Source organism: Cynocephalus volans, chromosome 10 (assembly GCF_027409185.1).
Source record: "Cynocephalus volans isolate mCynVol1 chromosome 10, mCynVol1.pri, whole genome shotgun sequence".
Lineage (NCBI taxonomy): Eukaryota > Metazoa > Chordata > Mammalia > Dermoptera > Cynocephalidae > Cynocephalus > Cynocephalus volans.
In genome coordinates, this window is record NC_084469.1 from 25,357,684 (window position 1) to 25,429,772 (window position 72,089).

General features: G+C 43.3%; 1 protein-coding gene and 1 pseudogene across 3 annotated transcripts; one reads left to right on the forward strand and one right to left on the reverse strand.

The window, feature by feature from the left end:
* Positions 1-3,026: 3,026 nt before the first annotated feature.
* Positions 3,027-3,322, forward strand: LOC134389537 (U6 snRNA-associated Sm-like protein LSm3; annotated as a pseudogene).
* A 35,273-nt stretch (positions 3,323-38,595) lies between these two features.
* LYRM9 (LYR motif containing 9) lies at positions 38,596-55,043 on the reverse strand. 3 transcript variants are annotated; one of them, XM_063112252.1, is made up of 5 exons: positions 54,830-54,992; positions 44,767-44,816; positions 43,083-43,226; positions 41,179-41,271; positions 38,596-39,709 (listed from the first exon to the last, which is right to left on the reverse strand). In XM_063112252.1, the coding sequence occupies exons 3-5, from the start codon at positions 43,206-43,208 to the stop codon at positions 39,692-39,694; spliced, it is 237 nt and encodes a 78-aa protein (XP_062968322.1). In that variant the 5' UTR covers positions 43,209-43,226; positions 44,767-44,816; positions 54,830-54,992; the 3' UTR covers positions 38,596-39,691. The 3 variants fall into 3 exon arrangements, with proteins under 3 accessions (XP_062968322.1, XP_062968323.1, XP_062968321.1); XM_063112253.1 differs by lacking the exons at positions 44,767-44,816; positions 54,830-54,992 and adding an exon at positions 55,002-55,043; XM_063112251.1 differs by lacking the exon at positions 44,767-44,816.
* Positions 55,044-72,089: the final 17,046 nt, after the last annotated feature.

Consider the following 72,089-nt stretch of genomic DNA (forward strand, 5'->3'; position numbering starts at 1 on the left):
CTAATGTGGCCAACGTTGAAGCATAAGGCTGAAATGCAGAAAGGGCAGAAGCTTGAGAAATATGCTAAGGGCTGTCAAAGGGACTCCTGGTCACTGTCAGAGCACAAAGAACTGAAAGGCAGGATGGGGTGGTGGTTAAGGCTATAGGCCCAGGCTATTTGGGATTAAAATCTGGCTTTTCCACTTATAGACTGTGAGACCCTTAGGAGCGTTATTTCCCCGAGTACAATGACAGAATCCACCACATAGGGTTGTAGTGAAAATTAAATACATTAATATGTATAGTTTTTGAGCAATGCCCGGCACAGAACAAGCATACAGCAGACGCCAGCTATCAAGGATCTGGCATCTTATTTGAATTCTAATAACACCTTGTAAGGCAGGTTACTTTGATGCACCAAAGCTTAGATAAAGACTTCAAAAGGGCTACACAATGCAGTCTCTGATACTAAGCCTAGGGTTTAGTCCATTACATCAGCATTTCTCAAACTCTGTTCCAACGAACACTTACCTTGTCACCAAAATTGTAATAAATGTTCCTCTAAGACAAAGTTTTGTGACCAATAAGTGTGGATAACACTTGGTTAGGTGAAATTAAGCAGCTTATTTAGTGCAGGATTTATAAGAGCCTTTAAAGTTAGCCTTTAAAGTACGAATGCGTCTGTGACTATAAGATGGGGTAGTATTTCCCAAATCATTTGGCCATTAAACAATTTTCTTTTCATGGCATACTATAAACACCTAGAGGAACGTTAAAGTGGCCTGGAAGATAGCTCTGGAAATGCTATGCTACTATAGGACAGGCATGATTAGAAGAAATCATCTGTTTCATGCCAGTCTCCATCAAAGAGAATGCCCTAAAATTGAAAGTGTAGAACACAGTTGGGCATGGTGGTGAAGAGAGAGACAACAAACCATGGAAAGAATGTGAACACTCAGTTAAGACTGGGATGTGAATTCAAATTCTGACTCCCCCAGCTAGGGCAGGGCATTTGCTCTCTCAAAACCTCAATTTTCTCATCTATTAGATGGCAGAGTAGAGTCTACTTCATTTGGTTGATTTCAGATTTAAATGTCAGTGGCTCTGAAATGCTTGCCACATGATAATTGCTCAGGGTTAGTTTCCTTTCCGTATCAGTTAGGATGTTTTCAGTTACACATAGCAGGTAGCCAAATTTAAACTGGTTCATGCTAAAAAGGCAACTGACCAATGTACGTTAGAGTCCAGATGGGGTTTTACTAGAGTTTATGATGTCATTAGAGCAGGTGGGAATTCTCACCAACAGGGAGCTTAATGCCCAACCCTGGAAAAATTCTAGACTGATCATTGAGTAGATGATCTATAAGTGCCTTGACCTCTAGGGACCAATGCAAATTCACCAAGAACAAGTCATTTGCAAATCATCTTTTTTTTTTTTTTTAAAGGATTATTACCTCAGGAGACACGGTGGACCAGTCATTCTCAAGCTATGTGGGCAGGCACCCCTGAAAGTTATCAGGATTTCCAGGGGAGTTTTCAAAAGCATAGTCCAAATGCTTGCAATTTTAGTAACAGAAACTACTGAAAATAAATCCCACCAAATCTCCTTGGCTGGTAGAAGGTATTTTAAAAATTCAAAGAAATAATAATTTTCAAGGCGTGGACAATAAGGCAAAAAAAAAAAAAGTTGGAGAAGAACTACCATGAATGTAGTGCAGCTGAATCTTAGAAAGGACGTTTGACAAAACCTCTCACAAGAGCCTCAGAAATAAGCCAAAGGAGTATGGGTCAGCTGACAAATAACAGCTGCTGCCGATGGAAACACTTGTCCTATGTAAAACACATAGAATTCTGAGTTTTCCATTCAAGCACAACTTTAAATTTGTTATTAAAGTGCATTCTTTGTATGGATACTGCTCAGTGAATTTTTTTTTTTTTTTGTCTTTTTTTGCGACCCGTAAGGGGATCGCGACCCCTGGCTTGGTGTCGTCTGCGCACGGCACTCAGCCAGTGAGCACACCGGCCAACCCTACATAGGGTCCGAACCCGCGGCGGGAGCACTGCTGCGCTCCCAAGCGCCGCACTCTCCCGAGCGAGCCACGGGGCCTGCCCTGCTCAGTGAATTTTTACACATGTATATGTCTGTATCCACCATTCAGATCAAGATATACGTTTCCACCTCCCCAGAAGGCTCCTTCATGTCCCTTCCTTGTCAATCTCCTGCTTCAGAAACCACTATTCTGATTGGTTTTGCTGCCTTTGAACTTTTAATAAATGGAATCATATAGAATGTACTCTTTTGTTTCTAGATTTCTTAGCTCATTGTTATAACTATGAGATGGACCATATTGCTGAATGTAGCAGTTATTTATCATAATATCAGCAAAATACTTATTGCTAACACCCAATTTAGTGGTAGAATAGTGAACACTTTTCTTCTGAGTTTGAGAACAAGACAGAAATGTCTACCATTACCACTTCTATTCAACACTTCACTGGAGGTCCTAGCCAGGGCAACAAGTCAAGAAAAAGAAATAAAAGAAGATTAGAAAGGAAGCCAGAAAGCTGTCATTTTTTGCAGATGACATGTAGAAAAGCTAAAGAATTCAATACTAGAATTAACAAGTAAACTTAGCAAAGCCTCTAACTACAAGGCCAATATAAAATATCAATTTTATTTTTATATTTTAGCAACATTTGAAAAATAAGATTTTAAAAATACTACTTACCAATAATATGTGTTGTGTTTGTGTGTGTGTGAGAGAGAGAGAGAGAATGGTAAAAACAAATGTGACAAAATGTTAACATTTAGGGAAACTGGGTGAAGAATACAGAATTCTTTGTAGCAGGGGTTGGGGAGAGGGGTTAGGGAGAAATCGGGTAAGGGACACAAGGAATGATTATGATTTATAATAATGAACATGCTAATAATATTGATTTGATCATCACATGTTATACACAAATACTGATAGTCAAATCAGTACCCCATAAATATGTATGGTCAATTATGTTTCAATTAAAAAATAAATTTAGGCAGATTTGAAACATGGCAGGTGACATGGACCAGCAGCAAGGAGCCCCTGGATCTCATCAGGCTCAGCCTGGATGAGGGAATTTATGTGAAAATGAGAAATGACCAAGAGCTTTGAGGCAGATTACATACTTATGATCAACACTTAAATATGATAATAGGAGATGTGGAAGAAACTGTGACTGCTATAGAAATTGATGAAAAAACAAACATATGAAGAGATATATAAATCGATGAAACAGAATATTACGATGCTCCTTTTCCATGGAGATGGTATTGTACTAGTTGTCCCTCCATTGAGAGTTGGCTGAAACATAGCCTGTATAGGAAATAGGAGACTTTGTACAATTGCCTCTTTAAATTTACAAAACATTCAAAAGAGAAACCTGCATACATTTTGATATTAAGAAATAAACCAAGGATTCTTCTACTCCTGAAATGAGTTGATTTGCAGATAGCTTATAACTTCTTGAGCTAAATGGCATTTTTATTTTTCTCCAACCCTTGCAATGAATGTGATCAGCAAGATGCAAAACACTTTTTCAGGAGTTAGTTTGCTCCATTGTTCTTGCAGACAATTTCTGATTTTTTTCTTTAAATTAAATTTGATGTGTCCTTTTTGATTTAATAATAATGGTAAGATTTAATAAAAATAAATTTTAAAAAGAATTATTTGTACTAATTTTGTAATATTTCTTTGTCTGAAATTATTTCAAAATAAAAGTTTAAAAATATCATTTATTATATCAAAAAACATCAGATACCTCAATAAATCGATTAAAAGATGCACAAGGGCTACACTAAAACCATAAAAAATTGGGCCGAGCCCGTGGCGCACTTGGTAGAGTGCTGCGCTGGCAGCGCGGCGACGCTCCCGCCGCGGGTTCGGATCCTATATAGGACTGACCGGTGCACTCACTGGCTGAGTGCCGGTCACGAAAAAAACGACAAAAAAAAAAAACAAAACCATAAAACATTGCTGAGACAAATTTTAAAAGGCATAAATAATCGAGAGAGACATCATATTTGTGTATTGAAAGATGCAATATTGTAACCAGGCATTGATCTAATGATTGAATGATATCTCAATTAAAATCACAGCAGGATTTTAAAAACATACATATACAAAGGACCTAGAATAACCAAGACCTAGGGGTTGGGAAACTTTTTCTATAAAGGGCCAAATAGTAAATACTTAAGAGTTACAGGCCCTACAGTCTTTGTCCTAACCACTGAGTTCTGCTTTCATAACACAAACACAACCATAGGCAGTACATTAAAAAAAAGGTATGGCTGTGCTGTAATAAAATTTTATTATTTTATTACAATTTGGCCCAGGCAGTGGGCCAAATTTGCCCTGTGGACCAGAGTTTGCTGACTTCTGGCCAAGATAATGACAAAGAAGAAAAAGAAAAAGACATCAAGAAGAAAAAGATATCAAGACTTATTAAGACTAACTATAAAACTAAATATAACATATGATTAAAGTGGGCTTTGGTTACAGCCAGACTTGAATTTATGTGATATAACCTCTATTAATGTCAATTTCTAAAGTGCAAAGACTGTAATAATAAAAAAATGTAAGTTTCCTTTCCCTTAAGTGGTTAATATCAACCGAGAGAAAGTTCTATGGGGAGTTCTGCCCATGGTCCTGTCTTGTTCAGTATTTTTAGTAAAGACTCAAGTGAAATTATAACACCTGCTTATATTGACTCAAACCTGAGATGAATGTCTAATATATTAAGTGAAGAAAATGGGGTTTATGGAAATTTTGATAAGAATGAGGGAATTAAGTAAAACCAACCAAAAATAAGTTGAATGTTGGGAGATTGTATAATAATGGTGGATAAATTGTGAAATACAATTTAGGTTCAGAGAGATTTAAAAAGGTGGTATATACCAAACAGCTGAAAAGTCCAACAATAGCAAAATAGTTAAATAAATTACACAACAGAATATTAAGGTAAAATACACACTAAATGGGTAAATTTTATATTCCCTTTTGATTTTATAGAACCTCATTATGAAACGAGGTTTTAAAGAACATGTTATGACATGAAATATATTATCTGAATTTTTTTTAAAGTTATACACATGCAAATAGACCAGAAGGCAGGACTGAACACTAGATATGTCAATGGTTGGGTTTTTTTATTTTTACATTTCTATATCTTTCCAAAATCCTTTTCTTTTATAATCAAGTGGGGAAAATGGTAATAAACATTTAAAAATATCATTGGGTGTTTTTGCTGATCACAAGCCCAGTATGAGTCAACAGTGGAAAGGACACATCTGCCAAGAAAAGGCGTACAACTCGTAGATGCCTGAACAGAAGCAGAGTGTCCTGCAAACAGACGGTGACAACTCTTGGTCTCCAGATGGCTCAGATTCATGTGGAGTCTTGTGCCCAATTCAGGAAACCACACTTTTAAGGATATTGGGACACTGGGGCCTGTCCAAAGAAGGATGACCAAGGTCAGAAGGAAAATGGATGCTATGTCATAATTCATTCATTTATTAATTCATCAACTCAACCCACTAAGCACCTACTAGGCATTATGGAGGAAGTGAAAAAAATTGTGTAAGAGGATGGCTGATGTATATGAGGATACTTAGGGGAGCTGTGATGGTGGTCCACAATATTTAAAGGTCTGCTGTACAGAAGACTGATAAACCTACCTTGTGTCATTCCACAGGCGGAACACTTAAGGATATGAAGGTCCAAGACAGCTCAGAGAAGCAGCTGTTATCCCAAGAGAGGAAAGAAGTTTTGGTGTTTTTTTGTTTGTTTTATGCATCATAATCATCATCTTAGCTTTCACTTAATGAGTACCCAGTGGGGGACCAGATCACAACAACCCTGTGAGGAAGATATTATCATCAACATTTTTATTGGTGAAGAAATGGAGATTAAGTGCTTTGCTCAAGGGCACAAATGGCAGAACCAGGACTGGAACCTGAGGCTTTGGGATCTTAAGTAGGGAGGAGAGAGCAGAAGCTTCCAAGAAACTAGAGAAGATGGACACCACCAGCCTCTCCTCTTCCCCACCTAAAAATTAGGGGAAATACAGGTACTACAGTTAACTTATCACTAAAGACTAATAATTTTGACCCTGTTCAATATCTTATTTGCTTTTGCCCATTTACAGACCCATGGGAGGCTTAGAGAACACCCCAAAGATTAGAAGACCTGAACTCTATCCCTTACCCTACCTCTAACTAGCCTGTGCCCTTGAACAACTCAATTAACCACTCTGCTCAGTTTCACCATCTTTAAAAATAACTAGATAGTGTTTAATTCCTTCTACATATTTGTTTCAAGTAAATGCACTTTTTTAAAAAAAGTGTTACTACCGCATGATGAGCCTTGAAAACATTATGCTAAATTAAATAATCTAGACACAAAAGGATGAGTATTGTGTGATTCCACTTATATGAGGTCCTAGAATAGTCAAATTCACAGAGACAAGCTAGATCAACTAAGGAAAAAAAGAAGAGAGAGAGAGAGAGAGAGAAGACTTAAATAACTAAAATCAGGAATGAAAGAGAATGTAAAATAATCACTACTGATTTTACAGAAATAAAAAGGATTATAACAGAGTGCTATGAGCAATTGTACACCAACAAATTGGATAATCTAGATGAAATGGACAAATTCCTGGAAACATACAACCTACCAATACCGAATCTCAAAGAAATAAATCTGCATAGACCTATAATTATAGTGAGGAGATTGAATCAGTAGTCAAAAAATTCCAAACAAAGAAAAGCCTAGGACCAGATGGCTTCACTGATGAATTATATCAAACAATTAAAAAATAATTAACACTAATTCTTATCAATTTCTTCCAAAAAAATTGAAAAGAAGGGAGCACTTCGTAACTTATTCTATGAGGCGGGCATTACCCTGATAGCAAAGCTAGACAAACGCACTACAAGAAAAGAAAACTACAGACTAATATCCCTGAGACTATTGATGCAAAAGTCTTCAACAAAATACTAATAAGCTGAATTCAACAACTTATTAATAGGATTATACTGGAATATGGATTATGAGTAATAGCCATTATTATTAATATTTTTACTAATGTTACTCCATGGACCTCTGGTGGAGCCTAGAGAATTTCCGCATGGATATTTGGCTTCCTTGTAAATGGCTCAGCTAAGTGATGCCCATTTCTAAGAAGTGTTTTTTTTTTTTTCTACAGCAAAGTTAAGACTTAGAGTCAAGAGCCGAGAAAGGAAATTAGCTAGAGAGCTGACTCACTTGTCTCACTCAGACAAGGAAAACCCCATGGTTGCCACGCTCAGAACCGTGTGAGGTGCCTCAGAATTCCAGTTTAACACACTGTGGAAGTTGTGAAACTCACCTCCTGTCCTTTGACTTGACATTGGCAACAAGGAAACAGCCCCAGCCCCCTGCCTCCCAAAACCAACTCATGTCCTTCTGTTGATCAAAACAGCACGCCGTCCTAGAGAGAAGACAATCACTCATCATCCCTGCCATCCATTTGGCACCCTAGGAAGGAACCTGTGCCCTCCAAAGAGCACACAGCTGAAAAGGATCCATTGCTGAATTGTCCCACAAGTAGAAACTTTCTCATTAAGAAGGCTGGAAGCAGGATATGGAATGTCTGCATTTAATTCTGTGTCCCCTCCCTTGTGAGACACACTGATTATCAGTCCAGACAAGCAGGAAGCTCCCCTGAAAATGGCCTACAGGAGTGATAGGGGTCACTATGGTGCTTAAACATTCTCAATAGGCAATTGCAATGCAGATGTTTGCAGCTGGTTGTCAAAGTACCAGATGAGAGAAGGCAGGAAAGCAAGCTACGTGAACCTCCTGCAAATGGGTATCAGAAAAGTTGCCTTTGTATACGATGTTAAACACAGGAACTGGGCCAGTTTGTCTGCTGATTCAGGAGCAAATGCCCAGGGTCAGGACATTCACCTTTGGGCAGGGATCATTCTTACCATAAATGCCATGCCTGGCTGTTTTCTACCATCCCAGCAAGACCACACTCTAGGTGGAAATGCCAAAATGTGCACACCGGGAATTTCCTCCCGACAGCTGAAGCTCCTGCTCCGTCCATGAGGTCAGTACTAGTCTTCGTGTCAGCTTTGGCCAAGACGCTCCTGGTTATTTTACTTTCTCTCTTGACAGCATCACACAGGGGGGTAAATACAGTATTGAGCAACCAGTGGGAAAAGAAGGCACAGGGGTTTTCTGGTGGCTTGCTCAAGCTGGCTTGTTTGTTTTACCTGTGTCTTTAAAACCCATCTTTCTGGAAGTCAAGTCATTATGAGCAACCACCTCCAGCCCTGAACCTAAGTTAAATATAAATGTGACATGGGACCAGGCATCGATGCTGGAGCTTAGCTATCAACTGACTGCTCTCCTCAGAAGAAGTATCATTGATTCATGCTTCCGTGATTTCATGGTGAGACCTAGACCACCTAGACCGTTTTTGCTTCTGCACAACGACAATTGAAGACATCTCTGAGCAAGTTACCCCAAGTTCTTTTTTTTTTTTTTTTTTTTTTTTTGTCTTTTTGTGACCGGTAAGGGGATTGCAACCCTTGGTGTGGTGTCGCCCGCACTGCGCTCAGCCAGGGAGCGCACCGGCCAGTCCTATATAGGATCCGAACCCGCGGCGGGAGCGCTGCTGTGCTCCCAAGCGCTGCACTCTCCCGAGTGCGCCACGGGGCCGGCCCAACCCCAAGTTCTTTACATGAAGATTTATAAAATCTAACTTTCTACTAATGTAATGCCAAGTGAATGTTTGCTCCTCCAAACAAAAATGCTTCATCTAAAAAAAAAAAAAAATGTTGCTGCTGTTATTTCTTGTTCTTTTCCTTTTTAATTAGATAATGAAATTCATATGGCCTATCATTTCTATTTTTGCCATGAGTGCTAGGAAGCCCAGGATTAAATTTCATGCTCAAACTATTCACATTCCTGATAGAATATTTCCCACTTTGTCATAACTAGGTTCTAGTCTCTCTGTTTAAATTCTTCATTTTCACTGTATTTAAAATTATAAAGCCCCTCATTAAAAAGTCCTTTTTTTAATGAGGCAGAATAAAATTAATTAATTACTTAATTAAGCCTGACTTGGGGTTGAGCTCCAACAATTATACTTAGAATTGAGCACCTAATGTTCCTGAAGTGTTGGTAACAGCTATTGTTCAGAAAGAATTGGCTCTGCGTGGGATTTGGGTTACTGACTTAAGTCTGTTTTCCTGGTACTGACATATTGATTGGTGAGGCTGAGGAACAGTCACTTCCTACACTGCTTTCTTTGAACAGATTGTGTTTTGCATCACAACCAGGAAAGAAGGCAGATGGAACGGCTTAAAACAATTTTCCCTGCTCTCAGCAAAGCATGCCACACAGCTACATACATCCATGTTGTTATCTTTCAGGCAAACCTTGTTACAACAAGTAGCAGCCATGCAAATATATCAATAGCAAAAAAGATTCCCAAGGGAATTAAACGAGGTCAATTTATTAGAAAAATTGTTAACTAAAAAGGTAATAGAACAGCTATAACATTTGAACTAACCTCAGGATTGGTTACAACAGGTATAACTTTCTGATTTGCGGAATGAGTAAACATGGGTCACATTCATAAAGTTGTCTTAAGGCCCCACTATTTGCAAAATAAATCAACTGCAATCCATTCAATTAGAATCCTCAGTTAACTGGAATTGTGAAAATTGTCAGTACCAAAATGGAGTCACTTATGTCAAATCTCTAACAAAATGGAGTCAGAAGGGCATGAATAAAGGAACTCTCACATGCATGCCAATAACCTGCCTATCACAAAAAAATTCCTACATGTCTCACATACCACACGTGTCCTACATGCCCTGCATGTACCCTGTAATAGAACTTATCACAAGACCTTCCTCAAGATTTCAGCATTCCAGGTAAGTCATGTACACAAGGGTACTTACCTAGCAGTGGCTGTCTCTGCAAATGAACAAACACCAACTCCTGCAATGAGCTTCTGTGACCTATGGACTTTGTTTCAAAGCAGTTTATGTGGACTTCTTCTTTTTGTCTTCCCCTTTGCTCCAACCCCACTGGATATGCCTATGATCTGTTATAGCATGCATAGCCCAGGCTTATAACCCCTCTGCTATTCTCAAACTTATTTGTACTGGAGAACCTGTCTCTCTGCATTTCTTTTTAGGTTGACAGAATCTGGTGTCAAAAATGGAATGCAAGTGAGCTCACTTCCAACAGATTGGTAGTCCCCAGAGCCATGTGCAGTACCCACCAAGTCCCTTGCACTCCCCACTTCCATGAGTTGCCCTTTCACCCTGGTGAGTCTCCTCTCAGATTTCAGGCTCCCTTCTTTTGGTTGAGCTCTGACTTTATTTGGGATCTGGTTTTGTGTGGAGGGTTAGAAATCTTGATCCTCATTTGATCTTTAGAATAGGGTCTTTAGGTAAATACATGTATGGGGCAAAAGCCCTCGGGTAGGAGGCAATGGCCTACAGCCAGAGGGCAAAAGCCCATCTAATCAACTCTAATCACTGCTTAGCTATGGGATTGTATACTTTAATGATTTTAGAGCTAACAGGTGGTTGTCATACTGATCCTGTTAAGAGATTTTAAGAATTGCTGAAAGAAAAGATGTGAAAAAGTGTTTGCTCGGGGCAAGCTATCTGTTGGTGGAAACTTTAAAGATAATTATACTTAGATTTTATTATAAGAATGCAGCTCTTGCTTAAATCATTTAAAGAGTGATTATACTCTAGATAATGATCACAGTTTAACCAACTTAGCTTTTCACTAATTGTACTTTGGAATGTCACATTGTTAATTTTAATGATGTTACTAGTTTCCATTGTTTAAGCTGTATTTAACCATAGATAACTTTTCTAACACTGCCCATGCCTTTGTGTCCTTTTGTAATGATTGGATCAACTGATTTTTCTTGTGAAACTTGTCTTTACAATAAAAAACAGAAGCTAACTTTGAATCAGGGCTGTACCCAGTTTTCTCCTTCTAACAGAGGAGTTGCTTAGGTGCAGTCCCTTCGGGCTTCTCGTGGCATTCATGGTGCTTTGAGTAATTCTTTTTTGCATCTCCGTTACACAGAGAGAAGTGTAACAGTTTTGTAAAGGCCTAAAAGACATTGTCCTTCTGGTGTGTGCTCTTGAGGTTTGATCTGCCTGCCTGGTTTAAAATTTGGGGGAGTTAGGTTTTTCTTGTTTCTGAACATCTTCTAAGAGCAAAATAACATTCTAATAATGGGCATGGGTTGACTTTCCCTCTATTGTGGCACAAAGGAAAATGAGCCTGTGTGTGCAGGAACATAATCAAAAGGTTGGGAGCCCCCAGGAAAATGACTGATCAGACATATGGGTTGCACCCAATTTGTGGCTAGTATATCTATAGAGTTTTTCCTTTTGCTCTCAGGAAATTAAGAAGAGTAAGGTCCCAAAATTCTAAAGCATGCAATGACAGGGACTCCTGCCTGCTACATGTTCAAACATTATGGCCCATTCTCATCCATATTTTTAAACTGATGGACAAATTATACCAAAGATAATTTAAAATTATAATAGCCATATATGGAATGTTCTATATGAACATAATGCATTTAAAAATAAGGGCTCCCAAATTAGGCCACCCAGCGATGACAATTGATATGCAAAATCTTCTAAAAAATATTCCAAAATTTTTCATTGCCTCTTTCAAAAGACTCTTTACAGAAAGCAAATAAAAAGTGACTAATTGCAAAAACAAACAAACAAAAAGACACAAAAGAGTATAATGGCTAGCCTTAGGGATCCCTTAGCAAGATTTAAAAAAGCAGAAATCAAAATAAAGTTAAGTTCCTCTAAAGTACCCAACATCTCAGGAAGACTTAAATTCAACTACCAGGACCTTCCAGTCAAGAGGCAGAATAGGCGGTCCCCAGCATCACTCTCCCCCACAAATGAACCAATTTACAACTATGAAAAAGCAACAACTGCCAAGCTGGGGCTGCTAGAGCTCAAGAGAAGAGGAAGAGAGACCTATGGAGTACATAAAGGCAGGAGAAGCCACTATGAGAGAAAGAAAGGACCACTCCTACCATTTCAAATCCCACCCACTTCAAGGCTGGAGCTGGTGAGTACACGGAGCAAGAGCTGGCAAAAGCCACAGCTGTGCCCTTCATATGAAGTTGCTTGGAGGTGGCAAGGGAGAAGAGAGCCGTGGTGGCCCTCAGGTCAGCAAAACCACTAACATGGTTCCCATGGACCCACATAGGAGCAAGGAGCCACAACAACTGAAAAAATGAGCCAATCAGAGGCTGGTGAATCATCACAAGGGACCAGCACATGGCCCGTCCCATGGGAAGTGTTTGGAATGTGTGCAGTGGGGGAGACGGACACGCCAGGGGAACACTGGGACACAGCATGAACAGCTGATCTGCCCCCCAGTCAGCACAGGACCACTCTGTATAGACTGGTCAGGAATATAGAACTGCAGGGAGAGCAGTTTGCTGAAATGACTCAGGGCCAGACCAGAGTTTCCACACAACCCAGGTGTACTAGTCTAATGAGACCCAGAAGTACCTACAAAGTCAATCATTAAAACCTGAGCTGCACAAAAAGCTTTCCCCAGGGTATCGGCAGCAAAGCAGCAATTTAGCTCAATTACAGGGCTCAAGTGCTGGTCCCCCTAGGAAGTTCCTTCATTTTAGATGTAAGCAAAGGACAACAAATTAGTTCCAGTGCAGAGTTTAGTGGTGGGAACAGCAAATAATCCAACACAGAACTGAAAAAAAAACCAACAAAATAACCACAGGCCAGAGACAAAGTTTGATATTAACTAGTAAAGGCCTCACTTCACCAAAGAAAACCTATAAAACCTAGAAGGACTGGAAGCCCCCTGGGCCCCCAAGCCAGGGAAGGGGGAAGGCAAGGATTCTCAGCCATGCCCCCGCCAGCACCCATAACCAGCCCAGCAATGACCACCAAGCCACTGCAGGAAGTGCTCTGGGCTCCCAAACCTGGACGGTGGGGGACCGAGGGCTTTGGCCACACCCTCCTGACATCTGCATTTAGCCCAGCAATGACCAAGCCACCACTGGAAGCCCCCTGGTCTCTCCTGCAGGAATGAGGGGGGTGCCACAGTCCTCAACCATGCCCCCACACCTTCCTCCTTCTCCCACCCTATTTCCGTCCCCCTTCCCCTCTCCCCCTCAAACCCAACTGCTCTGCAACATCTTAGAATGTAAAAACAGATCGAACCAGGGACTGACCCCTCCTCCTGCAACCAGGCAAGGAGCAAGCCAGAAACACCACTCCCATGTGGGTAGCCCACCACAGCCGGACAAGAGCCATGGCTGCTGAGAAAGTGGCTAGACTCCACAACCACCAGGCAGATGGCCCACCAGCCACTGGAGTGCATTGACACAAGAAGAGTCACCAGCAGAGACCAAAGAAAAGAAGAGGATGTCTCTCTCCCCAAAGCCCATTCCAGAGTGACAGAAGCAGCATCTGCTCTATGATAATAGTGGGGGACCTGAACACACCTCTCTCAGCACTGGACAGATGATCTAGACAACAAATCAACAGAGTAACCATCACTCTTTCAGAAGGAGAGAAGAAATCTAGGGTTATCAGAGGTGGGAGCAGGGAGTGAGTGAGGAGTAATGGGGAGAGATTGGACAAGGGACATAAAAAGTACGATTTATAATAATGTATATGCTAATAATACTGATGGGATCAACATACATCAACGTTGAACCCCCAAAGATGTATAATCAATTATGATTAAATTAAAAATAAATAAATAAATAAATAAAGTTAGAATCTATTCTTCCCCCCCCCAGGTATTTATTTATTTTATTTATTTTTTTTTTAAATTTTATTTTGTCGATATACAATGTGGTTGATTATTGTGGCCCATTACCGAAACCGAATCCATTCTTTAAACTCACTGTAAATTCCTTTTCTCATTAAATTCCTTTAGCTTAGGAGACAAATATTTGCAAGAATTAATTTCAATTATTTGCATATTTGGAGCATAACAACTTTTCTTTGTTTGCTTGTCTAGCCTTCTCTCCTAAGCTAAAATGGAACCATATACTCAGAAAGACAGAAAGAATTCAGTACTGCCAGGAATATTTGCTGTTTATCCCAGCTGAAATCTTTGTGTGTGTGTGTGTGTGTGTGTGTGTGTGTGTGTGTGTGTGTGTGTGTGTGTGTGTGTGTGTGTGTGTGTGTGTGTGTGAGACCAGTAAGGGGATCGCAACCCTTGGCTTGGCGTCGCCCGCACCGCGCTCAGCCAGTGAGCGCACCAGCCATCCCTATATAGGATCCGAACCCGCGGTGCAGCGCCGCACTCTCCCAAGTGAGCCACAGGGCCGGCCCTGAAATCTGATATTTATAATACTTAAAAAGGATTTTTGTAAGAACTCTAATTAGAAGCTGATACTCAGACTATAATTTTTATGGCCTCTCTGTTCTCTCTGTTGGATCCTGCTTCTCTCATGGGAACTTCTGTCAACTAAACCCCTCTTCTCAAAAACTTGCCAACTATATGCTTTACTCACTCTATCTGCTTCCTTTTTTGTAGGCGCGATTTTTGACTATTTAAAAATTGAGCAAATCTTCGAGGCCTTTTTTACTTTTCTAGTAAAAGACTTTATTATTCAAATCATCTTATTCAAATTGTCTTAGAGATAAATGAACATACCAAAAACTGCTAGAAATACAGAAATTAATTCAAAATGCTTTTCAGGTTCACATGACTTGGTTAAATCTTTGGTAAATAAGACAAACTTAATATTATTGGTTTAATGAAAACAGTTGTGTCTTCTGAGTTACCAGCAAAATAACCATGTATTTAACTTTAGGGTTCTTGCTTTGGTGATGACTGCCTGACATGCACGTGCTGTAAAAATGGTGAATAGGGATATGACTTAAGATGATGGCTAGCCTTGTTTTAATGAGAAATTAAAATAGAATTGTTAAGAAAGATTGAATGAGGTAAATGTGTAAAGGATAAACATTTATAAATGAACTCTTCACAGTTTCAAAAATCTTTTCGGTAACTCAAAACTTGAAGGTAAAATTAAGTAATAGATACTCACTAAATGTCTGGGTTATTTCTAAGTAAGTTAAAATACCAAAACATTAATTGCCGATCCTAAGTTAAAAGTATATGTACTTTGACATTTTGCTTTTATACCGTATAAAAAAAACCTAAGTATATTTGGGTCTGTTAGTAAACATAAATTTGTTTTATAAGAAAGTATACGTTTCTAGAAATTATAAAATGATAAATGATAATATAAGACAGTTTGCAATGCTTGCTAGTTTTCACTGGAAATTAAGGTTACTAAAAGTTAAAAATTCTAATTAATGTGTGATACTTAAAGCTTAAAATAATGACAACTCTTTATGCAATAAAAATGAGACATGGTTTCGGTAAATGAAGCTTACATGAGGATATGTTTTTTGTTGAGGAAAAGAGTAATTTTGTCTAGTTTAAAGGCTGTTTCAAAATGAACGAAGGAAGGAATGATATCCATAAAACTGAATAGATGAGAGCATCACAAAAGGTTTGTGGAAGATGAGTTTTGTGAAAGTAATTGTGCATGTGATCAGGCTGACTAACACTAGAAAGAAATTAATTACAAACTTTTCCTAAAAATTAAGCATTAGTATCGGAAGTACACTGATACAAAATCAGAATTTGGTCCTCTCTGTTAAAACAACGTTTTCTTAGAATAGTCGTCTGCTCTTGATAGGAAATTGTAAGATTTTTTTCTTTATTCTTGAGGTAATTGGCCTAGAAAACAAAGATTCCGTGTTTTACCCAGATAATTTCCTGCACTTCATGTTGTCTTTATCAGGTTTTTGATCATTTAAGAAACCTGAGTCCTCTTTATTAACAAGTTGGGATTTTCTACGACTATACTACCTTTCTGAATTTGCTTTTGAAATCTTTTAATTATCACTCTGGTTAAGTAAAGAACTATTATTTCACAGCTTCCTGTGATCCTGTTTTGATTAAGTGTTTGAAACCTTTTGACATTTTTGGCAAACTTCCCAAAATCAAGTTCTAAATTAATTCTTTATTAACCTTTAATTAACTTTTGAATTTTCCAGTTGGGCCCCAGAAACTTCAATAGATGTGCCTCTCAGCTTGTGAAAGAGAGATGTTAAACTAAACAGGCTTATTTGATATGTTAAATTATATGGGAAGCATTGTCACAGAGTAAGTGACGCCAAACCTTCATTAAGTTATGCTTGTGGATATGTTATTGATTGAGTGTTCCAAGGATTGTACGAGACCCTAAATCTTCGATATGCCAGCAATACTTTCAGTTATTATGTTAAAGAGTTGTATGCCACGGAAATAACCAAATTTACATGTCAATTGTGTCATTATAATGAACTCTCATCAGATCTTTAACCATGGCTACATCAAGTCTTAAAGTCAATTGCTTTATTTTGATGCTCTTTCTAAAGGTTTTTTATAAGCAACTGTAACCCTAAAGTGTTGTGTCTTAGATGAGGTTTTGGCATCAAAAGACAATCAAACCTGATTTTTTGGAGAAAAATCTTAATCCTAAGGGAGAAATGTGAAGGTTGCTGGTACCAAAATGGAATCATTTATGTCAAAACTGTAACAAAGTGGAGTCAGGAGGACATGCAAAAAGGAGCTGTCCTGCACATGCCTGTCACCTGCCTTACCACAAGAAATTCTTACACGTCCCACATGTTTTACGTGCCTCTCGTGTACTCTGTAACAGGACTTATCACAAAAACTTCCTCAAGATGACATTACATTCATGTGCCACACAACATTTTGGTCAGTGATGAACCACATATACGATGATGGTCCCATAAGATTATAATGGCTGTACCATGTAGCATAGGTGTGTAGTATGTTATATCACCTAGGTTTATGTATGCACACTCTAGGGTCTTCACACAACAACGAAATCACCTACCAACACATTTCTTAGAACATATCCCCATCATTAAGCGACACATGACTATATTCCAGGTAAGCTGTCTATACAAAGACACTTACCTAGGGTGGTGGATTGAATGTCCCTCCCAAATTCATTGAAGCTTGAATTGTGCCCCCCAAGTTTTATGTATTAGAAAAGTGACCCCCACTGTGACTGATGGAAGGGTGGGAAATCCTATTGTGGTAATTGAAAGGTGGGGATCTGTGAAGGATCACTCCATGGTTTTTGGCCTTGGGGAGGTGATTAGATTGTAGGACATGCCATAGTGAATGGATTAATAATGGTGGTCAGGGGCGTGGTTCTGAGGGCTTCAAGAGGAGAACGAATGAAGAGGTCAGTTGCTCTCTCTGCTTCCACCGTCTTGCAATGTGAGACCTCTGTGTCACGGTTGCTACCACCGGATGTGTTCCCTGCACTTTGGACTTCCAGCCTCTGAAACTGTAAGCATAAATTTTGTTTTCTTACTAATTACCCAGTTCCAGGTATTTTGTTATAAGCAACAGAAATGGACTAATATCCCTAGCAATGACTATCTCCACCAATGAACAAACACCGACTCCTGCAATGAGCTTCTGTGACCTGTGGACTTTGTTTCAAGGCAGCTAATGTGGACTTCTTCTTTTTGTCTTTAAAAGCTTCTCTTTTGCCCCCACCCTACTGGACATGCACACATATCTACACAGCACACATGTCCTGGGCTTGCAATCTCCCTGCTATTCTAGAATAAACTCATTTGTTCAGGAGACCCTGTTTCTCTGAGTTTTTTTTTTTTTTTTTAGATTGACAGAATATTAGCTATCCATCTCATCCCTAAATGTAGGTGCTCTGACTTTACATACAAAGCTGAATTATAAGAAGTAACATTTGTGTCTGAGAGGTAACAAAGTCAGCAAGTCCTTCCTTGACTTAGTTCAAGTTCTTACGTAGCTGTCTGTACCCACGTTGTACTCAGCATTGCTATACTGAACCCAGAGGTGTTACAGCATTGTCAGTCAGAGCAGGCAAAAGCATCTTCTTTCAATATATAAGGGGACTTCAAAAAGTTCATGGAAAGATTTTCGTTATCTTTTAGTTCTGTTTGTCCACAAACTTTTTAAAGTAACCTTGCAATTTTTAACAAGGGCACAAAAGTGTGTCAATCAAATTATAGTGGGTTTCTGTACAGTTAAACCAGAAAGAGTGATATTTCATAGCAGTCTCTTCCGTGATCATGCTGGCAAAATGCTTCCCTTCCAAATGCCTCTCCTTGATGCATTAAAAAATCCCTTCCCTGTGTGGCCTGAAGGGTCCACGTCAATTCCTTAAGGAAGTAATTGTGTCCTTCCAGTCAACAAAAAGTTACGGAGGTTCTACTCTGTGCTTGGATGAAGGTAACATCCGAGCATGTGACTCACACCCCATCCCTGTACCAGACAGACCAGGCTGGTTGATCACGGGGCTCTTACACAGCCCTCCAGCAGCCATTATCAATCTGTGGTGCCTGGAAGACACAAGCAGCTCCAACCTCCTACACCAGTATTTCCTGGGCACCTGCTATGTGCCAGGCTGGGAAAATAAACACGGGTAAGGCACCATCCCAACAGAACTCACAGTCTAAAGGAGAGGCACACACACAAACCAGCTGTTGTAACAGCAGGAGAGTGCTGTGACTGAGACTGTGTGAGCACCACGGTGTGGGGTGGTCACTGGTCCAGCCTGCGCTGGAATCAAGAAGACCTTCTGGAGGCAGAGACTTCTGATTGAGGCTAAATGCACTGCAGCAAAAAGGTGAGGCACACAGGCTCTGGAGGCAGGTGAGGAGGGTTCAGATGCCACCTGTATGACTGTCTAGCTCTGTGACCTTGAACAAGTACCTCAGCCTAAGTCTCCAGTTCCTGATCTGTAAAATAATAATAGTGCTCACTTCACAGTGTTGCTGCAGGATGGGATTACAGAATCCACTAAGGCACTTGCACAGTGCTTGGCACACAGTGAGAACTTTAAAATGTCAGGCGGTTATCATTTGACACATATTTTTAAGTGCTCAGTGTGTACCAGGCACTGTGCTGGGTGCTTGAGATAGAATGGTGCACAAAACAGATAAAAACCCCTGCCTTCCCAGAGCGTGTATTTGAGTGAAGGAGTCAGGGGGATATGGAACAAATACTCACACAATCAGATTGGTGATGAGCTCACAGAGGAATGCAAAGCGGGAAGGACAGGGAGTGTCAGGGGCCGCAGTTATAAATACGGTGGGCAGGCGATGACTGAACAAGAAATTGGTGAAGGAGCAAATCAGGCAGCCATCTGGGGCACCATGCCAGGCAGAGGGAACGGTGAGTGCCAAGGCCCTGGGTGGGACGGGCTTGGCAATGTCAAGAAATAGCAAGGAGGCCGGTGTGATTGGAGCAGAGGGAGCGAAGGGGACAGTACTCTTTAGACGGTATCAGGGTCACATGGGCCAACTCACATAGAACTTCTGGGCCATTTTAGGAGCACTGGCTTTTGTCTGAGAGAGACAAGGAGCCACTGGAGGACTTTGAGCAAAGGAGTGACATGATCTGACTCTCACTTTAAAAGAATTACCCTGGCCACCATGGGTAAGAATAAACTATTAGGGGGACAGGGGTCAAAGTCGTGAGACCAGTTAGGAGGCTATTAAAACAGTCCAGGCAAGAGACCACAGCGGCTTGGACCAGGTGCTGGCAGCACAGGTGGTAAGAAGTGGTCAGATTCTACATATATTTTGAAGGTAGAGCCAATGAGATTTGCCAATGGATTAGATGTGGAGTGTGAGAGAAAGAGTATAGTGAAGGATCACTCCATGATTTTTGGCCTGAGCAACCTAAAGGGTGAAGTTGCTTCTAATGGAATGAAGATGGCGATCAGGTCGGGAGTGAGAAGACAAGGTCAGTTGAGGACACTGCCCCAGAGATGAAGAGGAAACTACAAACCAGGAGAGAGTGGTGTCCTTGACGCTGAGTGAAAAAAGGGTTTGAGAGATGGGAGGGACTAAGTCTGCCAAATGGTGCTAATGGGTAGGCTCAGATGGGGACTGATAATCAAGCATTGGATTTAGCAACATGAAGGTCATTGTGACAAGTGCATTACTAATTACTGAGTTCTCAGGTGCTGTGCCAAACATGGCAATTCAGTTTCTGGGATGTGGAACACCAGCTTGTGTTGCTGTCTTGGGAGTCATAGCAGTGGGCCACACCCCGACCTCCAACACTGTAGGTGTTGAGACCAGAAGGTGTCTCACTACTGATACCAGCAAATCCATTTGCGGGAAGACACACAGAGAGGATTTCCCAGCCAAGTCACTGGCTCCCGGATTACATAATGAAAACAAACCAAGATAGCACAGAAACAAAGCAAAGCACTATTGAAAAAGCAGCACCAGTGGTTTTGTGATATTGTCAGAGATATAATTCCTGCCACCTCCGAAAAGAAGCAATAAGAATAATTCTGTAAGATCCTTTAGATCAGGGATTCTCTGTCTCACAGCTCTACCTCCATGCCTGGCTCATAGTAGATGCTCAATAAATATTTGCTTGTTGACCAGCTGATTCTAAGCATCTTACATGTCATCTCGTTTAATTTTCATAAGTCTTCAATATAATAGCTGTCAATAGGAGACATGCCAGTAAGACAATTCAAACACATGGTCAGAATAAGTTCTGGTTAATGTGGCTAACACAAGAGGAGGAGGAAAACGCGTCATCTGATTCATTTTGAAATGAATGGAGGAGCAGGAGCAAGAGGCTATTGAATAGTGACAGCAGCTGTCGTGTGTTGAACGCACAGCGCTTGCCAGGCCTGTTGCCAGGTGGCTTACGTGTACTGTCTGTGATTCTTACCCAAACACCCCACGGTGGATAATATGATTCCCCATTTTACACATGAAGAAAATGAGGCTCAAAGAGCCAAAATAACTTGTTCTAGACCAGTGAAGTGAACTCCATCTGCACAACAGAACACCTGGAAAAAAATACAGTAAGACAGTTAAAGTAGAAGACAAACCATTATCTAGGAAGTAGAATAAGCTGAGCCCCCTAAGCTTATGCAGTTACTATGATCAAACACTGTTGGTAGGCAATGAGGTGTAACAAACAGAATATAAATTTGGAGTTGGACAAACTTTTATTTGCATCCCCGACTCTCCATTTGTAAAATGCCAGGCAAGTCACTTAACTTTTGAGCTTCAATTTCCTCATCCATAAAATGAGGTAATAATAACTACTTGGAGGGTATTGTAAATATTAAATAAAAGTAGACAACTTGCATAATTGCATGTATTCAGTAATACTATTTTCTTTTTCTTAATCTGTCAGTCAAAAGCAATAGGAGAGACCAATCGTGCAATTATTATTTCTATGCTTTATTTTAATGATGCTCATGGTATCCCCAGGCCCGCAGCACCACCTGGGAACTTGTTAGGTATGCACATTCTCAGGTCCCAACCACACCTATTGCATCAGGAAGTCTGGAGGGAGACCCAGCAGTCTGTGTTTCCAGGAGCCCTGCAGGTGATGGCATGTGGGCTCAAGCTTGAGAACCACTGCTCTCTTTCACTGTCCTCCTGGTCTCTGCAGTATAGCAGAGAAGGAAACTTGAATAGCCAGGTAAGTTGACAAGATCAAAGTTATTTTCTCTGGAGACACCATTTGAATGCAGATCTCAGGCAGAGTCATGTTCTTACTGGGGATAATAAATACCTATAGAACACAGACTTTTCATTTTACAGAAATGACAAATATGGGTCTCTCAGCATCGCTGAGTCTTACCGATGGAATTTAGAGACTTTCTTATGAGGTAGTTTCTCTATTCATGTGTCTTTCCCCTACCTGAATCTATGCGTGATGATAAGTACTTATTACAACTTCTGTTCACTCACTGCAAGGAAAAATGTATTAACATGTATAAATGCATGTTAAACAACCCTGAAAAAATAACTATGGTCAAAGTAAATGGGCATATATGCTGTCAAGGAAACTCTCCTGATGGGCCCACAGGGTGTTCTTCAAGGACTGTGGGAAGTTGGCAGTTGCAAGTAACACAACTGTGGAAGGAGAGGAATGCTTGGGACTCTGTCATATGGACCAACAGTAGGCTCAGTGTCGTGGCCATAAAATCACAGCTCTGTGTGTACCCAGGTAAAGCGTAGGGCAGATTAGGGGTTGGGAGGAACTGCATTTCCAAATACGGTAGTTATAGGCAAAATCACAAATACCATTGTAGACAGTTGGTGTGCTGGCAAACTGGCTTTGGGGAGACAGGGGTGCCTTGATTTATAGCATCTGCTGACTTCCATGTGGAATATTCTCACTATGGGAGATTTCAAGCTACATGGTATAACAACCTGCTTGCAAAGTTCCTGAATATTTAACAGGTTGCTGTAGGGTAGCCAGTGTGAGCTGGCCCTGGTATACCACTGTGACATCTACTATTCGTGGGCCCAATTTTGACAGGCAAGTGGCACGGTATTTTATTTAAAGTGCTTATAATTTCCTTCATAATGCTTTAAAATAAATCTCGTGAGGAGATAATCAAGCCAAAGGCAATTTTATAAACCCTGCCCAATTCTCAGGAAACCAAATTTATATGTTGAATTCTTTCAATAGAAACAATTCTCAAAATGCCCTGATCCTGGTTCCATTTGCTCTTCCTTCTGGAAGTTCCCTGGAAGCGTTTCACATGTGCCAGGCTGGAGTCCTCTCCTGCCGAGCCCTGGCTTCTCCACAGAGCCGTCACAGGGCACCACCATAGTCATCAGACATCACCATAGCCATCAAACACCACCATCTCCTCTCATAGTCAAGACACCGGAGCCCTTGAAATACTAAAGCTTCAGGGCTTTCTGGTGCAAAGTGGAAGAAAGCCCTCTTTGCATTACACTCTTTTGAGAGGGGATCTGTAAACAGTCCATGGGGGCAGGTGTACAAATGGGCGTGAGAGATCATCAGAGTCACTGCCCTCTTTCCCTCCCTCAGCCATTCTTCAGGGCTCCTTCACAGCCATTTATCACCCGTGCCATCTTCTTTGCTTAGAACAAGTTCTCTGGGGAAGGTTCTATTGTAAATGCAAACAGTGTTCTGGAAAGCTTATTTGGTTTTTCAAACATGTCTGAGCCCCAGGTGGGGGTCAAGCTGAAGTCACCACTCAAGTCACAGTCAGTATTCTACAGTGGCAGCAGTTGGTACCTAGAGGGCTAGCAAGGTGCCCCCAGAATGTAAAGATAAGGGTGCCCTGGAGAGTACTAGAGAGAGAAGGGAAAGGAGACAAAACTAAACATTTCCTGAGCACTGACAGTTTTCTATGTGTCTTACATTTTTTGGCATTGAGTGCTCACAACACTCGTAGGAAGTGGGTATAATTATCCCCATTTTACTGATGAAGAAACAGAAGCTAGAAAACTGTCTAGAGAGATCTTGCAGCTCAGATTTTGATCTCAGATATGTTTGGCAACCACTGATCTGTTTTCTGTCCCTATAGTTTTGGCTTTTCCAGAATGTCAAATAAATGAATCATACAGTATGTATGTAGCCTTTTGAGTCTGGCTTCTTTCACTTAGCAGAAGGCACTTGAAATCCATCCATGTTGCTGTGTGTATCAGTAGTCCATTTCGTTTCATTGCTGGGTAGTATTTCAGTGCATGGGTGTGACACATTTTTTTTATACAACTCTCCAACTAAGGAGCAATTGGGCTGTTTCCAAGTTTTGGCAATTACAAATACGACAGCTATAATCATTCATGTACAGGTGTTGTGTAAACATAGCTTTTATTTTTCTAGGAGTGAGATTACTGGGTAATATGGTAGATGTATATTAACTTTACAAGAAACTGCCAAAGTGTTTTCTAAAGTGGCTGGAGCACTTTTGTATTCCAACCGTAATGTATGAGAGTTCCAGTTACTCTGCACCCTAGTCAGCGCTTGTGGTTGTCAGTGCTTTTTAGTTTAGGCATTCGGAAAGATGCATAGGAGTATATCACTGTGGTTTTAACTTGCATTTCACCAATTACTAGTGATATTGAGCATCTTTTCATATGTTTATTCGCCATCCATACATCTTCTTTGGTGAAACAGGTGTTTAAATAGTTTGCCCTTTTTAAATTGAGTTGTTTGCTTTCTTATTGTTGAATTTTGGGAATGTTTTATATATTCTGGATACAGGTCATTTATCAGTATATAATTTGCCATTATTTTCTCCAAGTCTATGACTTGTCTTTCCATTCTTTTAATAGTATCTTTTGAAGAAGTTTATAATTTTTTTCTTTTACAGATCACACTTTTGGTTGTAAGAAGTTTTTGCCTAATTCAAAAGATCACAAAGATTTTTGCATGTTTTTTTCTAGAAGTTTTATAGTTCTAAAATTTTTTGCATTTTGGTTTATGATCCACTTTGATTTCATTTTTGTAGATGATGAAAGGTATAGATCAAGGTTCAATTATTTGCATATAGATATCCATTTGTCCCATTGCTATTTGTTGAATACCCTTGTCATTTTTGACCCAAGATTACGGTTTTTTTCCCTCTGTAAATTTTACCTTTTCCACTACATGCCAATTTCTTAGTAACAGGTCATTCAGTCATTTGTCTGTCATCATGCACTTCCTCTCACTTCATTCCAGCCATGCCGGCCTTCTTACTGTTCCTCTAACATGCCTATTATGAACCTGCAGGACCTTTGCACTTGCCAGTGTTAGACTCTGAAGATACAAGGAGAGAGGGACACAATGTGGCTGAGGATGTGGGCAGGGAGCTCATAGCTGGGTCATGCAAGGTGGTAAGGACCAAGCAGCAGGCTGCTCTTTACTTTGAGAGTGAAGAGAAGTCACTAAAGGTTGGGTCCACCTTCTCAACCACTTAATGTACATGGAACATAATAAACATTCAATAAGATACTCTTGCATGTTGAAAATGCTCTTACATGTTGTTGGTAGAAATACAAATTGATCCAACTCCTATGCAGGAAAATTTCACCCCATCTTTCAAAATTACAAATGTGTATACATTTTCACCCAGCAATTCCCCTTTTAGGAACTTATTCTACAGATACTTGCCCATGTATGAAATGACATTTATACAGGGTTATTCACTGCACTGTTGTTTATAGTAGCAGGAGAATGGCAATAAACCAGATGTCCTTCAATAGGAGATTACTGAAAAAGTTGAGATATCTCCATGCAGTGGACTAATATGAACCATTAAAAAAAAAGCCTTTTATGCATTGTTTTGAAAAGAACTTCAAGATAAATTATGTTTTAAAAAGACCAAAGTTCAGACCAGAATTTATAATTAGCTACCACATGTGTGGGTAAAAAATAAAAAGGCACAAGGAAAATAGTATGTATGATTTTTCTGTGCATAGCCTGTCTCTGAAAGGAGACCGAAGAAACAGGTATGTTGCTTCCCTCTGGAGAGGGAAATCAGGCAGCAGGGGACTGGGTTGGAAGACTTTTATTTTTTTTTTTAAAGATGACCGGTAAGGGGATCTCAACCCTTGGCTTGGTGTTGTCAGCACCACGCTCAGCCAGTGAGCGAACCGGCCATCCCTATATAGGATCTGAACCCGTGGCCTTGGTGTTATCAGCACCGCACTCTCCCGAGTGAGCCACAGGCCGGCCCGGAAGAAGACTTTTTAATGAATTTTAAACCATGCAAATGTCTTAACTATTCTAGCACTAAATAAATTTCCATAATAAGTATTCATTGATTAAATACACTAATAAATTTGAAAATTAATTTTTAAACAAATGGCTTCCAGCCAGGATTACCTTCTGCTATTTAGAGGAAAAGGATTTAGGGAGTCCTGGCCCCTTCCCTACTTTCCGATTCCTGACACAGCCCCCAAAGGGAATGTACCAACCGAGGAGCCTTTGGAAAGGGAGGTTGGAGGAAAATATTTGTTTTGATCAATTGACACTATTTCCAGGAAAAAGCCTCCCTCTTTCCCTCTGAAACCAGGCTTCCCTCTGGATCCCACAGCAACTTAGTTTGGGGATTTTCCCAAGCTTGTTTTATTAGGCTCCTTACTGAAAAGAGGTAACTGGCCCCCAGAGATGCAATCACCTCTCCACAGGGAACGCCAGTTAAAAAGTCTGATACTCAGTGCCTTCTGGCATAAAAATAAGCATCTGAAAATATCTGCAATATCAGAAAAAGCACCACAAAGCAGGTAAGGCCAGAATGTCTTCAGGTCCTGAACTGCAGTGACCCAAGGAGTTGTTCTGTGAGTTCTGATTAAATTCCGTGGAAAGGGCAGTTGACAGCGCAGGCCTCTTGGTGTCACCACCCTGGCCTGATAAGGAGGATGAAAGCGAGACCAGTGGGCTCACCTCCAGGAGGAGTTCCCTGTTTCTCAGGGCAGGGGAGATGGGCTCCAGGTGCCAAGGAAGGGAAGCAGCTGTGAGCTCTGCCCTGGAGTCCCCTCTGACAGATCTAAGGTGTGGACCAGGCAAGGGGGTCCAGGAGGGATCAAATAAATAAAGAAGCAACAGAAGAGAATGACAGCAATGTCAGGAATGGGGATCTTCAGCCTGCGGTCTTGGTGCTGTGATGTGATCATTTCTATCACAACTCTATGGCGAAAGTATTACTACCTCCTGACCCCGACCCACCCCACTCTACATGAGAAGTCTGGCTCAAGGATGTGCAGTAAATTGTCTAAGCTCCAACAACTCGCAAGTGCCCAGGTTGGGATATGAGCCTGCGGCTCTCTGATGCCTGGGCCCATTCTCTTGCTTTTGAGCAACTTGAATGTAATCAGAAGTACCCGCTTCTTAAGTCAGCAATAGTATTCAGCCTTTAAGAAACTGCTTCTTGGGGCGACCCCGTGGCACACTCGGAAGACGTGCAGGGCTGGGAGCGCAGCGGTGCTCCCGCCACGGGTTCGGATCCTATATAGGGATGGCCGGTGCGCTCACTGGCTGAGCGTGGTGCAGACGACACCAAGCCAAGGGTTGTGATCCCCTTACCGGTCACACACACACACACACACACACACACACACACACACACACACAAACTGCTTCTTTTTTCTTTTAAATATTGCATCTTGAGATGCAATTTATCATCAGCAAATTATTTCTATTCCAAAGCAGCACTGGCTTTTAATTTCATCCCAGCCCCAACATTCACCAGCTGTGTGGCCCTCAGCAAATTGCTTTACCTCTCTGGGCCTTAATTCCCTCATCTGCAAAGTGGGGCTAATAATAACAGAGGAAATTGAAGTAAAGCACTTAAAGCCCAATGCCCGGCATGCAATAAGTATTGAAAATAAAGTAACTCATAAAAATCATTCAAGAGCACCTTTCCCGCCTTCTCCTTTTCCCTCTTTTTTCCCCTTGATCATTTCCCCCTCTACCTGCTAACTTGTTTTCCTTTCAAAACTAGAAAGGTGGCATTTTCAAAAATCCACATCTGCAGCAATGTCTCACTCTTCTTTGTTTTGTTGCTGGAGACAGAGAGTAAGTTGGGAGATTGCCCTCCCTTGGCCATACAAGAAGCTAAGCCATAAAGGAGCCAAAATCCTCTTGATGATGGTTGGGCCACTTAAAAAAAATCATACAGTAAAACTGACTTCTGGGATGCAGCACACAGTTTTACGAATTTTAACACATGGCCACAATCAGGATACAGGCATCCCCATCACGCCAAATAGTCCCTTATGCTATCCCTTAAGAGTGACACCCTCCCTCCAGCCCTAACTTCTGGCAACCATGATTTTATCTCCATCACTGCAGTTTTGTCTTCTTGAGACTGACATAAAATGAAATTATTACATATGTAACCTTTTAAGACTGGCTCTTTCACTCAGCATAATGCCTTTGAGATTCAGCCAGATTGGTGCCTATATCAATAGTAAGATCCTTTTGATTGCTGCGTAGTGCTTCTGGCTGTTTGAAGAGAATATTCAAATATTCTTGCTGCTATTTCTTTGTAAAGGTTGCCTTAGCGAAATTCAAAGCAATGGCTCAAAGTAACAAAAAGTGTATTTTATTTTTATTATTTTATTTGATCTTTAAATTTATTTTTTATTGAAGCATAATTGATTATACATATTTGTGGGGTACAAAGTTGACTATCAATAGTTGTGTATAATATGTGATGGTCATATCTGTCTTTGGCCATGTGCTCAGGTCTAATATATTTACTCTGTGAGAGGGTGATAATATATGTGCTTCCCCACTTGGGAGATAATCAAGGGACAGGGATGCAGGTAGCCGTCGCTGGCATCCAACCCCACACATTCCTCCTGCCCCCAGCAGGGTTCCGGGCTGCTTCACTTGGTCTTGCAGGCAGCCATACCATGAATCTTCTGCAACAGCCACCAAAGCCATCTCCATGCCGCCATCTGGTGGCCTTGGCCTCAGCCGCTACGCCCTGCTTCTGCTCCCCTTGAAGAGAGCCAGTCATATCTCTGGGGTTCTCCACTGCCCTGTGCACATCATTCCCCCTGATTTCACTGATGTCAGCGCATCCACTCCCATGGCACATGGCTCCTCTCCACATGACCCATTGGCTCTCACTGAGAGAAGAAGGCTGTCTCCTGCCCAGAGTTATAATTCTTTTATTAAAATCCTGAACAAGGTGGCCTTTGCTCTTGCAATGTCACATTGTATCCTTATTATTAAAAGTCTTTTCTTTGATTTTTACTTTTTTTCAGTCCCTGACCCTAAGACTGCTGAGAATAGATTCTCTTGGAGTTGAGTCAGGGGAACACTTTTAGTGTTGCACCTCAGTGTTGTTTCCAAAACTGTCCCTCCTTCAACCAGTGCCTGAGGACTGGCTGATTAAAGCATCTCATTTCTCTCTTCCCAGAATAGGAGTTCTTAGCTCACTGTGTGTGATGGATGGCCGCAACCACTGCCCCCTTCATTGGAAGTGCGTGCCACTCCTTCTGTCAAGAAGTAGTCTATTTCCTCAGTCCTTGAATCTGGGCTAATGCTGAGACTTGTTTTGACCAGTGGAATGAAGCAGAAGTTTCATTCACCTAGCCCTTAAGAAGACATGAAAAAGCCTAGACTTTCACGCTCTCTGAGAAAGCCAGTAACCGTATTGTAAAGAAATTTGGGCTATACATCTGAATGAGAGAACACGTGGGAAGACACACATAGAGGAAGGCCTAGGTGCCAGACGTGTGAGTGCAGCCTTCCTGAACCTTCCAGCCCAGCCCGTTTGAATGCAGCAGAATGACTGGCCCAGCTGTCACCACACGGAATGGACTAACCACCCCAGCCAAGCCCTGCCTGAATTCCTGACCCACAGAATCATGAGAAATAATAAATCATTGCTGTTTGGAGGTAACTTGTTATCCAGAAATCAATAATGCGAACCCTGGGAAACAAGTCCCAAAGTTTTCAAGAGGTAGATTTTGCCCTATTCCTTCTTCAGCATCTCAGTCCAGAGCCAGCCATGGGTTTCCATTTGTCTCCCTGCCTCCCAGAAAATCTTGAGAATCTTCATGCAAATAGAAGCTTTCCCTCATGTGCCTCCCCACCCCCCCCATGCAACATAAGGATGTGACTCCTTTTCTCCCTCAGATTTCTTTTCTCAGTTATGATGGAAGTTTTCAGGGAGATGTTAAGATGATTTTGTTCTCCCTTTTCAGTGAAATAATGCACAGGGAGCAGTCAGTCAGCAAGCCCAAACTGGCCCCAGATAACTGCCAGTGCAGGGAGACCATGTGCAATTATTAAGCATAGCAGCTACATTTATTGAGCGCTAGCTATGTGCCAGGCACCAGCTAAGCAGGTTACATGCAGCATCTCACTGGATCCTCACAACTGCCCTGGGAGATGGCTATTGTTATTATCTCTTTTATACAGATGAGAAAACTGAGGCTTAGAGAGGTTAAGTACATTTCCCAAAGTCACATCTCCTAATACTATCAAACATCTTTTTCTGGCTTGTGGTGACCATACACCAGTCAAAGAGAGACACCTTGGTTCAGTGCCTTCAGCCACAGAAGACACCGAGGAGAATTCTTTTAACCCAGTATTTCCCAACCTGTTTCACGCCCTGGCACACATAAAAAGTGACAATAAAGGTACATTGGGATAATGGGTTGAGATTGTTTCAGGTAGAAGTTGCTTCAGGTAGAAGTGACAAGCCTAGGGAATCTCAGTCGGGAAGTTCCATTAGACTATTTATTATCCAAAGTCACTTCATTTTTCCAAATCCTTTTGGATCTGAGACTTCTCAATCTTCTCAGAGGGGATGAGAATAAAAAAAATTTAAAACATAACTTAATGGAGATAGATTATTGACTCTTAGCACCTTTGGGAGAGCAGCCTTCTACCTCCAGAAAGGGCCCAGCCTGGGACATGTGCGTTCTAGAGATGTGACCTTGAACAAATGACTTAGCCTCTCTTGGCTTGTTTCTCTCTGCAGAAAGGCAAGAACCACCCCCAAAGGATTATAAACTGAGTGCAGGAGGTGAAAAAAAGCATCAGGATCCGCCCTCAGGCCAAGTAGAAAAATTCAACCTCAAACACCACCTGAGGGCAAAGACAATTGTTCCTGTCAATGAAACTAATCAAGGAGGAGGGGCTTCCTAGAAATTAGTAATAGTTTGGAGGTGCCTTCTAGATGCATTGGGATCTATTTGGTTTTCTCCTGGCATTTGCTTTCTTTTTCTTTTTAGCAGTTTTATTGAGAGATGATTCACAAACCATACAATTCACAGAATTATACAACCATGGATTTGCAAATATAGCCACAGAGGGTGCAACCATCACCACAATCTAATTTTAAAACATTTTCATCCCTCCAAAAAAATCCTGTACCAGTTAGCAGTCACTCCATTCTTCCCAACACACCCCTTGCCCCTGCCTGAACCCCCAGCCCTTGGCTAATCTACTTTATGTCTCTATAGATTTGCCTATTACGGACATTTTACATAAATGCAATCATGCAATGTATCTTTTGTCTTTAGTGACTGGCTTCTCTTACTTAGCATAACATTTTCAAGGTTCACCACATTGCAGCATGTGTCATCAGCACTTTAATCCTCTCTATCGCCAATTACAGCGTGGTGTGCGGATCATATTCCTCTGTATGTATATACCACATTTTGTTTATCTGTCAGTTGATGAACATTTGGGTTGTTTCCAATTTTTGACCATCACAAATAAAGCTATGAACATTTGTGTACAAGTGTTTTGTGTGGACATATACGTATGAGTGTAATTGCTAGGTTACATACAGTAACTCTATGTTTAACAGTTAGAGGAACTGCCAACTGTTTTCCAAAGTGGCTGTACCATTTTGCATTCCCACCAGTAATGTATGAAGGTTCCAATTTCTCCACATCCTCACCCACCCTTGTGAATATCTGTCTTTTTTGGTTATAGCTATTTCTACTGGTGTGAAGTTTTGATTTGCATTTGCCTCATGGCTTGTAATGAGCATCTCATGAGCTTATTGGCCATATACACCACCGTTTGTACATCCTTTCTGGAGAAATATTTTTCCCATTTTGGCATTTGGTTTCTGTGGTGGGTTTGCCCTCTTGGTGGGAGCGTTTAGCTAGGAAGGGAGGCAGATAATGCTTGACGAATGTTTGAGAAAGCATGAGAGGATGAAATGGATCCTTAAGTTTGGGGAAACTTTTGTTTGGTTGTGGAGGCCTAGGTTTTTCTGTTTTCCCTGTACTATGCCTCTGTTCTCATGTAAGCCATGGTTCCGACCTAGGTTGGTTTCTGACATAGTCAAGTATGCAAGGGAAAGAAATAGATAGGGCCTGGCACAGAAAGATGAATACTGCATGATTTCACGCATATGTGGAATTAAAAAAAAAAAAGTGGTTCTCACAGAAGTAGAGAGTAGAATAATAGTGACCGAAGCTGGGAGGGGCGGGAAGTCAGGGGAAGCAGAAGTGGTGAACTAGCGGGTACGAGACTATGCTGTCTACCCTAAGTGAATCATTGTGCGATCAACACACTGTACCCTGCAAATATGTACAAGTAAATAAATAAAATAAAGAAACAGGGCCTGGGCCAGAGAGCATGAAGAAAAGGATGAGAATGTTCATCGACCTCTAGGCCTCGGGGCTGGATTGGAGCGGTGGCCTCTTGGACAATTCTTCTTACCTTCTCCAACTCAAGAATGTTGAAGATCCTGGGCCGGCCCGTGGCTCACTCGGGAGAGTGTGGTGCTGATAACACCAAGGCCACGGGTTCGGATCCCATATAGGGATGGCCGGTTAGCTCACTTGGGAGAACGTGGTGCTGACAACACCAAGTCAAGGGTTAAGATCCCTTACCGGTAATCTTTAAAAAAAAAAAGAATGCTAAAGATCCATGTTAATAGGCGACAATATTAGAAAAACATGTTTTCAAAGTGATTCACTATTTCTCAGCCAGACTAGCTGGCAACATATGTTACAGGTGTGTGTATGTGTGTGTGTGTGTGTAAATGTGGCCTAATATCTATAATTAGGGAACAACTTTTAGGAGAAAAACAATTTTTTTTAATTTGAGGTAGAAAGAGACTGCTGGATCATTGTGGGTAATGATAGCTGCCTGCAATTGAATCTCTCCACACATTTCCAGAAACCACATAGATCAACAAGAAGAACAAATTAAACCACCCATAATCCAGTCCAGATGGAGATGTAGCTGAAATTCTCGATACATAAGAGGTGCTCAATGTTTGTTGAATTAATGAATTATTTAATGAATAAATAAATGAATGGTACAACCACAAAGGAAACGAGCCTGTGAAGGATAATTAACATGCTAGATGGCAGCTCCACATTCCAGACAATTCTGACAGGCTGGCTTTATGGGCCAACACCCACAGAACAGAATATATTGGGATCCAGATTAAGGCCCTACATGTAGGGTCGAATAATTCTGCATGCAACAGAAGGGAAAAGCCCTAACTAAACCATGCTATAGAGCAACAGTTTTCAAACTTCTTAGCCTCCGGCTCTTTTACATTCTTAATAATTATTGAGGATCCTAGAGAAGCTTTTGTTTACGTGGGTTATATATCGACATTTATTGCTTTAGAGATTAAAACTGAGAACTTAAAAAATATTTACTAATTTTTAAATAAAAATAATAAACCTATAACATATTAACATATTTATGAAAAATAACTTTTCTAAAAAATTTAGGGGAGTTGGCATTGCTTTACATTTTGTAACTCTTTAAGACTGGTGCTTCTGAATCTAGTCTCTTGCAGTATGTTGTCTTGGTTGAACTACTCATATATGAAGAAAATCCAGCCTCACACAGACATGTATTCGGAAAATGGAGGCTTTTTTATAACTTTTTCAGATATGCTTCTTGACACTATACCAAAACTCAACAAGTGGTAGTTGCAGCATGGAAACTGAGCCATATCAATGCACGATTTGTAGTCTGTTACATTAAAACCCGTTGGCCTGTGACAGAAAGCTCGACTTTTACCATTGGCAACAAATCCTGTCGGTTTTTCCTTGAAGTGACAGGCTCACTTCATTTTTGAGAAAATGTCTGCCAGATAGCTAAGTTTGAATAATCAGTTTGTCAGTCACTGTCTCAACAAAAAAATGATGTTTCATGAATGAAGCAGGAAATTCAGCTCACGTATCAAATAATCACATAAGCACATTTCCTCCAGACAATTATCATATTTGTGTATGAAGCACAGTGCTTTGAGTGTACTTCTTGTTTCGGCACACAAAATTTTTTGTGTGTACTCAAAGGTTGAGATTTAATAAAATTAATAATTTTTGCTGCCTCATCAGGGACATTCGTAAGTAAAACTGGTGGTGAAAAATACAATAATTATCCCTACCTTGGCTCATGCGTGGGCACCAGCAGTTTTACCCACTGTTGCTTTTGAACTATCAGTGCAAATGTCCACAGAGTGAAAAACACTAATAAAGTCTTAGTATTATCATGAAAATAGCTTTGACCTTGAAGACCCCCCTAAAAGGGTTTTGGGGATACCCAGGAGCCCATGGACTATACTTGAAAATCACTGCTTTAGATGTAATCAGGATAAAGCAGAATACAAACAGGATTTTCACCTCCCTTCTTTCTGATACCTTTATTAATTTGATTGTATTCCTTTTTTAAAGGCAGTTGTAGTGGATTGAATTATGTCTCCCCAAAACTCACTGAAACTTAATTGTGTCCCCCAAGTTTTATGTATTAGAAACTTAGCCCCCACTTTGACTGTTACGAGGGTGGAGAATCTTATCATGGTAACTGAAAGGTGGAGCTTTAAAGAGGTGATTAGATTGTAGGACCATGCTGTAGTGAATAGATTAAAAGTGGTCATCAGGGGCATGGTTCCGAGGGCTTTAAAAGGAGAGGAGAGTCTCTCTTTCTCTGCTCTCTCTGCTTCCACCATCTTGCAATGTGAGACCCCTGGGTCACTGTTGCCACCAATAGATAGACTTTGGACTTCCCAGCCTCAGAAACCGTAAGCAATAAATTTCGTTTTTCTTTTTTCTTTTTTTTTTTTAAAGATGACCGGTAAGGGGATCTTAACCCTTGACTTGGTGTTGTCAGCACCATGCTCACCCAGTGAGCTAACCGGCCATCCCTATATGGGATCCAAACCCGTGGCCTTAGTGTTATCAGCACCGCACTCACCCAAGTGAGCCACAGGCCGGCCCTCGTTTTTCTTTATAACTCACCCAGTTTCAAGTATTTTGTTATAAGCAACAGGAATGGACTAATACAGGAGTTAACATGAAAAAAATCTTGGAAGATATGACACTAGGAGAAGCAAAGAACACCTTCATGTAAGAGGTGATGTCTATGCTGTCTTGATAGAGAAGAGAGTGTTTTCCGTGTGAATAGGGCGAGGCAAGAAGAGCATTCCAGGCAGGAGGACGAGCATGGGAGAACGCACGGGGAATGAACAGGTTGGGAAGCTGGGAGAGTGAGGAATCTATATACAAGGGAATGAGGGAGCCAAAGGACATATGGACATGGGGAAGGGAGGTCAGCAGTGGAGATAGGAACACCCATGTCAGCCTGGGAGTGGGAGCATGTGAGACTGTGATTGGAGGAGATCGCTTTGGCCCAGTGGCTGATAAGGCAGGCATAGGAGCTGGTGGGCTCAGCCAAGCTCAGGGTTATGAGCCCTAGTCAGTGTCAGAGGCTTGATGAACCTCTTCTGTACTCATTGCCCAAGTTCAAAGAGAATGCGGTACCTCCCCAGATGTTGGTGGAAGGGATTCACCGTCTCCAAAGATGCTCGTCTCCATGGTACCGCAGCAGCCTACAGCAGCTTGGAGGCCTCAGGCTTCATCAAGTGGAAGTAGAGATATTCTAGTGGTTTGGAGAAACCTGGCCCTGAATGAAGCTGTTCTAGTACCTGCTCATGGGCACGCCCCTCCTTTGGGATCCCACTGCAACCCATATGGAGCCCTAATACTTCTCACATTGAATATCATTTATGGGATTAAAGGTCTGTCTACCCAGTGGACAGTAAGTTCCGGAGCAAGGACCATGACTTATTCATTCCGCAAATATTTGTGAAGCTTCCACTATGTGCCAGGTGCTGGTGGGATGAGAGAGGTGAACTAGGCCATGCCCCTGGCATGGAGCTGCCAGTCTATGGATTCATTCCTCTTCATGTCCCCATCACCTGCCCAGTCCAGGGACACAGTAAATGCTCAGTAAGTGTTCCTTTTCCTTCACTCACTAGATCTCTGAAAGAAAGGACTGAAGTTGTTCCACAGAGAAGCATCTTCGCATTTCTTCAGAGACTCAAAAGTGATCATGCAGTTTCACAAGCATTTCATTAGTAGATTCCTTTCATGGGCTCCAACTCCATCCCCTACTTCTTGGATTAGTTGCTGAAACCATGTGCCTTTCTGGGGTGACCTTGTACCCCGTTCTCAGCAGTGCTCTTAAGCAATTAAGGCACTATTCTTGAGCTTCTGCTCTTTTCCTTGAACAGCAATCACCCACCCCATCATTAACGAGGTCAATCCCTCACACCAAATCTGCCCAGTTTCATGAGACCTGCCAAGTTTCGTCCTGTCATTGCACAAAGGGTGCTTGCTTTGTTTGCTCTGGATGCTTGTGTTAATCCCCACCCCCAGAGAAGCAAGATAGACAGAGAAACAAGTTCATTTCAGTTCTAAATCAGCTCCAAGCATTGGCGTTGAGAAAACTTAGCCAAGATCATCACATCCCAGCTTCCCGCATTCCTAAAAAGTAGTAAAGAAAAACAACAGCAGCAACAACAAAAGAGACATCACAGTTTGCCTGGTATTATCATTCAGCAAATGCTCACTGCCTGGGCAGCAGGCACATAGCTGGCACAGAGGTTTCTGACCTAAAGGGGTTCACTCTCTGGGGTGGGGAGACAATTACATAAAGAGTATTTACAGAATCATCTTCTTGGAGAAGGTCTAAACTCCTTAGCATGGCCTCCAGGCCTCTGCAGGTCAGTCCTCGTGGCCTACCCCGCCCCTATCCTGTCCACCCACCAGGCAGTCTCAACTACACTGAACAGCATGAGAATCCCTGAACAAGTGATGCTTTTTCATGACTTTGCTTAAACTGCCCGTCTGCCTGGAGTGCCCCTCCACCCCATCCCCACCCCAAGCTAGCAGACTGCCCGCATCCCCCTTCTCTGACAGCAGGTTTCCCATCTGTAGCAGATCCCAACTGAAAGAAGGGAGAAGCCTCAACCTTATTTTTAGCTCTGAAATTTTATTTTCTCCTGGGACTAGGCATTTCCCTTAATAAATTGAGACTATTTTGTGACTTAAAAGTAACCATCACTTTTTTTTTTTTTTTTACCATCTTTTTTTTTTTTTAAACCTGAGATTAGCCAGAAAATTTTGAGGCCTGTCCCAGTTTTCTTCCAGGGACAGGTAGAACTAAACCCTCTATAAGAAACATAAAGGAATAGGGGGAGAAAAAAATAAATCTACATTATGATAACATCCCACCAGCCACATCTGCTCTACCTTCGGCTACGCACATCTGTCTTTCCCTTAGACTGGGTTCCTTCCTGCCTGGAGGAAGGACAGTATGTTCAGTTAAGACAGGGGTGGGTGGACGGATGGGAAATGAAACTATGCAGGCCAGGGCAGGCTCTGTCCCAGGGAGCATGTGCTGGTGGCAGGAATCAAGACTCAATGTTGCCCCAGGAATCAGCCTCCGATGCAGCAGGGTCTCTCAAAGGAGGCCCGAGGGTCCTTTCACAGCAGCTGCCTTGTATTGCACAGATAAACCACAAACTTTACAAAGCACATGCACCCCAAGAAGGCAAACTGAGTGTAAATGAGTATCAGCCAAGGTGTAGATGACAGATGTCAGATCCTTTCCTGCTGGCTCTGTGTTTAGACAGCGGACACCAGGGAGAAGAGGAGAGACCCACCTGAAAAGAAGTGTCGTGACCCGGTAAACCAAAGACAAGGAGACGAGGCTGCATGGCTGACCGCCCATCTGTGCACACTGCCTTCAGCTCACCACCCCATGGGATGTGCATCCCATCGCAGTGAGCAAAGGTAAGGAACTCGCCCAGTCACACCACTACTAAGTGACAGACCTGGGATTTAAACCCAGGTCTGTCTGACTCCAGAGACCCTTCTTCCAGACCGCCTAACTCTGTGTCAACATGCCTTTGTCTCCTTCAGTTTGCACGGAGGCTACTCTGTAAACTTTCAGCCATGTGCATTTAAGAGCTGTGGCTCTGGGCGATCTAAGACCCACCCATCCACCGGACCTATGTGGTACTCGTAGGGGTGGACGTCAGAGGGCAGAGAGCAGGAAGGATGCTGCTGAGGGTGGAGAGGCTCTCCCAGGCTTCACATGGTACACCTGACTGCCTCTCTGCCCCACTGTGTGGGTCCTGCCTCCCTGCCTCGGGGCCTCCATCCGCACGTCCTGGGTGCATGCTCCTATTGAACAGGGTCACTACCCCTCTGGCATCATGGGGGCTGGTGGAGAGCAGCCAATACACTGTTGACTTGCCCCCACACCCCCTGTCGGTTCCCTCACAGGCCAGCTTCCTGCTGGAGCTGGGCACCCATTGTCTGACACCTGGTGAAACAGCACAACTGGATCAAGCACCTACCAGTGAACTGAAGGTCATGGAACCATCCCCAGGGGCCAGTCAAGAGCAAGGGACACCAACTCTCTTCCAAACCCCGGCCAACCTTCACGTGTATCTCTCCTGCTGGTGAAAGGCCTGGGATATAACCAACCCCACTCCTGTGATCAAGATATGAGAGTATTTCAGAAAGTTTGCAGAAAAATAGAATTGAAAGGTAATACAAATCTTTCCACAAACTTTTTGAAGACCCTTCAGACATCTCTGCCAACTGATGATGGGCCCCCCGGCTTGAGAGAGGCTGAACAACAGAGGTGGAGATGGGGGGCTAGTTCAGCTTCGGGCCTGGCCTGCAACTCCTCAGCTCAGCCACACCTGGGTGAGGGACAAATCTGACCTCATCAGCTGTGGTCTAGCAGTGGGACCAGCGCCAGGTCATGTCCTCTGAAGAATAATCCCTCCTGGGCAGCTTTTATGTCTAACTCATCTCTAAGTCCTCAACACGTAGCATGACAGCACACAGTAGGGGGACAACATATGTTTAGGGAATGAATGAACACAAATCGAGAAGTGACAAGAGCTTTCACAAATTGACATATTTAGTTCATTATTAGTCAGTTGCATACACATAGATGTATTTGAGTCACTTAAGTCACATAATTGCAAGGACACAAACGCACGCTAGCTCATCCCTCTGACTGAGAGTCTTGGGGAATACTCAAGTCCCAGTGCCCCTTCTCTCTGCATCTTTCCACTGCTCCACCTGCTCTGGCCAGTTCTTCCTGGGCCTTCCCTGCCACTCTCCTTCCCTTCCTTCTTTCCTTCCTTCCATGACAGTGGCAAGGCAGGGAAAGGCCAGTCAAGACAGGTCACAGGTTCACATGGCGCACTTTTCACCATTTCAAGGACACTGTAAATTGCTTGAATTCAAGAGCAGGCCTTCTACTTCCCTGGGCCATGGAGAAACAGTGGCCAAGAAGAACAGTTCCCTGGCAGAATACTGGGCGTGGTAAAACTCTGAGGGCTGTGAGGTGACAAGCAGGGCTGGGACAAGCTCACAAACACAAAACCAAGGCCCGACGCGGTGTCTGCTGAGCAGAGCGCTGAGGGAGCAGAGAGGGACGCAACAGGCACACCACACGCACGTCCTGTTTAGGCACTTCACTTCACTTTATGTAATCCTCACAACGGAGGAGACTGAGCTTGAAGGCAACGCCCTTGAAGAGCCACTGAGCTGGGATTCAAATCCAGATCTGTCTGGTTCTAAAACGCACGCTCTTTCTTCTGTACAACCTGCCACCTGAGGGGACGTCTGCTCTGGGACTCAAAGAGTAGTAAAGAGACCTCCAGAATAAATGAATCATTTTCAGAGCAAAGTAAAATAACAAAAAAACAAAAATAAAAAACACACAGAAAAAACAAAAAAATACCACATTCTCCTCAAATTTCACATCACGACTGGCTGGAAGAGCAAACATGAAGGATGCTGGAAACATGACGACGGCGAGAAGAGTGTCGGAGCAAACGTCAGCTTCCCCCGCCCCTGAGTGCTTGCTCTCTAAGCCAACAGGGTCAATGAATATTCCGGAGCTGCTGCTACTGATTCGTTCCAGAAGAAGAGAGGTCTCCCAAGTTCAGGTGTTGTTAGGGCAGCTTCACTCTTCGGGCCCAGGATCCTCAGTTTTGTTTTTTATACTGCAAGACAGAGAGATTAGAAGTAAGGGAAGAGGGGCAGACGAGATAGCTCAGTTGCATAGAACATGGGGCTGATGACAAACGCCAAGGTCAAGGGTTCAGATCCCCGTACAGGCCATCCGCCAAAAAAAAAAAAAAGTGGGTTAGGGAAGCCAATGGAGAAGGGAGGACTCTGAGGAAACGCTGAACCATAGTCACTAGGCCTCTCCTGCCTCCTGTAGGGGCTTCTCAGAGCTGGTGAGACCTAGTCAGGAAGTACCGAACACTCAGATCCCTAGGTCAGGCCTGAACTAGATCTCTGGTTCATTCTTCTTTAATGGGAAAGGAAGCTGAGGGGGCTGGGGAGGGAGGATAACAAAGAAACTGGGACATTAGAATCGAAAATTGTGGTCACCCATCCTTCTCTCTAAGCTGGGTCTTACTTGGGGAGAAAAAAGTCTCAGGTTAGAGGAGGACCCTCAGGTTTTAAGAAATAGATCCTGGACCCCACATCTGGAGATTCTGATTTAGAAGGTTGGAGAGGTGGGGGCACACTCCAGCTCTCTAGATCATTCTAATACCAAAGTCTAAGGACCAAGAAGCTAGTCTACAATCCTGACACTCCCTTCTTCCACCAAAACAGATCCTTGAATATCTCCTCAATAATCCTGCCTCCCTGTGAATACCCCCAGAGACAGGGAGCTCACTTCCCCCAAACAGCCTTCCCCCCGAGACATCACAGTGCTGCAGCCAGCTTGGGCACTAATTGTTTCTAAGACTGTTCTCTTCCTTCTTCCCGCTGCCCCATCTCTCAGCTCATTCAGTATTTGCTGTGGGTCAAACGTGTCCCCCCAAAATTTATGTATTGGAAACTTGATCTCCACTGTGACAGTGTTAAGAGGGTGGGAAATCCTATTATGGTAATTGAAAGGTAGGGCCTTTGAGAGGTGGTTAGATTGTGAGAATGTGCCCTCGTGAATGGATTAACCCATTCATGAAGTAATGAGTCATTATGTGCATGGTTATGATGACTTTATACGGAGAGCAAGTGAGAAGCTTAGCTCTCTCCTGCTAGGTCATTCTCGCCATGTGACACCCTACATCACTGCAGAGACACTACCAAGAAGGCCCTCACCGGATGTGTTCTTGGACCTTGGACTTCCCAGACTCCAAACTGTAAGAAATAAATTTCACTTCTTTATAGATGACCCAGCTTCAGGTATTCTGTTATAAGCAACAGAAATGGACTAATACAACATTGTTAGGCAGAAATTTGAATGAAAGGGTTAAGGGTGACACCCCCCACCCACCCTCCTTACAAAAAATAAATGCCACCAGAAGGGATCTGCCATCACCTTTCGGCTTCTGGAAGAGAGCAACCAGCTGGGGACCGCCTCGGCTTTCTCAACTGCAGGGCAGGGACGACCCCTAGTGGCCACAGAGATTATGGCCATCATCACCCCAGGTGTAGCCGGAAGCCAAGCACCTACTTTGTTCATGATCCAGTCGGCATCTTCAATGGCTCTTTTAATAATTTGCTGAATTCTCTCAGGGTTGTCTTCATCTGAATGAACCCGGAAGCTCTGGAAGTTTAAGCATAAAGAAAGATGACTAGGCCGCATTCACAGAACCAGCAGCTTCAGAGCACCAGTCACAGGCCAGGTACACCACTGGGCACTTTGTATTTGACATCTTTTTGTTTCTTTTTGGCAGCTGGCTGGTATGGGGAACCAAACCTCTGACCTTGGTGTTATAAGGCCTCACTCTAACCAGCTGAGCTAAACAGCCAGCCCTCTCAGCATCTTTCTTAATCCTCCATAGACAGTTATGATCACCCTACTTAGAGATGAGGAAACAGAGGCTCCAAAATCCTAATCTGCTGATAAGCAATAGCATTTCAATCCCAGTCTACCTGATCGCAAAGTTCGTACTCTTGCCAACAAGACAGCTGCAAAAAGGAAGACTGGCCCCCAAGTTACCCCAAAATCCATCTGGGCCCAAAGGTCATCAGGCAGTGTGGGGGAAAGGGAAACATCAACCTGTTTACTCTGCTCCTCACAAGAAGCTGCTTTCACCAAGGTGAGATCTCTGCGTGGGCTTCATGACGGAGGAATAGGGCTTCTCCTGGCCCAGTGCTGACAAAGCCAAGCAGGGAAGGGAGGGAAGGCAGCAGAGAGGGTGGCTCTGGGAAATGCAGCCAGGCCCAATGCAGAGCACGGGCTGCTGTTTGCTTCAGACCAGATGTTCACCTTTGAGAAGCCAAGTAAGTGAGGGCTGGCCAGTTAGCTCAGTTGGTTCAAGTGTGGTGCTGATAATACCAAGGTCCAGGGTTCGATTTCTGTACCAGCCAGCCGCCAAAAAAAAAAAAAGCAACCTGACTGAGATTCAGGTTCACTGATGTGGTGCTCAGGGCCCTTCAGAAAGGACTGGTACCTCTCTCCCCCGTTACTGCCAACCCCACACATCTTCCTGCTGTTCTTCAGGAGCCACCTCAAGTACCCACTTCTGGGAAGCCCTCCCTGATCCCCAGACAGCTAACTGCTCCCTTCTCTATCTGCTCCCACAGCCCTCCATTGCCACCTCTCTTTTTTACTCTCCTTATTATATTTGTATGAATTGTAGCTTTTAACTTTTTACTTGGAAATAATTTCTAACTTACAGAAAGGTTGCGAGAATAATGCAAAGAATCCTCTACCGGAATCACCAATGTTAACATCGTGCCCTTAACCCGAAATACTTCAATGGGTATTTCCTAACGACAAGGGCATTCTCTTATGTAACCACAGTCATCAAATTCAGAAAATTTAACATTGATACGATACTATTATCTAATCTATAGCCCTCATTCCTATTTCATGCACTGCCCTAATATAAGTCCTTTACAGCAATTTTTTTTTCCTGGTCCAAGATCCAATCTGGGATCATACATTACATTTAGTTGTCACACCTCTTTAGTCCCCTTGAATCCACAGTAGTTCTGCCTTTCTTTGTGTTTTAGGACATGGACATTTTTGATCAGAACAGACCAGCTAGTTATGTAGTAGATGGTCCTCAGTTTGGGTTTACCTGATGTTTTCTCATGATTAAATTCAGGCTATGCATTGTTGGCAGGGATGCCTGTCAAAGTGATGTTGTGTCCCACCCTCTATGTTGATTATCCATTTAGCTGCCTTATTCATGCCCTGGCACAGGGCTGGCGTGCTAGATAACACACCCTCTGTTTCCTGGACAGAGAGTGGCTGGGCTGCCCAGCATTGGTTTCCAGTGGCTCTTAACAAACTGCCACTCCCACACCACCTGATAGACTACCCCCGGACCCTGGCCCTGGCCTCCAACTCCCTATTAAGTGCCCCATTAGGGGAAGCCCCCCAGACCCAGCGTACCCTGCTCCCACCTGCCTGACAGCATGTTTGTAATGCTCCTGGAGGCCCTTGGTCGGCAGCTGCCGGCAACAGCGTAGCAAGTATCGGTAGAGCTGCAGTGGCCTCTGGACCAGCTCCGCCCCTGGCAGCGGGGCCATCTACGACACCCTCCGTCCCTGGAAAACACAGAGCATCACTTCTAAGCCATCAAACCAGGTAGGTTCTAAACTCAGCCCTGGCCCCCAGGTCCCAGCACTCTGTGAAGCGGGCTTCATATAGCACAGAGGACAGATCCCTCTCATACCCCACCCCCATGGAGCTCGCACCCTGGGCTGGGGCTGGGCGTTCAGTCCTGCAGAAGCCCCAGCCCAGAGCAGGCCTGCAAGGACCAAGGGCAAGTGTGGAGGGAGATGCACAACCTCATCCCTGGTATCTTCTTTCTGGAGCCTGACTTCAGGTGGTGGATGAGGAGGTGTCACTGACAGGCACAGTAGGAAAGATAAACAAGAAGACCCTGAGTGGCAATCACTGAGGAGCCAGCTCTGACTCAGCCAGGCACATCCCTGTAAGGGCACCAGCCAACAGCAGGGAGAATGCCCAGAGTGCTGAGCCACACTTCTCAAAGGATGATACAGGACCAGCAGCGCCAGCACCAGCTGGGAGCACATGAGAAATGCAGAGCCTCGGGCCCCACCTCAGACCGACTAGACCAAACCCGCATTTTAACCAGATGCCCAGGAGACTCGTATGCACATTAAACTTGAGAAGCAGAATTCTAGGGGGCTCTGCATGAAGAAGCAACCTGATGCCCAGAGCCTGGGCACATGATTTCCTGTACCGTGTGTTATTAATAAGAATAACAATGAGTGCTGGTTCTGTTCTATTCACTTACATGTGACTAATGCATACAGGAGAAAGTAGGCACAAACATGGATGAGCTCGGAGGACATTACATTAAGTGTGGTAAGCCAGGAACAGAAAGAGAAATACTGCATGTTCTCACTCACATGTGGAAGCTAAGAAAGTTGGTTGCACAGAGGTAGAGAGCAGAATGGTAGTTACCAGGGGCTGGAAAGGGGCGGGGGGATAGTGAGAGGTTGGTTAATGAATGCAAACTTACAGCTAGATAGGAGAGATGAGATTAGTGTTCTCTATATACGGTGACTATAATTAACAGTGTATTGTGTATTTTCAGTTAGCTAGAAGAGAGGATTTTTGAATGTTCCCAACACAAAGAAATAATAAATGTTTGAGGTAATAAAACAAAAAAACTCAGCAGTTGCCAGGGTTTCAGGGGAGGGGGCTGGAGAGAGGGATAAATAGGTAGAGCATAGAGGATTTTCAGGGCAGGGGAGCTATTCTGTGTGATACTGTAATGGTGAATACATGACATTATGCATTTGGCAAAACCCATGGAACAATACAGCACAAAGAGAGAATCTTAATGTAAAACCGAGCTAATAATAATATACCAATATTGGTTCATAATTGGAACAAATGTACTACCACACTAATGTGAGATGTTAACAAAAGGAGAAACTGTGTGCGTTAAGGGAGGGGGGTAAATATGGGACTATGGGAACTATCTGTATTTTCTGCTCAATTTCTCTGTAAACCTAAAACTGCTATAAAAATAAAGTCTATTGCTTGGGGGTGGGGGTAGGGGTACGAAAACCAGACACAGAGAGGTCTAGTAACCTGCCCGAGATCACACACCTGACAAACGTACAGCTGGGATTTGAACCCTGGAAGTCTGGCTCTCAAGCCTATTTTAAAAAGAAAAAGAAAAAAAGCTTTATCGAGGTATAGTTGACAATCAACTGCATATTTTTAAAGTGTACAATCAACAAGTTTTGACTTAAGTACACGCCTGAGAAACCATCACTATAATCAAGAGCGTGAACATATCCATCACCCCCAAAGGTTATCTGGTGCCTCTTTGTAACCCTCCCTCCCACACTCCTCACTTCTCCATCCCTACGCAGCCACGACCTGCTTTCTTTCACTACAGGCTCGTCTGCACTTTCTAGAGTTCTGTATAAGTGGAATTATACAACATGCTCTCTTTCGTGTCTGCAGAACACAGATTTTTAAGCTCTGTATTACACTAGCTCTCTCCACAGAGCCCACAACTCTAGCCTGACCTTTTTGCTTCTTCCTTTTAAGGAAACATCTAACATTTAAATGGTAGATTCTAGAATATAAGGACTTGTCAAGCTTTCATTAAGTGCCTCCCAACCCCAAACCGTGCCCCTCTCTGTGCTCACTGCCCACAGTTTCCTGCCTGAACCTCTGCCACAGCATCTTGCCCAGTGTCCCTGCCTCCAGCCTGTCACTGCCACAGTCTCCTCCACACTGACACTGAATGAATTCTGGAAGCAGCATCCTGGGAGCACCCCCGTCACCACAGGAGGTTCTCCTAGAATGTGAAGCACTATCCTCTCAACTCCTTTGCACAGGGGGCTCCCTGAGCGTGGAGGTCCCTTCCCTGTCTCCTCCATGTGAGGAACCTTGTTCGTCCTTCAGATCCAGCTGTGTCACTCCTCCAGGAAGCTCTTCCTGGCCATCCCTCTCTGAGGACAGAGGGAATCACTCTGTCCCCTGTGGGGATGCAGTACCCTGTTCATGGTGCTGCGACAGCACTTGCCACACTGCCCGGGATTCATCTGCTGCCGGGCCGGTGGCTCTGTCCAGATTGAGTGCCTGGCCCACAGCATGCTTCACACACTGTCTGTGGAACTGAACTGAACAAATCTATTATCTGCTCTGCACAGATGTCCCCTCTATGAGAGACAGGCTCCCTGTGTTCCAGATGAAGGAGCTAAAAGACAGAGATAAAGTGACTGGCCTTAGTCTCAAAGTAACATAAGAAAGAGAAAGACAGCTGCCCTGCCTCCCTCCAAAGAAAGAGATCCAGAATACTAAATCTATCAGACACCCTTAAGCTAAGAAAGGAAACATTAAGTAACTGGTTTCAGAGGCGCCTTCATTCCATTTCCAGCATACCGTCTTCCCAGCAACAATAAACTCTGTCTCCACAGCTAGTCAGCCAGTGCCTCCTGGTTCTCTGGTCTCTTGCTCTAACACTGGGGGAGACAGGGGGTTGTCTGCTGCCCCCCATCGTTCATTCTCCTTTTTGGTAACAGCCCCAGCATGTGACTCAGGGTGTCCTCCTCCCAGGTCTCAGCCCAGAAGACCAATCACAGTGCTGCATCCATGTGGGTACAGGGATTGGTTCACAGCTGGTCCCAGGATGGAAGCTGGCCCAATCAGAGCAAATGTCAACACCTCTGCAGGAGTGACCAGAAAGGACTTCAGCTCTTTCCCACTAAACCTGATGCTAAGAGGACTTGATCCTCTCTCAACAAAGCCATCTTGCCTCCTCTTGAAGCCGGAGATTACAGTCACAAAGCAGAAGACAGAGCTGAGACCCTGACAGAAAGCAAATCTCAAGAACTTATTTGAGCCCTAAACAAATCCACCTCAATGCAGTCCCACCTCTAGAGTCCTCAATGATTTGAGCCAATTAATCCCCTTTTGCCAAAGCAGCTTGGGTTTGTTGCTTTGTCACTTGCAACCCAAGATGGACATATCCTAACCTCCCAGATTCTATGTCCATGATGAGTTCTGATGGTTCCAGCTCTAAAGAAGAGTCCAAACAGGATAGGCCTCCCCAAGTTCTTCCTGCTATGAATCATCAATTTACCAGTCTGACTAGCCACGCTTTAGCCCAACAGAGGAGAACCCCATATAATGCTGGCCAAGACCTGCAAGGGCAACCACAAAGAACATGCCCCGGAGTCCTTTGGCAACCTGATGGACAGACTCCACTGGCAGGCTTCCCCAAACTATATAAAGTGGTCATCAAATATTGTAAAATGCTAGTCGTGTAACAGATGGTTACCATCTGCAGTCCTCAAAATTAACATTTGGAAAGAGCACAACTTCGTTTCATTACTTAAAAACCTAAGCAATACTTAGTAACCAACCCAGCAAGTATGGGCGGCAGATTATTTTCAGCTCAATTATAATACTTAGTCATTCTCAGTAATAACTAGTAGAGAATACATGTGTGGGTCCACTTAGAAGAGCTAAACTAAAAATGTTTTAATTTAATTTAAAGCGTGGGTTTGCTATTATTTAAGGGGCAATGAACCTCACAGCATCATTGCTAAAACTGACAAAATTGACCCTGGCAATACTTGCTTCACTTATCCTGCCCTTTGGACTTGACCTTTGCCTTCCCACCCCAGATCCCTGCCTCTGTGATGGCCTCTCCATCTTCCCAGGCCACCAAACTAAAATCATCACAGAGTCAACCCAGACTCTTCCTCCTCCCTCAATCCCCATGCCATTTAGTTTCTTTCTTTTTTTTTTTTTTTGTCGTTTTTTCGTGACCGGCACTCAGCCAGTGAGTGCACCGGTCAGTCTTATATAGGATCCGAACCCGCGGCGGGAGCGTGGCCGCGCTGCCAGCGCAGCACTCTACCAAGTGCGCCATGGGCTCGGCCCTGCCATTTAGTTTCTAAGTCCTATCAAATTCTACCTCTGAATGCCCCCTCAAATTTGTCCCCTCCTCTCTACTCCACTGCATGTCTTTGGACTCTTACCATATCTCACTGGGACAACTGCAACAGACCCCTACCTGATCTCCAATTCTTCCAAACCATTTCCCTCCAATCTGTTCTCCACCCAACAGCCAGAGTGAATCTTTCCAAAACATACACGCTGGCCAGTTAGCTCAGTCAGTCAGAGTGCAGCGTTATAACACCAAGATCAAGAATTCAGATCCCCACACAGGCCAGCTGCCAAAAAATAATGAACAAAAAACACCACATAAATTTCAGCATGTCCTGTCCCTCCCTAAAACCCCTAATCCTCTAAAACCCCTACCCCTCATCATTCATGGCAACTTTTCCCAAAATGTGGGACAAATACTTGAAATTATTTTAAGCGGTATATAGACCAACATCTTTTTATTGTAATGATTTTATATTTATTTTCATGTGTAATGAGAAAAAAAATCCCATGATTTCATAGGTATTACGGTTTAAAACCGTTTTAACAAAGAATGGCCATAGAATTTTTTTAAAAACGTTTCAAGCAAATAATAATGCAGTTGAAATGTGGACATGGCAAAAATCATAAAAGTGGTACTGAAGTTTGGAAAACGCCAGTCTACAGAATAAAATCAAGACTCCTTCCATGGCCTACAAGGCCCCTCTGGATCTGGCCCCTGCCTAGCCTTCATCTGCCTCTCTCACACCCACAGCCTAGTCCAGGCAAACTAAGCCCCGAATGGCTCACTCCACGACAGCCCATGCTATCTTTGCCTGTTATGGTCCCAGCACTGTGAGAGAATGTCCACCATGTAGCAAATGTATTAGTTAGGGATCTCCAAAGAAACAGAACCAATAGGTGGGGTGTGTGGGCGCGTGTGTGTGTGGGTGTGAGTGTGTGTATGTGTGTGATTTACTGTAAGGAATTGGCTCATGCAATTATGGAGGCTGGCAAGTCCAAAATCTGCACAGCTGATGTCCTGGTTCAAAAATGAAGGCCAGAAGCTGTTGTAGAACCAGGAAGAGCTGATGTCTCAGTTGGAAGATCAACAAGCAAGAGAATTCCCTTTTGCTTGGGGAGGCTCAGACTTTTCCTTCTATTTAGGCCTTCAGCAGATTGGATGAGGCCTACCCGAATTATATAAGGCAACCTGCTTTACTCAGTCTACCAATTTAAATGTTAATCTCAATCAAAATTACCCTCCCAGAAATATCCAGAATAACATCTGACCAAATATCTGGGCACTCTGTGGCCCAGTCAAGTTGACACATAAAATTAACCATCCCAGTATATTCAATATCCATTTGTTGAATGAATTCCCCTACTTCTGCCTACGACACCCCTCTCTGCTTCCTGCAGATCTCCCGACTCTTCAACATTCAGCTCTGCAATCTGGCACCTCTTCCAAGAAGCCTTCACTGATCCAGCACCCTGCTATCATGCTCAGTGGAGGGCCCATGGTTACCTCAAGCAGCCCTCAGCACCATGCATTATTCTAGTTCAGGCTCTTACCTGGTTACTGGAAGGGGATCTACCTGTCCTCAGGCCCCCTGACAGCCATTCTCCACACAGTGGTGAAAGTACTTTTTCAACTTCCCTTCTGAAAATCTTCCCACAATAGGACATTAAATGATACTGTAAATTATCATTAATTATTCATTTTCTAGGTATAAAAATGATGTTGTGTTTATGTGGGAGAATGCCCTTACTCTTAGGAGATGCTAGTTGAAGTATTTAGAGGTGATGTGTCATCAGGTCTGCAACTTACTTGCAATAGTTCAGCAAAAGACAATGAAGAGAGAGTGAGAAAGCTAAAGAAGCGGGTAAAATGTCCAGCTCATGTTTAGACAGATGTAAGGGGTTAAGGGTAGACACTGTGTTATTTTAACTTCGATATATTTTGAAAATTTTCATACTAAAAAGTTACTTTACAAACACCTCTGGCAGGGAGTCATCCAGCCTTACTCCCTCCACATGCTTCCAAGTGGCAGGGAACTCACGAGCTCTCCATTTTCATTCTGCTCAAGCAGCTGGAAAGTCTCTTTGGTTCTGAGCTAAAATCTGCTGCTGTAAAATCCTACTCATTGGTCTGAGCTCTGCCCCTTGGGCTAATGTCTTCCCTAACCTACTGCCAAGCCCAGTTATTCATTATTCAAAGTCAATTATCCCACCCCTCAGTCGTCCCTTTCTCGATGTAACTGTCCTAAAGGTGCCGTCATCTCCCAAAGCTTCTCTATCCCACTCACATTCTCTGGACACACACACCCCCACTGTGGACTGTGCAGTGGGAAAACAACACAGTCGGCTGTGTTCTGACCAGCCCCATGGGCAGTAGCACTGTCACCTACTTTGACCTGGGAATTCAAGGAATGCAGTCTGAGCATGTGGCTCTGGCATTTGGCTCAAAGGCACTTTTTTTCCATGAACTATTCTTAAATACGTTTCCTCACCTTGTATTTTATCAGTTCATTCCAGAGCCACAATCTGCCACAATCTCTGGGGTGCCTGACTCTGTCTGCTAACAACTCAACTCAATTCAACGCAACAAAAGCACAGAAACAATCACATACCAGGTACAAATAGGGTACAAAGAGAGATTAACCATACATGCTGTAAGCATCTGTCACCCACACACCACAACTCAGCATCTGGCATGTGTATGACTCTGAACTCAGCCCTAGGACCACAGAGATGGTAAGACATACCTAGCTCTCCTACCAAGAGCCTTCTGCAAAGCTGATGGTATGTCTTACTATCTACCATTCAGGGAGTGATTAGTACATGCAATATGAGAGCTTTTCATACCTTATCTAATTTAATCCTTACAACAATAGTATAGGGTAGGTATCATTAGCCCCATTTTATAGAGGAGGAAACTGAGACTCTGAGAGGTTAAGTAACTTGCCAGAGGCCACATGGCTATTACATAGCAAGGCCAGGAATCAAACCTAGGTCTATTTGATTCCAAAGCCTATGCCCTTACCTGCTTCATGACACCACGTGTTATGTCTATATCTAAGCCATCTATAAAAATGCTAACCAGATCAAGGCTAAGGACTCCACAAAGAACTCTCCCAGGCCTTGTGCAGAACCAAATTCAAGCATTTATAAAAGCACTTGACCGTACAGTTACTAGTACTTCTCAACCTTCTCCACAAACCCTTGCTTCATGCTTTTCAGAAACGTAAGAACGTCATCTACAACTTCCCCCTGCATACAGATGAAGAAAGAAAAAGTCACCAGGCTGATGTCAATTACATAATACAGAAAAGGGGCAACTAAGGAAATGCTAAAAAGAAATAAAGAAAAAAAAAGACTCTTACAAAATTTACAAAATCCAAAGGAGAATATGACAGAATAAAGGGAAAGTGAAAATAAAAGCACAAAGGGAATTTCCTGGGATTCAAGTGGTATCACTGGCACAGATGTTGTGAAACAGGACTAGAGTCCCATTTAACCCCACTGTCCTTTTCCTTAACCTTTCTCCCAACACAGGGCATCTAAAAATAAATAGAAAGAATTTACATATTAAAAAAAGAAAGGAAGAATGGAACTGCAAAAAATAACCAGAAATTATGCCCTACTGAGCACTGATACAAGCTAAATTAAGCCTGCACAGGCCATTTTTTAAACATGCAATTACTCTTCTTGATGGGGGAAGTCAAAAAATAGGAATGAAGTGATTTTATTCCCTGCCCCTGCCCCCTCCAGGGCTCCATCTTGCACGTATATGTTCTCACAAGCTAGAAATGGGGCAGCAATCTTTGCTTCCTCTGCTCCCTCTTCCACATGGCCAAATCCCCCCACCCCACCCCTTTTCACCCCCATTGGCACTGCTTTGGTTCTCAGCTTTGTACCCTGCTAGGACTACCTGAAGACCTCCTTATCAGCCTCTCTCCTTCCAGTCCAAGCCCCATACAGAGCCACCCAAGGACACTTCTTAAAACTCACACCCTGTCACTTCCCTTCTTCAAAACCTCTCTGGAGAGTTCTTTACCCACAGTCTTCCAAAATTTCTTCCAACTTCACTCATACTCTCATCTCCTGCTGTCCTTCTCATAGTTCCTGCATTTTAGCCACGTACTGAACTTGGAGGTTAAGCTCATGGACTTTAGGATCAGACAATCTGGGTTCAAATCCTGACTACATCACTTGCCAAGTGTGGGACCCTGGGCAAGTTTCTTAACTTCTCTCTCAAAGTCTGTTTGCCATCTGTCATAGAATTGTTGTGGGAATTAAATAATGCTCCTGAACTACTTAGCACAGCGGCCTGGCACATACTACATGCTTGTTAACTATGGTTATTGTTAATACCGCCTCTGAAACATGCTGCGCTTTTCAACACCTCTCTCTCCCCTACCTTGAATTCTTCACTGCCTCAAGAATTCCTCTTCATCTTTAAAGATCCACCTCCCGGGGCCGGCCCGTGGCTCACTCGGGTGAGTGTGTTTCTGATAATGCCAAGGCCACGGGTTCAGTTCCCATATAGGGATAGCCAGTTAGCTCACTGGGTGAGCATGGTGCTAACAACACCAAGTCGAGGGTTAAGATCCCCTTACTGGTCATCTTTTAAAAAATAAATAAATAAATAATAAAGATCCACCTCCCATGTCACCTCCTTGAGGCTTTCATCCCATGCTGTTCACACCCTATTACAGCCATCACACTGTACTGTAATCATCTGTGTAACAGTGTGATGAAAGAACATAGAGCAGGTTTTGGAGACGAACAACCATTGTTTAGGAGCCTGCCTCTGCCATTTACTAGCTGTGTGATCCTGGGCAACTTGAACGACTTCCCTGGACTTCTGCTTCCTCCCCTGTAAACTGGAAAATTCCTACCTCATGGGTTTTGTACAGATCAAGCTAGCTAACATATGGTAAGTGCCTAGTGCAGAGGCTGGCACATATTGGGTGTGGAAACATCTTAGCCTTTCCTACTTTACTTAGCTGTCTGTGTTCCCTGCTGACTGTAAGCTTGTGGAGGACAGAGATTATATTGTATTAGTCACTCCTCCACAGTTAACAGTGCCTGAAACATAAAAGTTCAATAAATGTTGATTGATTTCCATTTACCAGAGAGGAAACCAAAGCCAGGAGAAAAGTGACTTGCCTGAAGTCATGAAGCCAGAAGGTAGCAGAGACAGGTGTCAAACTCAGGTCCTGTGGCTCTGAATTCTCTGCTCTTTCTATCTCGCCTGCTGTCTAAGGCTAAGGAGCCACCCTGAACATCACATTTGTCAGCCCATTCTGCCCTGGGCCTTTGCCAGTTTAAAGTGAACCCGGCGAGCGATCCCAGTCAAAGCAAACGAGAAATCATGCAGAATGCAAACATGCTGGGCTCCTCAGAGCAGAGCAACTGACAATCTGAACTGAATCATGCTGGTGTTAGGCTGCTTTGTGCCTCTGGCCTCCCACACACAGGCCACAACACATCACCATGACCTGAGGGCCAAAGAGGGGAACATGTATTGCACAGCTGCCAAGTGTCAAACACTGGGCTGGGTTCTTCACAGAGGCTACTTAATCTACAACCCCATTACTATTCCTACTTTACAGGGGAGGACTGAGGCTCAAGATCACAAAGAACTACATACGAGCCACGGATGGGCTCTGTATCCAGGTAGAAACTTTCAAACTCAAGCTCTTTCTGCGCATACCCAGGGCTCATCTGAGATGATCTGTGAGCTGAAGCTCCTGGCTTATCCTTTTCCTCTCATGCTCCTCCCTGCTCTGGCCTCCTTGCTGATGGTCACTATCTGACTACTCTTCCCCCATACTCACATGGCTCACTCCACCCACATAACCAACTCTCACTCAGTAAGCCTTCTCTGACTATACTATATACAGTCCCTTTTATTTTTCTTTATGTCCCTCTTCACCATCTGACATATATTTAGCTGTTTCTGTTCCAGAATGTAAGCTCCATGTGAGGAGGAAGCTTTTTTTGTTCATGACTGTATCCCTAGTATAGTACAGTGCCTGACACCCAGAAGGGGTGTGTGAGTGTGAGAGTTTGTGTGTGTGTGTGTGTGTGTGTGTATGAGATGAATCAAGCACCAACAGTGTCTTGGGTGCTAGAGATACTGAAACAGCCAAGACAGCCCCTAAACCCATGGAACTTATGTACTAATAGGAGAAGATAATACAAACCAATTATTCAATTATAATTAAATACTGCAAAGAGGAATTCAGTTCCCTGAGAGACTGGTTCATGGGGTCCCTCACCTAGTCAAGAGTCAGAGAAGGTTTCTTTTGAGAAAGGGACACTAAATCTGAGGACTGGGAGGATTGGGAGGGGGGTGAAGGCACAGAGAGGGGGGTGAAGGAACAGAGAGCGGCCTGCAGCCTGTGTGAAGGTCCAGGTAGGAAGGGACTGCCAGGTCCACCAGAGCCCAGGGAGAGAGGGAGGGTGGAGAAGAAGGCAGGTTAGATCTAGAATGGTCTGGTAGGTGATGGTGAGGAGTTGAGATGAGTCCTAAGGTGCATCAGCTGATGAATGGGTAAACAAAATATGGTACACTGTATTGACACATGCTACAACATGGGTGAACCTTGAAAACATTATGCTAAATGAATGAAGCCGGTTACAAGGGACCACATCATGAATGATTCCATTTATATGAAATATCTAGAATAGGTAAATCCACAGAGACAGAAAGATTAGTGGTTGCCTAGGGCTGGGGAAAATAGGAGATTGAGGCAATAGGGACAGCTAAAGGAGGTGTTTCTTTTTGGGGTAATGATGATGTTCTAAAAACACTGATTATGGTGATGGATGCACAACTCTGTGAACATACTAAAAGACACTGAATTGTGCAGTTTAAATGGGTGAATTGTATGCTATATAAATTATATCTCAATAAAAACTGGTTTTAAAAAAACAATAACAAAAAAGATTAGTCCTAGGGCTTAGAGATTTCGGCGACGGAGTGACTTGACCTATTATGCAGACGCATAAATCAAAATGTTAAGGTTACTCCAGGTGACGGAACGAGGTGCTCCCGACAGAGCGAAGCGGATGGACCACGGGGCAGGGGCTGGGGGCGGGGCCGAGGCTGACCCCGGAGGTGTGTGTCAAGCAGTCAGCATTTCAGAAGCGGGCCCGGCGGCCTGGGCTCCCCCTATCTCCCACGCCCCTCCCTCGTGTCACGAGCCTTCCCTGCTCCTCCGAAGCCGTCCCCGCGAGGCCTGCGACAGGCCTCGGCGCTCCGGTGCACCTGCTCTCCGGCTGAACGAGAGCCCACGGGGAGGAAAAGTGGCGGCGTGGATCGTCCCCAGGTCTTGTTCCACAGATCCGAGGATGCCCGAGGCCTCCACATCCCCAGCCCGCCGCCGCCGCCGCCGCCGCCGCCCCGCGCTCCCGTCCTCGGCCTGCGCGGCGTCGCTCACCCGCTTCCACTGGGGACGCCAACCCCGGACGCCGCGGTCGCGGCGGCAACGAGTGCGCCTGCGCCTCCGAAGCCAGCGCGGCACCGCCCCCCACCCGGCGACTGTGCGCCGAGCGCCCTCTGCCGGCCGAGTGCGGGACTCGGGGTCCTACTGGGTGCGCATTCCCTGAGCCAAGCCCACCCAGTTAAAAAAGCAAGCTGTCCCCACTACCAGCCTTCTTTACCTCACACACCCACTCTCCCTTCTGGCTGTGGCTACCCCGGATAGAAGCCCTGAAGGCAAGCTCTCCCCATATTCCTGAATATGGGTTGTGCTAAAATATTAGGGGTGTTCAAGATCTGTGAAAAGGCTTGCTGGAGGACTTTTTCCTAAACCTCTCGTGTTGATGACAGGACATTATGTTTGGATGGGAAATCTGCGTTTTGAGTCATTTCATCAAATTACAGTCCCATAACACCTGTCAAAAGAATAAATATGACAGTAACAGGCACGCTTCCTTTCAGATCCATCTATAATTATAATTGAGGAAAAGAATACAGAATTTAAACTCAGAGCTACTGCCAGTATCATTCTTTGAAAATGAAATAATGCTGTTTTATTAAATAGGCTCTCCTCATTCTTTAATGTTTAAAGCTAAAGTGCTTCTCTGAATTGACTTAAATACAAGTTTTATATCCTGAAAGAAATAAAGATGAGTCTTTATCTTAAGACAAACCTCCTGTTCAATGATCTTCTCTCAGCCGATGTCTAAAAGGGAATTAGGTTGTTAGTGCATAATATTGTTTCTGTTCACGTCTGTCTTCTCTAGGGCTTTTAAACCTTTTTGTAATGAAAAGGCTGATTCCTTACACAGACTCCATGTGTAGCTGATTTAACAAGACAACGTCTTATCGGTTTTTTTTTTTTCTTTTTTCCTTTTTTTCTTCATTTATCTTCTTTTTTAAAGAAAACATTGCTCTCTGGTGGCACCTGGGAATCTATTTGTCCCCCTCTTAGGATAAAAGAAGCAGGGACTATTTCTTAACAGTAGTGTTTTTTAGCTTTTCCCGCTTTTGTTTTTGTTCCTAACTCTCTTGAGAATTTTCTTTTTTCTTCTTTATTTCTCCTCACCTAATAAACTTGACTTCTTCCAAATCTGGTTGGGGGGGTTCCTCTCCTGAAATATTCAGATAATTGTCTCCACTTATTTTCAATATGTAGACTTGGGCCAAGTATATCTGAAAGATACGATTGTACCCTCATAAATCAGCCCTCTTATTTACATATGCATAATCAGGGGCACATCATTAGCGCAGAGCCAATCAGTAAATCATTAAGCTTTAAAAATCCTTATTAGGAACAATCTGCACTAACATCATCCACTCCTGTGTTTAGGCTTAAGATCACTTAATATTTTTAAGAAATTTCAGTCTGTTCTCTAGTCCCATCTCCCTTTTGTTCCTAGATCGCTGTGTTCCTGCATCAGAAACATCGTTCTAATACCTAGATCTCATAAAATATTCAAGATGCAAGCTGTTCGCTTTACCTCTGAAAATCTCCACCTTCAGAATCACTTGTGCCTCTTCTGTCTTTACGAACACACAAGACTTTACCTTTCACAAAAATTCCTTACAAGCATCCAAACACCAAGAAGAAAAATAACCCAAAGAAAGAGAGATTTGGACAACAACTTCCAATTTTTTTCCAAGTCACAATGGCTTAGATTTAAAAATAATTGAACCATGATTCTTTTAACTTAACAGAAACCTTAGGTTATTACAGCTTTTCTAGTAAAACTAAAGAATTCTTACCAGTTCAAATTTTTACTGAAATAACAATAGGCCATAATCTAATGAAAACCCAATCATACTTACATCTTACAAGGTCATTTTCTTTACACTGAAATTTTAGCAGATGAACACCCTCATGTCAGATTCCACCAGATAAACAGAATTGAAAGACTTTTACTTGAGAAATTTGTCACCCAAGAATTGGCTATCCAGGGGCCATGTTCTCACATGGGAGTTTATCGACTTTCCTAAGAAAGACATTACCACGTTCTCTTGATTGCTGACACTATGTCATTTAGCCTGACAACTGCAGGTTTGTAACCAATATTTGTAGAGAAAGAAACAAGAAGTCCTGATGCTTTTCGTTTAAACCTGTTTTTAGATTTCAATGAGAAACGATACATTTGCATTGTCTCAAAGGTTGACCATGTAAATAATTCAAATTAATTCATCAGTATACAACAGATTTAATAAGCATAATAAACACTTTGAAGAAAATACTTAGGACCCTTGGTCTACTCTTGCTCTCGCTCCCCATTTATCTCAGATTTCCCTGAGAACAGAATGAGTGATATCACGTTGTTCTCCTCTATTCAAAATATGCAAAGTTGCTATTTACCAGTTTGCAATTTGCATGTCTCCAAAGCCTGCCCGAACAGAAGGTGAGGGACATGGGGTGATTGGTGAATGTGCCAAAAGAGGACACCAGGGCAAAAATGGAAAACCCAATGAACAGATCTCCTCCACCCCAGGGTGTTGCAAAACATAACCCTCACCGACTATTCAACATTTGGTTTTAAGACAATGAAAATATTGGGTATAAAAGGTTATGTGAAATCTCAGATACCCAGTGTCTTTTTTGTTTAATTGCTGGGGAGAAGAAGAGGATGAGCAAGGATTTCAAGATTTTTATAAAAAGGAGTACAAGAAGGAAAAGGGTACAGTTGTGACTATTTACAGCATATATTTGGAGAGTAATGTATGGACTGGGTCTTAGCCTTTCTGGTACTCTGTCTTGTGTTACTTTCTGCAGGGCCTTAAATCTAACCTTGCCGACTGGTATGTGTCATTCTATATTTCTAGTGTGTTCTGGAGTCATTTATTTACAGTGACCACACATGAGACCACAGTGGTGATGAGATGTATGTCATCTGCGAATATGAGCCTCCACTTTTTCATTTCTTGAAAATATGTTGAACGTCTCATGATTTCAGATTGTAAATAACACACATAGAAGTACACACAGTTGTTTGTATAAATTACCTTTCAAGTGGAATTTTTTCCTCTAAGAAGCATAAGTGCATGCTGGGTGTGAATAGGGCAATGTTGCCAAAGTAGTGAACGTGCTTGAGAACATTTTTCTCTTTTACATTTTGATAGCATTTGACTAAAGATCCACTTTAAAATTACCTTGTTTGCAAAGTGTAATTCTGTTTCCACTGACTATATCTGCAGAGTCTTAAGATGGCCACAGATAAGAATTAAGTACCACAGTTAATAGAAATGGAGACTCTTAAAAAATAATCAGTGTTATTAAATGGGACTATTTGGAGAAACAAGAGAGACAGAGAGATCAAGAGGGGAAGGAGAGGGAGAAGGGAACAGAGAAAAAAGGAGGGGAGTGGAAAATGAGAGCAAAGTAGAAAGGACTGATTCTGCTGAGGCTCCCCAGAGAGAAAGGGCTGATAAAGTTGAAGGAAGCAGCCCAGAAAAAAAGGGCAACATTAACGAAGGGAAACCATTATTCGGCTTGGCCAGGAAATAGGGTGTTCTGGTCAATCAAATGTGTAGTTAATAGTTACCTTCCACTTCAGCAAACATTTGCTGAGACTCCTCCATGAGCAAAACTTTGTGCAAGGCCCAGCGTCATAACAGGCTTCCGAACTCCATCCCTCCCCCTACGGGCTGTCCTCTCCTCCACTTGTTACAGGCAGGTCTAATCTTGTCACTGTCCTGCTGTCAACCCCTTCCTTAATAGCCTCTCAGTGTTCTCTGAATGCATTTGCCAAAATACATATACCATGTTCTATAAGACCCTGCAGGGTCTGGCCCCCTAAGCTTCACTGCATGTCCCAAGTCTTCTGCTGTGGCCACAGTGGCTTTTCAGACCCTCAAATGCCCCGTGTTCCCTCTACCCTGCTGCTTCTTTAGATCCCAACCCATAGATCTCTTCCTCATTTTCCCTGACACCCCAACTCCTGTCCCACACTGGAGCAGATTCCCCCTCCAAAGTATAGCCTGTACCTTTCTCTCCATGGCATGCATTACAGTTTATAAGTGTGTGTGTGTGTGTGTGTGTGTGTGTGTGTGTGTGTGTGTGTGTGTGTGTGTGTGTGTGTGTGTGTGTGTGTGTGTGTGTGTGTGTGTGTGTGTGTGTGTGTGTGTGTGTGTGTGTGTGTGTGTGTGTGTGTGTGTGTGTGTGTATCTCGGTTTGGATTTCCCCAGAAGAAGAATCAAGGGTTTTAGAGCAACTAGTTTTTTTTGGAAAGTCATCCTAGAAAACACCCAGTGAGGGAGTGGAGAAGTGAGGCAGGGAAGGGAAGGCAGCGCATAAAGAGACCCTTGCCAAGCCAGTTACCACCACAGGCACCTGGGCTTCATCCTGCTGGGGAACCAGTGCGGAACACACACCTTGGTTATCCCATCCTGCAGTATTTAGACACCAAATCCTGTTAGTTACCTTTTGAACAGGGCTCTCAGGGATGCTAACTTCCTGGTACTTCTGGCCTGCCGTGCTCTCAGACAAAAAGTTGCAGATGCTGGCAGCTGGAAATCAGCCAGGCAAACAGAAATGGTAAGGCTCAAGAGATTATGGGTGGAGCTCTGACAGTTCTGCTAGTTGTTGCATATACATGTACATTTACACATAATGCATGCATATGTATGTGTACGTGTAGATTGGTATGCCCTTGTGTGATTATATCAGTCATATCTGTCTCCTACTAGAGCCCCACAAAGCAGGGACTGAGTAGCAGTGTCTCCCCCAGTGCCTGTGCCTCCCTTCCCATGGTTCACCATTAAAATCACTCCCTTATCAACTCCCCAGTCCCTCTTGCCCTCTGTCACACTCACTCTGGGTGAATCTAACATCCTTCTCCTGCAACCTGCACCCAAGCTGATTAGTGTTGAGAAAATTACACAACAGAGCTGAAGGGTTTTACTTTAAATTTATGATCCAAACCTCAAAGGCATACTGGATGCTGCCTGGGAAGAAAATAACTCTGTTTCTCAGAACTCCCACACTCCACCTCCACCCGCACGCTCAGCTGATGACCTCATTGAAAAGGTGGACACCATCAGACGAGAACTTCCTCTTCTCACCCTTCTTCTTTCCTGTTATACTGAGGAAAGTTTCCTTCCGCCTTTGAAAAACTAATGCCTCAGCTGGTTCTCCTGAACCCCTCTGTGTTTCTAAAATCTCTGCTCCTGCAGTTATCTCCTCTCTCCTGCTTCACTGCCCATTCATTCTAAGCAACATACCAGTGCAGTGCAGGATGTTGCTACCCAAAATGTGACTTATGGGCCAGCAGCATGGGCCTCACCAGGGAGCTTGTTAAGAATGCAGAATGTCCCAGACCTGCAAAATCAGAATCTGCATCTTGACAAGATCCGCAGATGATTCCTAGGCACATAAATGTTTGACAAGCACTGGGTGAGGGGTTCCCATTAAAAAACCATATGAACAAAAACCACACACCCCTCTTTGCTCCATATCCTCCACCAGTTAGATCTCTATTTCTCTACTCTCCATCATAACCTAAGTTTTATCCATTCAGTCAACGAATGTGTATAGAACATCTACCAGGGACCAAGCAGTCATCTAGGTTCATTCTGGGGAGTCAGGATAAATGAAAAATGTATGATCACTGTGTGTATGTGGTATACTAGGGGCAGAGAAAACAAAGAAAGAAAGAAAGAAGACATGATCAGGTCATAAATAAGTGCTTTGCAGAGAAAATAGAATGTAGTCATGTGATCGTCACCAAATGGCTACTTTAGATCACTCCGAAGAGGTGACATTTAAACTGAGATCTAGGTTGGCTGGTTAGTTCAGCTGGTTAGAGCACAGTGTTATAACACCAAGGTCAAGGGTTCGGATCCTCTAACCAGCCAGCTGCCAGAAAAGAGAAAAGAAAAAAACTGAGATCTGAATGACAAGATGCCATCTTTAGAGTTGTCTACACAGGCTGTTTTGCTTCCTCACTTACGTTCTCCATTTACTCTTCAGCCAATCCAGTTGACTTCCATCTTCACTCCACTGAAACAACTTAAAAAGATTTTCAGTGGCTTCCCTGTTGTCCCCAGTAACAGCTCCTTTTCTGTTCTTAGCTTTCTAACTTATTAGCAGCCTTTGTGTCATCTGACTACACCTTCCTTCTTGAAACGTTGTAAAGTAAGTTAATTACCTAATTAACCTTTTCCTTGCCATACATTGTTCAATGTTAGCTTTTGTTTAAAAAAAAAAAAAAATTAAAGACTTTTCTGGATAAGAGAAGAGATGGTAGGGAAGATGAAGGGGAAGGAGATCAATGAGAAATTTTATTCAAGCATAAACATGTCATTCCAAATCAGAGAAAAAAATACATTTTATTTTCTGTGTCTTAAAAACCCTTTGTTAAAATGTCAGGTGTATTGGGACGTGAGATAGATAACTGCTTTGATCCAGCTCACAGAGGGAAAGGCTGGCTCAACATTTCAGCTGGAGGTCAGCCAGCCTCGCTGACCCCTGCATTAATGCTCAGGGTATCTGAGCAGGAGGGGGAGCGGGAGAGGGCTCTGAGGCTTCCTGCCTGCCCACTGCCTGAGCCCACTCCCTTTCCACCCTTTTCCCCTGGAGGGCAGGTTGGTGCAGTGAGGGGCGTGGGGGTGGGGAGGATGAAAATCACTTGCTGGAAACTACAGAGCCTTACCCAGGAGATGGATGGAAGTTATAATTAGCCTGCTGATGCACGGAAAGACCTAATTCAGCCCAGAGACGGTGGTTTAGGGATGTCAGAGTATAGCGCACCAAAGTGTGAGGTTCATAAGAGTAGAGGACTGTGTACCACACATGGATTGCAAAACTCTTGAACTAGGTATTTCTTTTTAGATACCAAATACCGTCAGAGTCCATCGGGAGCACACAGCCCTCATATTGCCCTAGTGCTGCACACTGAAGCTTCATCCTGGGCCCACAGCAGTGATGGAAACATAACCTTGAGGCCTCATGTGCCATCCCGGTCACTTGACACGTTGTTGACTTTGCAGCCCTCTGGCCCCGGACCCAAGCTCAGTCAGCACTTAGCTGTCCGTGGTTATGGTGATATGGCCAAGGGTAAAGAAAAAACTCAGAGGTTAGGAGATGGCTACAGCTTCATGACCGTGCCCTCCAGTAGCAGAGGATAGTTGTCAAATCAAAAGAAGATTCCATGATACCTCAATATTATGTGAAATTTATATCTCAGTATCCATAACTAAAACCTAATTTTGGGGGACGGGAGGCAGCTGGCTAGTACAGGGATCGAACCCTGGACCTTGGTGTTATCAGCACCACACTCTAACCAGCTGAGCTAACCGGCCAGCCCTCTGTGTCCACAACTAAAGTTGGATTGCAGCATAGAGATGCCCGTTTACTTACACATCGTCTATGGCTGCTTTTGTGCTGCAATGGCAGAGTGGAGTTGTTCTGACAATATGGCCCGCAAAGCCCAACATATTTATTATCTGGCCCTTTACAAGATCCCTAGTCTACAGAAAGCGAATGCATGTTTTAGCCTTGGATTCTAGATTCTGTGTGATCTTGATCAAACCCTGACCTACCTTTGCAGCCTTGTCTGCAGTACTTTCCTCCTTCATGTTGCTCAGACCACAGCCCTTGTAAACATCTTGTTCCTCATTTAGATTTCATACTGACCCACCTCCGTGTTTTCTTCCCGCTCTTCCCCTCATCTGCAAACCACACCCAATACTCTCAATTTGCTTTTCTGCCAATTTTCCCCAACCTTCAAGCAGGCCTTCCTGCATCTTTCAGCCATAATTTATTTCTCCACCCTCTTTTTTGGCCATAATTCTTTCTGTACTGTTTCATGACACACCACTTTCCTACTTTGCATTATAATTATTTATGCACATGTTTTATTCCCCCTCTAGACCATAAACTCCTTGAAGAATGCATTGGCTCATTACAAAATTAGCATTCTGAGAACCCTTATTTGCATCGCACATAAGATCTCTTGTCTTCAGCAAAAAGGAGTATACTTATGACACATATAATTGGCACTTATCACACAAATCAATGATAATGGAGAACAAGGGCAAGATGGTTAATTAAAACCCACAGCAAATTCCTCCAAAATTCATTTTTGCCTTTCCTACCATTTTACCAGTGTAATATGCACTGGTTTATATTAAATTCCCTTTCCTTATTTTTTACTTTTCCCTGACACTTTGTAAATGTGTAAATTGGCCATCATGCAGTTAATGGGAGCAAAAAGACCAGAAGTGAATAATCCACCAACTGAAATCATCATGTCTCCAAAAATGCAAAGCTTTGGGACATTCTTTCCAGTGAGGGTATGAGCCTCTGAACTATCCACCTCCAGGCTCCATAAAGATTTTTGTGTTTGCCATTTGGAACTTAGACACGGAACAATAATCTTTTAGTATGGCTCTGATGTTCAAAATAATAGGTGAATTTAAAATAAAAAAATAAAACGATCAAGTTCCCTGCACATATGTTTGATTAGGCAGACCAAATATTCTATGACAAGTATTAATTCAACAAGAAATGATAAGGAAATACAACAAATCTGAAGAATAAACCTGCTTGCCAAAGCAACATATGCGTTTGGGATGATTCTTTGCACCCATGACTAGTGTACACAAATATTGTGTTAAACCTCTCCTCCTAATAGCCTCATTTCTCATGCTCTTCAGAGGAAGAAATGTGATGCTAATTTAAGATGACTTATCCTGCTAAGCACATAAATAAAAAATAGTTCAGAATCCAGAACATGACAGAACTCTCCTTTCACGTCTAATTAAGTATTTTTAATTGGCAATTCAATTGGCAGACTGTATATTTTGGGCTTGGAGAGACGAGGGCAGAGCAGACCTCTAACTAGATACAAAAGAGGAGATGCAGGGCATGTACAATTGCTTTATCGTATGTGATGCAGAAATGTGATGTTAGGCATGGAAAAAAGGAGACTGACTATCCATACATCTGGGAAGAAATTAGCAGTGAACAGGGCAAATGCTAGAGGGTCTGATCATGATTATAAAATGTCATTTAGAAAGATATTTACATTGTTAATTAAGCAATGAAGCTGATAACTACTACGCTGTAAATTGTGCTAATTACCCCAGTGCCTTGGAAGACTTTCTAATCAGCCAGATCAATAGGCTCCTGGTTTATGCTAATAATGCAGTGTCATCCTCCTTCTGAAGTGCTTTGCTTTCAGCAGTCTGAACCCAGTTCAGCTCCCGCCCACTGCCCTGCGCTAGAGGCAGCCAGCATTCATCTGTCTGCCCACATCACAGCGGTAGGGCTGATGCCCGCTCACCCCCGAGGCCCGCACCAAGGGAACTAGCTCCCACCGTGCACTGCGTCTCCATCAATTGTTCAGGGAGAGGACTGAGCCTTTGTGCTCCATGAGATTTTTATGCATCCACAGCCCTGTTCTCTTCTGACAATTAGAAAGATCACATAGTCCTGAGGGATAAGGGCCGTGAGGAAGATCTAGATTCAAGTCTCGGCTCTGCCATTGACTTTGACAGTAGCAGACATGCCAATTGTTTTGATGGGCATGTGTGTAGACCAAGTAAGAAGGTCAATTTGGCTCAGCTACTGGGTGGACATTTAGGGGTTTTGTTTGTTTTGGTTTTCACTGAATTAACTGATCGTTAGTATGAATAGACTTGTCTTTTGAACCAGAAGAATTAAACTGCTTATGTCTCCCAACACACAGCCAGCCTCTCTGGGGCCCCAGCATGACAACAAAAGATCTGAACTATGTAATAAAAGTCTAATGTAGAGTGCTATCGTGTGTTCAGCTGCCTGTTGGTCATCCACAAGGAATGCAGAGAGTGAGACCCAGAAATAATTCATTTAGTTCATTGCAACCTATAATTTCTATCTCCTTCTCCATCAAATCTCAAAGAAAAAAATCACCAGCTGGTAGCCCAGTGGTCACATTTGAAGATGAGCTTATTTGCTTTACTCTCTCATTTCCTGGTAGGGGTCCTAATGAACAGTCAAAATCCCAACTTGGAGTGTAACAGGGTGAAAAAGAGAGGATTAGCAAAGGGCTTGGGTAACCCACAAATTGAGTAATCAGTCCCCAAATAATTGAGAGTCGACGACACACAAACTTTAAGTGGCAGTCATGGGAGGGCTTGGAAGAGGAAAGCCAAGGTGAGAGAGATGCAGGGGCACAATTAGGACTGGAAACAGCTGGGATCCATTTCTTCACTTGAGAAGCAGAACTCCTGTGCACCTCGGCATGGGGCACAGATCTTTCATCGCTGGCTCCCAAGCCCCAGCAGGCAGAGCTTCTGAGTTCAAGGCCAGCTCCTGTGCTGGGCTTTGGGATGGGGCCAATTTGTTGAGTTGTTTCAGTGCTTTGATGTGTAAACTAATCATCCGTCATTGTGCTCTAATTAAACCTAAGTGGTGCAATGGATTTGCTGTCATAGAGGCCAGGGCCCCTCCTGGATTGGGAGAGGGAGGGGCAGCGTCTGCTGAAAGCAGCCCAGCCCCAGGAGAGCAGAGAGCAAGGAAATGCCAGACGTGAATACAAAAGGAGCTGGACACCCTGACTAGGTCCAGGAGGCTGGAGAAAATGGGACAAACCAGCACCCAGGGCGGGTCTATGTGTCTCTCATTTCCAGGGTGCTGTCGCCCTCAGCATGAGTGTCTAGACATAACAAGCTCAGGTCAAGCGGGTAACCACAAGGTGACCTTATTGTTTGTCATGGTAACAGCTCGGGGTGGGGGGGGTGGGGGGGGCAGCTGGCCAGGCATCATCAAAATGTAACCCAGTTTCACAAGGTGAATGGACTATTTCCTCCTCTACACCCAAACCAGATGACCAGAATTGTAGGGAGTGCAGTTGCAGGACTCTATAAAATGTTGATCTTCAAGATTATTTTCTTCTTCTCTCTGGATATTTGCATTCTCATTTAAAAGAAGCATGTCTAGAATTATGAAGGGGAAAGTGGGTCCTCCTTATGAAGGAGAGTCAGAGGAAAGGAGGAGAAGGTGGTGGTGGTGAGGCTGATGTTGGGACATGTGTTCTGGGAGTAGAGCCACCTGGTCCCAGATCTGACTCTTCCCTGGCTTAGGTGCATCACCAGAGTGAAGGGATGAGGGTGTCTGTGTCCTGTGCTGCATCAACATTTTGTGGGACCTCAACCTAGATAATTGACTTGTGTTGTTGCCGCAATGTAATTGATAAATCCCACTTTACTGAGACAAGTAATAGGATAATGGAAAAGCTCTTCTTCACTGGTGTCCTCATTCAGCAACTATTCATCGAGCATCTGGTACAAGACGTGCTGTAAGAGCAAGGTTGTGCAAGATACAGTCTGTGCCATGAAAGAACTCATAATCTCAGAGAAAAGATAAGATAACCACACATGATTTGACAATTGCAAGTAATTCAATAATAAATGTACCTTGGGAAGAAAAAAATAGGTCAAGCATATATGGAACTGTCTAGATGTCTACAATAAGGCAATATAAGAAAAGAATGAGAGGAAAGTATGTACACTAGCATTTGTTGACAATATTTTTATATGGCAGACACTATGCTAGGTGTTATCACAAATATTATCTCCTCAGTACTCACAACCACCTTATAAGGTGGACTTTATTATTTCTATTTTACAAATGAGAAAGCCGAGACTAGTATCCCTGACAAATGCCACATAAGAATATAGCTGGCACTCTACTTGTCCCTGCCCTCCCCAAGCCTGCATACCTGCTCTCTCCTTCTTGGGCAATAGAAACTTTAGCCTTTGATGTTTATGCAGATAAGATCTACCTTTCCCATTCTCCCTTGAAGCTAGATCTGGCCACGTGACTAGGTCCTCATAATAGGACATTAATAGATGTGATGGGAACAACTTCGATGTTGTACCTTAGAAAAGAAAGCAGCCTGTCTTCCCTTTCCTCTCTCCCCTTCCTGCTGGCTGGAACACAGATTCGGTGGTGAGCCTCCCTCAACCATGCAAATACAGGCAGCGTGCTAGAGATGACAGAGCAACTAGCCAGCAGGGTCCTGGTCATCCCACACCATGAAGGCACCATGTCAGCATGTGCTGTTTCTATTTTTACTCTTACATGGAAGCAATAAACAATTTTGTCTAAATCACTGATATACTGACTCCTAGTGTTTCAGGTGTATGCCAAGCAATACAGAGTGGTACCAATCAAATAATAGAGGAGTGTGGAGAAGAGAAAAGTCATCAAGAAAAACATTCAATTATTTTTTTAAAAAATTATCAAACACCTATTATGAGCCAAGTGCTGTTCTGGGCTCTGAGGATTCAAAAATGAATAAAACAAAGTTCCTGACCTTAAGGAGGAAGCACATAAAACAATCATTTTATGTGGAAATAGCAATGATAGAAATAATCACAGGGTTGGGCCGAGCCCGTGGCTCACTCGGGAGAGTGTGGCGCTGGGAGCGCCGAGGCTGCGGGTTCGGATCCCATATAGGGATGGCCGGTTTGCTCACTGGGTGAGCGTGGTGCTGACAACACCAAGTCAAGGGTTAAGATCCCCTTACCGGTCATCTTTTAAGAAAAAAAAAAAAAAAAGAAATAATCACAGGGTGTCATGAGTAAATGAGAAATGGGCACCTATTTCAGCCTAAAGGGGTCAGGCATTTAGCCTGGGCCTGGAAAAACTGGTTTGGATTTTAGTGGTGAGGACAGGAAGTGGAAAAAAGTGGAGGGAAAAACTAGTAGCAGAGGCTGCCACCTTGCCTGACTTGCATTAGTCCCACTACCAGGAATTGCCACCTGAGGTTCTCTTCTCTCTCCAGGTCCCAATCATTCTTACATGGATGGTTTAACAGTTTAACGTCCCACCTTCTCTGGAAGACTCTGCTGAGTCTCCCCTACCCTGATTCTGAAGGAATATCTCCAATGACACACTAGCATCACTCCAGCAGCACTTAACTGGCAATGCAAGGTCACATATCAAATATATTTGCACAATTGTCTTCCCCCCATTTAGATTAAACTTCTCCTGGGCTGGCCTCTTGCTCAGCACATGGCACAGAGCCTGGAACTGAGGGTTTAAGGCAATGTAGGGAACTTGCACTTTGGCTAAGAGACAGGGATGGACTCTCAGCCCTTCCATTCACTGGCTGTGTGTGATCTTCAGGAGGTTACCTACCCTTCTGAGCCTCACTTTCCTCATCTGTGAAAATAGTAATGATAGAACCTACCTGGAAGAATTGCTGTAGCTACCAAATAAGACAATGTCTGTCAAAGTACCTAGCAAAGTGGCTGGCACAAAGATAATTTCTTTTCCTTTTTTAAATAAATATTTGTGCAAAAAAATCCTTAACTCTGCATGTTATATCACTTATTAGAAACTACAATGCTCAAGCACTCTGCTCATTCATATTGACTACATGCTAAGGAGTTAGGAAGATTCCAGTAGAGCTAGCCTAAATTCAACTGGTTTGTCATGATCATCACTGGTGCTATCAGGGAAGGTGCATGTTGAGTGCGTGAGAGGCAGATAGGGGGAGTTTGCTGTTCATATCTGGACCTCATTTACAAAGGTGGCTATTTATTAAACCTTTAAGACTTGCCAGATTGGGCCTGCAGAGCAAGGATTGTTGTCAGCAACCCAAACTGGGAAAAAAGATCATCCAGGTCCTGAGTGCCTCCTAATAACATTTTGCATAGAAAGGAAATAGGCATAGTATTTGCAATTGCCTGGCCAGGAGTTTTTGATCCCCATGCCCCACCCTCCCACCTCCCCCCAAGCCCTCCAAAAAGCTTGTTTCTGCCCTGGTCTTTCCTACATCAATAAATGGCACCACTGTCACCCAAAACCAGAAACCCAGGAGCCAGCCTGGATTCTCCCTTCCTCTTACTCCACAACTGTCCTTCAGTAAGTCCTGTTGATTTTCTCCCCTACCGCTCTCCTGAATCCATTCTCTTTGCTCCATCCCACCACTAACCTTTTCCTAGCCACCATTGTCTGTCACTTAGATCCTTGCTACTCAAAGAGTGGCCTGGGGACCAGAGGCATCAGCATCACCTGGGAGCTTGTTAGAAATGCAGAGTCCAGGGCTGGCCCCGTGGCTCACTTGGGAGAGTGCGGTGCTAGTAGCGTCGAGGCCGCGGGTTCGGATCCTATATAGGGATGGCCGTGGCACTCACTGGCTGAGCGTGGTGCTGACCACACCGTGCCAAGGGTTGCGATCCCCTTACCAGTCAGAAAAAAAAAAAAAAAGAAATGCAGAGTCTAGGGTCCCACCCCAATCCTAGACGTAGGGAATCAGAATCTACATTTTAACAAGATAATTTGTTTGCACATTAAAGTTAGAGAATCCTGCAGGAGCCTCCTAACTAGTTTCCTTTCCCAGTCCCACCTCACGTTAACCCGTTTGTCTGGGACCAATTTGCCTTCTTAGCTTGAGAGTCCCCACACCAGTCAGATAGTGTAATATTTCTACTGCATCCCTCCACATGGCCCAGGACTGTGATTCTAATTTCTTACAAATTATTTTTTCCACAAGTCAAAGACAAGATTTCTCATTCCTCCCTGAGTTGGTGAAGAAAGGTATTTTAGGTCATTGCATTGGGGGATATGGGATCCCATTCAGGGTCCTGCATTTATGAAAAGATTTCAGTTTCAAGTTCCGTTTTCGAGTGGGCCCAAGCCGAGTCCCCTGTCCCGAAAGAGGCATGAAAACTTCAGCCCTAGCCATTAGGGTTTGTATTCTGGAACCATCCCCTGGCCCCACTCCCACCTCCGAGCAGTCACAGAATCCACTCGGGATCTTCCCGCTCTGTCTTTAACTTCCCTCCTAATCTCTGACCCAAGATTATTTGCCTTTCTTTCTTTCAAACTGAGATACATAGTTCATTTAAGTTCTGTTTAGTATTATTTAAAAATAAAAATAATTTCTACATGTTTGTGATGGAGCAGGGAGAGAGGGAGGTGGGAGGGAAAGGGGTCCCCCATTGGCCCAACTCATCTGGTTACCAGCCAGTGCCATCTTTTTAAAACTGAGATCAGATTCCACCACTGTCCTGTTTAAAATGGGTCAGTGGCTTTTCTTTACGTTTAGGACAAAATCCCAAACCCAGAGGAGGCGACCTGGTCCTTGCCTACTCGGCTCCTCAGCCATTTGTGTCCAGACATTTCAGCATCTTCCTGGCCAAACGCTCCCCAGCCGCAGGGCCTCTGCTTTGCCTCCGGCCTCTGCCGGGAAGGCGCTGCCTCTCTCTTCACCTGGCTGGTTCCTTCTCTTCTTCAGGTTCTGGCTCAGATGTCTCCTCCTCAGACTGCCCCCCAACCACATTCAAGTACCCCCACATCACTCTCTGTCACCCCATTTACTTCCTGTGTAGCTGCTCATCACAGTCTTAACTATCTTATTTACTTACATGTTTACTTGTTTATTCCCCTCTCGAGTGTAAACTCCATGAGGTCACGAGCCATGCAGCCTTCTCATATTTGAGGAATGGAGTTGAAAGAGTTATGGTCTAGAGGCATATGGTCTGATACAGCAGCCACTAGCCACATGGGGCTCATGAGTGCTTCAAATGTGACCAGTCCAGAATGGGCCATGTGCTTGGTGCAGAGTGCACACTGGATTTCAAGGACTTAATATGAAAGAAAAAAAAAAAAGAGAGAGAATGTAAAAAAACCTAATTAACAAATTTTTATACTAATTACATGTTGAAATGATAATATTTTGGATTATTGTGTTAAATGAAACATATTTTAAAAATTAATTTGCCCCTCTTTAAAAATATGGCTACTAGGGAATTATAAATGACATATTTGGCCCACGTTATATTTCTCTTGCACATCACTGGCCTCAAGAGTGAAGTATCTGGAAGCGAAAGTGATCGCAGGCATTATTTGAACTCACATCTCATTTGTTTGCTCTGGTAATACTGGGTGCCTCAGGGAAGCCCATCGATTTGGGAAGCCATTCATTCAGCACTGAGCGACATCTGAGCTCATTCCTGACTGTGTTGAGGGATGGGCACTCTCACTGGGGAAAAACAAACAGCCCGAATGGGGCTTTGTTCTTAATGCTACTCCTAAGTGCTGACGACACCCCTGCTGGCTCCAACCTCAGGGGAAACAGTGGGGAACTGATTGACAGCCATTAAGAAAATGGAATTGAATGTCTCAGATCAGACATCAAGGCAGAATCTTTTCAAGCAAGCATCAGACCCTGTGAGCTCTCCCGCCAGGAGGAAGGCTTGCTTCTAGGACCTTCGCTGCTTGTGATTATATGACAGTCTCCGATCCCATTTCATATTCTAGAATTAGAATTGTAAAAAGACATTATTGTGTACTGCTTGCCATTCACTGGCCGTGTGTGTAAACTAGTTAACCTCCCTGTCCCCAGTTTTCTCACATGTAAAATGGTGATAACCATGGTACCTGACTCACAGGGTTGCTGTAAAGTTGAAAAGAGTGTCAAGCAATGCACTTAGAATGGTGCCCAGCACGCAGTCAGTGTTTGATGGAGATCCGTTATTATTATTGCCAGTTACGTTTCATATGGGAACGTTTGTATGAAAAAAAGCCTCTCCCTAAGGCCAAAAATCTTAAGCTAAAGCCGAGAGATATGCTCCATCTTGCCCCACAAATCCTAAGAGCCATTTCTGGGTGCTGGTGATGAGCCCCTCCTGAATTATTTTACAAAAAAGGAATCCATCCTAAGACACTGTTACTGCTATTGTGGTCATTTGTAATTTTGTCTGTCAAGCATCCATTTCCCTTCTTAAGAGTACTCCGATTTCCTTTTGGGAAAGAAAGCCTCCTCATTTTCTGAGCGCAGTAATTATTGCATCTCTATAAGCCCATCTTCTCTCTGTGTGTCTGGGTATAGACAGGGGCAGCCCACAGCACACTTTTTTTTTTTTTTTTTTTTTTTTTTTTTTTTGAGCTGCCCAGCTCAATATTCTCCTAATACTTTCCTTTGTATATAACCTGGTGAGAGTCTGTTTCTGTTGCTTGCAACCCAAAACCCCTCTGATTAAACCCTTATTCCTCCCTTTCTCCCTTGCCCCCATCTTTCCTCCAAATGCCACCAGAATATAGGGCAGACCCCATGGTTGGAGG

Bases quoted from the DNA above. Each gene is read 5' to 3' on its own strand.
- LYRM9 (XM_063112253.1), bottom strand. From the start codon at position 43,208: ATGGCCCCGCTGCCAGGGGCGGAGCTGGTCCAGAGGCCACTGCAGCTC. The intron at 41,272-43,082 runs GTGGGAGCAGGG...TTAAACTTCCAG, and splicing joins ACAAACATGCTGTCAGGCAG to AGCTTCCGGGTTCATTCAGA.